This window comes from Piliocolobus tephrosceles, chromosome 13, assembly GCF_002776525.5.
Source record: "Piliocolobus tephrosceles isolate RC106 chromosome 13, ASM277652v3, whole genome shotgun sequence".
Taxonomy (NCBI): domain Eukaryota; kingdom Metazoa; phylum Chordata; class Mammalia; order Primates; family Cercopithecidae; genus Piliocolobus; species Piliocolobus tephrosceles.
In genome coordinates this window covers 40,096,838-40,168,926 of record NC_045446.1, presented here as the reverse complement: position 1 = coordinate 40,168,926, position 72,089 = coordinate 40,096,838, and the positions used below count along the sequence as shown (strand labels likewise).

Sequence of the window (72,089 nt, the reverse complement as noted above, 5' to 3'; positions counted from 1 at the left end):
TCTGCCTGGCAGTACCCTGTAGCTATGGCAGTACAGATTTTGCAACATTAAAACCTCTTCTATAAAGAGCTGCTGAGCATGTCATTTCAGTAATAATTTTTTTCCTCCATTTTCAAAATCTTTGAGGTCGAAGAAACATTTGCTAATACATTCATGACACCATAGGTAGAGATCTTTTTGGATGTTATCATACGGACATCCTTTTAGACTTTATCTAAATAACTCCATGTATAATATCTTATGTCTCTAGGAGATCTACATTTTAACGTAATTTTCCTCAGTGTCAGAAAGTCAATTCTTGATTTTGATATATTTTTTTTAAGTAGCACTGATTACCTTCTAAACGATTTACCACTTTTACAGTAATTTCTGAATTTTCTCCTAACTTCTTCCAATAGTTTAAATGTGAGAACTCTGTGAATATTTAATTCATTCACCTTATAACTTTTGGGTTTACTGTTCTCCTGTGTCACCTCACAATTTGTAATGATAATAGAACTAATTATACCCGTTACAATAATTGCACATATTTTAACTTTATATCCATGTTTTCATTTGAGTTAATTTACTAAATTTTGTACATGACATTCAGTTCAATGTAAAGGGATTTAAGACACAATTTATGCTGCAAAATATTCTGATAAGGAGAAACCAAGACAAAATTATATACGCAAAAGATATATTGGGGAAAATATTTTCAAAGATAAGGGAAGAAAGCTCAAAAACACAAGAGGAGCCTTCAGACCATTGTATATGTCTGACAATTTTGAAGAAGAAAGAAAAGGAAGAAAAATTGAATAGAAAGGATCATAGTCTGCTCCAGAGTTCTAAGAACGTTTGACCAGGCAAATGGATAGTTTTTGAGTCAGAGTTACATGTCAAAAGTACCCTACATATGAAGGAATGTGCAGAATTAGTATCGCTAACATGCTGAGTCCTCGAAGGATGATTCTGGCACAAATGCCATTCTGAATTTATATGGGAATCTTTTGGAGCTCTCAGTCAATGAAACTACTCATGTAGATCTAAAGAGTGTATTTTCATGACCGCTGTCTTTTATCCCTTGAACTATGTAGATTATCTCCATATATTTGAGTGTAAAGCTCCTAGATGATTTATGATGGCCTCTTTTTCTTAGGGGAAACTTGGAAAAGGGAGAGGAGAGAGTAATGGGGCAAATAGCTTTCATCACTGCTATTGGTCTTAAGGTACAAATTATTCTCATTCTCTCCAATCAATGGATTCTAGATCTATAAATTTGGAAAAAGCCCGTAATTGTCTGCTGGAGCTATCCTCAAAGCCTCCTGTTTTATCATTCTTCTCTTTTTCTAGTTGTAGATATTAAGTATGATCTTAGCTGGCTGCTCATTTATTTTGCCCCTAGGGAGGACATGCTCTATTAATCATTTCCACAATTTCTTACAGATCAAGGCCCCTGAGCTGCTGTCTAACATTGCTGATAATTGAGGCCTCCAGGCTTCTGGCCTTTAAGCACTTCCATGTGACCTCTATTACATGGGGTCCCACAATTTCACTGGATATAAATGAGCCCAACTCTGAGCCACCACTCCTGCTGTGAGCACTGGTCTACACTGGAGAGTTACCACAAAACATTCTTTTTTTTTTTTTTTTTGTCTGATGCTGATCCTCCTATCAACAGAGCATTCCTGATGGCTTCAGTGAAACGTGTGTTCTTTGAACTCTTCAATGGAATATACGACTCTGGTGCATCTTTTCTTCTTGCATAATGTGCTCATTCCAGCATGGCCACTCAGTCTCTTCATTTCTCCTTCTAGAGTATGCCAGGACAATTCAGACACTACTTCACTCATTGTTGGTCAGTTCTCCAGGCTTTTAAGATTCACTCAAGGAAAAAAAAAATTTCTCTATTCCTTGAGGTTTTGCCAGGATGCTTAAATCCTGTATGCTGAGACATGCACAAAAGTCAGTGGCTTCTGGCTACTGCTGGCCCACTTAATTAAACACTCGGAAAATCTAAACCTAGGATATTTTCCTGGTTCTGCCAAAGCACGCAAACTAATTTCTTCAGTTCCTTTGTTGTATATTGTGTTTCTTCTCTAATTACAGCCAGCCTGCTCCTGGCCAGGTTATGCTGGGACTTTGCCCAGATCAGCCTGGTTGCAGGGGGTGGGGGAGATCTGGGCAGTTTCTGAGGGAGACATCTGTTACAATGGAGAGATTTCTGCAGAGGGGTCTCTCAACAGAGAGTGGCACTAGTGATTATTACGGAAGGGTTGCCAGCCTCTCCATGCTGAGATTTCAAGGAGATCTGATGAGCTAGCATCATCAGGATTCCACCCAGATATTTGTATGTTTCAGGGTTCTTGGTTCTCCCAAACAGAGTCCTGAACTTATAATAAAAGATCTATCCTGGCTGAACATTTATATATCTCTAGAGCACTGGGACTCTATTAGATCCTTGATCTGCTGCTCACCTTTTCTGGATTTTCTACTTCAGGAAATAAAGAGTTACTTTAAGCTGTCAAAGAGCTCCTCTGGCTCTCACATTTAGGTCTTGACTTCTTTTTAAATACCTCAGTCTCTTATCAAAACAATTTAGCAATAACCAGATAACTCTTTTGCCTTTGTATTGGTGTTTTCATATATTTTAACTATAGGATTCATCAAATGTATGTCATTCTTCTCCATGTCCCCAGCAGTGACTGCAATTGCTCTGTCACCTTGTTTCAGGGGCTACACGACTCAGGATGTTGCCCTCTTTGCATGGGGGTTGGTATGTGAGCAACTCACCAAATCCCATCTTGTTGCCTATCTTCCTGTGTCACTCCTGGCTCCACTCATTTTACTTTACTTCAGGTCCTCTGAAAAGCCAACGATAAGATAAAATTATACAGGCAAGAACTATATTGAGAAAAAAGCTCATGAGGAATAAAGGGGAGCAAGCATGAGAAGGAGGGGAAAACCTTTAAACCATACCGCAGTGCTGCTAGCTGTGAAGGAAAGGTGAGGTGAAGGAGGATTGTGTAGGAAGAATCTTGGTCTGCAGTTCTGAGAAAGTTTCAGAGAGGGCAGAATGTAGTTCTCCAGCTTGTTTCCTATCAGAGCAGTTGCCCATCTTGCAGGAACAAACCTCTCTTAGTGCTCTGCCCAGTCAATGGTTGGGAGCAGAAGGTGGGAAGCATAGTCATTGCATGGACACATTGATAAATCTAGGAGGGCAGCAGGTGGAGCCTTCAAATATTCCCCCTGCAGTAGATCTGAGTTGACACATTTTCATGGTCGTCACATAGATGAAGTAATTTATGCAAATAAAGTTTCAACTACACAGTGAAGAAACCTAAGGGAGGTACAGATGAAATGAAATGCCAGTTTAGAGAAGTAGAAATTATTTGATGATAGATCTGTGGGGAACCAATAGTTTGGAAGGAAGTGAAGTCTACAGAATATTTCATGAAGTAGGTAGCACTGGAAATGGGACTTAATGTAAAGAGGGATGGGATTGAATGTGGAAGAAAAGAGTGAACAGGCATTCCAATGGGAGGGAACAGTCAAAGCAAAACCTTAGTTTCTTTGGGAAATGGCCAGAAATAGGGCTTGAACTGTATGAAATGGCATCCCACAGGATATGCATGAAAGATAAGTCATGAGTAAAATTTTTCATCTATTATTCATTCTGGGCTCTGAGAGCACTTCCTATATCAATCAATCACTTTAATTTTTTTTTTTTTTTTTTTTTTTTTGAGACAGAGTCTCACTCTGTCACCCAGGCTGGAGTGCAGTGGCCGGATCTCAGCTCACTGCAAGCTCCGCCTTTCAGGTTCACGCCATTCTCCCGCCTCAGTCTCCCAAGTAGCTGGGACTACAGGTGCCTGCCACCACGCCCAGCTAGTTGTTTGTAGTTTTTAGTAGAGACGGGGTTTCACCGGGTTAGCCAGGATGGTCTCGATCTCCTGACCTTGTGATCCTCCCGTCTCGGCCTCCCAAAGTGCTGGGATTACAGGCTTGAGCCACCGCGCCCGGCCCACTTTAATTTTTGAGACTGTTCTTTCAACCAATCTTCTGCAGTCAAGAGTTTAAGATACAAAATTTGATTTAGATATTTAAACTCTTGCACCTAAGGCAATACCTAACAATAAATAACATTCAATAAGTATGTGCTGACTGAATAAATGATTACATACAAATGAGGATAAATGGTGTTGGAAGACAGGCTCAGTTTGTCCTTTTTTGAGTGTTGCTACAATTTATTTTTATTTTTTTCTCTGTATGAGTCAGTTCAATACTGAATTAAAGTTATTTAGATAAAAATATTCCAAGTAAATCTTCATCATAATTAATATTCCTAATTGTGAACTCAAAAAGTAATGACTCATTTTAATTTTAATACACTTCCTCCCATTACTGTACTAATGTCTCTTAAATTAAAATCTTAGCTACTTCTTAAGTTTGTATTTGATTTAAAATGTAATATTATTTTACTGATTATAAATGTAACACACTTAATTAAATGGGATCACCATAATATCACTACAAAAAAATAAGCATTAATATTTTAATGAAATTTCTTTTAATATTTTATTGAAAAAATTAGTCTCTAATGACAATTAGTTCAAATGCATTTTTCATTATATTAAAAATATAGTACAAGTAGGAAGACAGTATATTAAATATTTATGATACTTTTTCTAAAATTAATAAAAGGTAAATTATTGCATTTCCTTAAGTAACCTGTGCAGTTCCTCCATTTTTATAAAAAGATGTATGTTAGCTTTAATATTTTCTTTATTCATATTGCCTTTTAACGAACCTCAGAAACAGATATCCCCAAATTATAGCGTCTTCTGTTCCTTATTCTTGAATTTTTACCTAATTGGCCTTATGATAAAAGTCTCTTCCTTTCTGAAGGTGAAATACATAGAATAAAGGATCTTTAATGTGCTCAGTTTCCATTTGCCCAGGATTCATACTGGAATAGCTCTCGGCTAGTATCTATACAATTTCAAATGGAAAAGCAAAACAGAGACTCTTAGCAAGTGTTCACAGTGTTAAGAAATATTTAGCTATTTTACTTTTTACACATAATACATTTTATTAAATTATCTGGTTTATTTTCAGGTTGGAGTTAGTCACAAGAGCACATTCAGGTTGGAGTTAGTCACAAGAGCACATAGCTTTAACTCTTACAGTTAACTCTTGAACTCTTTTTATACAAAGTATTGAATTATCTCTGCCTCTGTATTGACTTTAACAAATCGTTAACATTTATTGAGTCTCCAGATCCACCATTAAAGCAATATCATTTAAATCAAGGACGCGTAAGATGCTCTTGACTTCTTGTGGTTAATCCCATTGAGAGAAAACATAATGAACACAACTGTAGAATACAATTTCCTAAGTATCATTAAAAGAGAACATGGCATTTGAGCTTATAAAGTGACTCCTGTTCACATCAATCAGAAAGCTCGAAGTTTAGTTGAAAGAATGCAAAGAGAATTGTTTTAGATGTTTTCTCAAAACTATACAATCTGAACAATAGAAAACATTAAATTTTAGAATTAAGAAAGATCTTGGAAATATTTCAGTATTTGATGCCAAATACATTTTATCTCAAGTGACAAATCTACTTCATTGTTAGAGACCTGGTGAAGTTTTATGTTAAAGATGATTATAAAGCTGATACTTCAATGGAGGAAAATCTATATTATAGTTGTATAGCAAAACCATATATATAGTAAATAGAACTACCTAGATACCTGCTGGGTATTTGACAATTTTAATTAAATTCCCTTTAAACTCTGAAGTAGAGAAAATTTGATTTTCCAATGTTATGTAAATGGACCAAAGATAAAATTTAGGCCTCTCAATTCCCAGTTTACTCTTTTTTCTTTGCTGTATTTCCTTCTGAAAACTTTCTGTCAAATTAGTTTGATAAACTGCTTGCTTAAAACACCAATGTATAAGGGAAGTGACGTTTTAACTATAATTTATGTGATTAAGAATCCAAAGCTAAGGCTTCCATAAATGTACTTATGAAACTTAAGTGTTGGATAAATTAGTTATGACATAATTAAATTAAATGTTATAGCATTGAATTTTTTGGTGACTTATCTAAACTTAATATTTTTCAGTATTAAAACTGGGAAGTTTAAAATAATGTGTTGCTTAAAGACCTTAAAATATTTTATAATTATTGATGACTAATTCGTGAGTCCAACTAAATCTATATATCAGTGAATAACGAGTAAGTTGTTAAATAAAACTTTGCTTTAAAAATGTATTTCAAACTAATCAAGATATTTTAACTATATTGATGTCTATAGAGGCTAGTGAGACATTTGCTATACTATTATATTAGCCCATTTTCATATTGCTATGACAAAATATCCAAGGCTGGGTATTTATAAGGAAAAAGAGGTTTAATGGACTCACAATTTTACATGACTAGGGAGGCCTCACAATCATGGTGGAAGGCGAAGGAAGAGCAAAGGTACATCTTATATGGTGGCAGACAAGAGAGTGTGTGCATGGGAACTGCCCTCTTATAAGCCATCAGATCTCATGTGCCTTATTCACTATCAAGAGAACAACATGGGAAAAACCCTCCCTCAGGATTCAATTAGCTCCCACCAGATCCCTCCCATGACACATGGGGATTATGGGAACTACAATTTGAGATGAGATTTGGGTAGGGACACAGTGAAACCGTATCGACTATGTTTATAATGACTCACTTTAACATCAAAATTCTGGCACATCAATTTTTATTGACCTTGTTATTTCAAAGCACTGCTTGCATTACTGACCATTTTGAAATGGATTGAAAAGTTAAAACTGCTATTATTGTACTTTTCAATTGTTCTGTTCTCTTTATAAATGAAGAGATATTATTAGGAAAGTCAATGTTTTTTGGTATACTTTGAAATCAGTTTTTCAGAGGAACCAGCAAATGTACTCTCTTTTATTCATATGTATTTTCTATAATATGAACACATTATCTGAGAATTATTTTCAGTCCAAATCAACATTGATCTACTTGAGGACAGAAGTCACATCTTTTTCAACGTTCATGACCCATAATAAGGTTAATTAGTCACTAGTGACTGAACAAGAGAGAGACAAATTTTTAAAGTTACATCTTTCTCTCTCTCCTTCCTTCCCTCCTTCCTTCCTTCCTTCCTTCCTTCCTTCCTTCCTTCCTTCCTTCCTTCCTTTCCTTCTTTCTTTTTTCTTTCTCTCTCTCTTTCTTTCTTTTCTTTTCTTTTCTTTCTTTCTTTCTTTCTTTCTTTCTTTCTTTCTTTCTTTCTTTCTTTCTTTCTTTTCTTTCTTTCTTTCTTTTCTTTCTTTCTTTCTGTCTCTCTGTCTCTCTCTTCCTCTCTTCCTTTCTCCCTCCCTTCCTTCCTTCCTTCCTTCCTTCCTTCCTTCCTTCCTTCCTTCCTTCCTTCCTTCTTTCCTTCCACCTTGCAGTGTAAACCTGTATGCTTTTGTTTTACTCAACAGGTTAGTAGGTTTATTACTTTTTAAGGCCATATTGTCTCAGATTTGGCCATTGAAAATTCTGAGTCACCATGTCTATGCCTGTTTTTTTTTTTTTTTTTTTTTAGTACTCCTTTAATTTTTAGTACTCCTTTAATACGTTTTAGAACTCCTTTAATTTCTAACCTGACAAGATATTCATCTTGTGTTTTCCTTGTGTTAGCCTTGAAATTAATCATTTTTTCAAACGAATTAATGACCCTTTAGAATTATATTTAGAAATTAATATCTGGACTATGTATTTTTAACCCAAAATAAATTATATCCACAATTCTGGGTGGAAAATAAGAATTTTATAGCAGAAAAAAATGAAAATTATAGATTGCCTGAAGTCTTAAAAACAGTCAATGGCATATGAAGGATGTGACTCTTCATCTGATTTCAGGTGATTGTTACATTAAATCACAACTATTTCCATTGCCATATTTATCAGTAAAGTTGGTTTATTCATTTAAATATGCTTTATTGAGCACCTTCAGGCATTCTTCTAAACAGAAGAAATAAATCAAATAGAAATTTTTGCATTTATAAAACTTATTTTCCAATAAAGGAACACAGTTCATTAAAAAAAAAAAAAAAAAAACATGGTGAAAATTGCAAAAATGAAACCCCAAAAAACAAAAACAGAATTAGGAATAGAATATATTATGTAAGATGTGAAGGATACCAGAGGCGATTTTAAAGAGACTGGTCCAGGAAGGTATCACTAAGAGGTTTTCATTTGTGTAAAGTCTGAAGCTGCTAAGGGAAATGCCAGGTGGATATCTGGGGCTAGAGCATTCCAGATAGAGAAATAGCATGTGCTAGACACTGATGTTGAACGTGCCTGGTGTGATTAAGGAAACCGTTGTGGCTAGAATGATGTGAGAATGGAGGAAAATGGTACAGTAGAAAGTTGAAAAATGTCCTTGTGTTTCTTTTCAGAAAAATATAATAAAAGGTCTTTTACACAGATACAAAAAAAAATTACACTTAAGACAGCAAATTAATACTGTGTTTTATGTAAAGGCTACAAAATTTTGTTCTAAAATTAGAAACCAAAATCAAATTTAAAATAAATACATTTTAAAGTTGTGAAAGGCTAAATAAATGAGCACAGAGCCTTGTGCATGGTGGTCACTTGGACTGAATTTTGGCCACAGAATGTTTGAGAATAAAAGGGGCACACAGGCAACATAAACAATTTAAACAGAACAAAAGTTAGCATTAAGAAATAAATGAACACCTAACAGAAGACTAAAAGAATATAGTAGTAATTTGTAGAGTTTTGTTTTATTTTCTTATTCTCTTTTTTCTGTGTAATTTTATTTAAGTAAATGTGTGTTGATATCCTCTTAGAGCCTGTGAAACACAAAACATAGAATGTAAGAGAAAATCAGAAGCCATCTCTGACGAGACATTTGTTGGCTGGCTGTTCTGACACTAAGACAAATAAAAGGCTGTGCTTGGTGCTGCACTTACTCTATTTCCCAGAAATATTTGCCAGAGTCCCTTACTCATCACTTCAAATAGGCTAGCCAGGAAAATTACATTCTTACACTAATTTGGATGATGAATTTAAATGGCTTGTATTTTATTATCCATTTGTTACTGTGGCATGGCTTAGTATAATTTAGCACTATCTTTCTGACTTTTCTCCCTGAGTATATGTATGTGTTTCATTTTCATTTTTACCTTTTCCTTTTATTCTGCTATCACTTATTGGAAAACACAGAGAATGAACATTATAATAAATATATGTAGAGTTACAAATAATCCATACCCTTTAAATATTCTTTTAACTTAAATCTCATTGTATCATTTTTTATTTCTCCTTGGAAATAAAAGAAAGCTCTGAAGGGCTCTGCCTTCTCAACGTATTTCTTTGAAAAAACATAACTGTGTTTTCATAAATGATTACAAAAAATAATCTATTTGTTATAAAAACATGGTATTTTAAATAGGGAAAATAAAACTAAGTTTCTACTACATGTCGATATCTATTTTTATATTACCTCTTTCTCTCTTTGTCTCTTTCTTCCTGATAATGTAATCAAGATGCCCTGGATAATTTTTTCATGATTAAAAAAAGCCTATTAGTGATATTTTATGATAATTCAAATATATTTTTAACAGTAAATATAAAATTTCCTCTTTAAAAAGAAGAAAAAAAAAACTTTATATCTGTGAAGCTCATTTTAGATGAGGTAGTGTGCCTTTAAGGCACCTAATCCAGAGATGAAAATACAGACATATGGTAACCTTTTCTGAATAAGAAATATTAACATTTAGTGGTTTTCAGCCAGAGAGAAAAGGTTTCCAACAATATTATAAGAGGCTAGAGCCTCTGGAGAAAGATGACTTCTGTGAACTTCCTGCTTCCTGGTAGAGTTCTAACTGGTTTGGGATTTATGTGACATTAAATGCATTTTAATCACAGTTTTGGGTTCTGAGCAAATAGAGCAGACTTCTTTGCTCTTGCAAAGCCTGCATTATTGTGCATGTTTTTGAGTGGGTTTGAAGGATGGAGGAGCAGAGAGAAGGTGAGAGTAAAATAGGTGATAAATAATGTTCATATAAAACAATAACAAATAAATAATTGGCAGATGCAAAATTATATCTCATTGCATTGATTGTCATTTTATGTTTGAGTATGATTTTTCAGAACCTGCCACTTCTTTGCAACTGTAATTGAATAAATGCTCTATTCTTGCTGATCTCAGTCCCAGCCCTGAAAATGCAACCCAGGAAGAGCACTACCCGACCTGTCTTTGTATCAAGCCAGCATTCAAATCTCTGAGTTCCTACATAACCCAGTGAAGCTCAGTCTATTCCATCATAAATGGTCTCTCTGGGAATTTTCTAACATATTGAGAAGATTGTGACACAAAACTACACTCAATAAGCAAAAGTGCATTTGTTCTTTCCTTTATAAACTGAAATTCCTTTTTTCTTCTTAGTACAATTTGTTGCCCCTAATCTCTGCAATGATATGTTTAATTTCTTGCCTATTGAACATGAACTTCCTTTTATGCAAGCTTATCTATAATTAAACTCTGATTTTTATGATTGAGATATTTTATCAATTATATTAAATCAAAAATGTTAACCACAAATGGAACTACATCTAAGGAGCACATTCTTTCCATACTAGAGAGTAGATAAACTAATATACTAACTAAAAACCTATTTATTATTACTTCATCTATGCTTGTTTATCAATTTTCCTCATCGCTGAGTAGCATTGCCTATGAACTTAAATTGTTATACTAAATAATTCTTAGTGGAGTCTGTCTTTAAAAGCTTGATTCCTGGTTTTACATATCTCACTTGTTATGAAACTGTTTTGTATACCAAATTATAACTTCAGATTAGAAAACTAAACAAAACAAAATTATGATTCATGAATGCTATTAGCAATTTAGATAAAAGAACACACATTTGGTTTATTCACTATGGTTAGTATATTGTTAAAGAAACACTAGAGAGTCAATTTCATGTTGTCTTTGTGTTGTTACAGTTTCTTTTATATACTGAGATTGAGGTGACAGCAGTTACTGTACAATTGTTGATTGGTTGTATTTTAATTTTTAGTATAAACACACTTAAAATAACACTACCTCTAAAAATGACCCAAAAACTAATAATTCAGATTTTTGCAAAAACATATGATAGAGAAAAGAAAAACCACTAAAAAATCAGCTCAGTGAGTGAAATCTGATACTTATAATTTTTATATTAAACATGTTATTACTGTTTGTCGTACATAAGATTTCTGACACAAATTTGATTTTATTATCCTTTTTATTTTTCAACATGCTATTTTTCTTTGACTTATTTTATAATATATATATATATATATATTTTACCAACATATCAAACACATAAAAGGAAAAATAACTCCCCTTCTAAATGTTGTACTCTTAACATAACAACATGTGTTTCTTAACCTAACAACACATATTATCTTCCAGGCTTTTTTCAAAAAAGAGAAACATATTTTTACAAGACGTAATGTTGGCAATGGCTTAACTTTATATTTGTTTAATTTCTTTATACATGTTATTTAATATTTTGTTGACATTATATGTATTAGTCAGAGTTCTTTAAAAAAAGAAAAGCAGAAACAATAGATATGTAAGAGGAGATTTATTATGGGAATTGGGTCATGCAAGTAGGTGGAGAAATCTCACAATATGCCTTTTGCAATTTGAATAACCAGGTAAGCCACTGATGCAATTCAGTCTGAGTCCAAAGGCTTGATTGCCAGTGGGGCCCGTGATCTAACTCCCAGGCCCAAGAAGACAGTGGGATGAGGGGAAACGGGTAAATCCCAGAGTCTCAAGTCTAAAAGCCCAAGAACCAGCAGCTCAAATATTTGAAGGTTTAGAAGAGTGAGAACTCACCCTTCCTTCATCTTTTTATTCTATTCAATATCCCTCAATGGATTGTATGGTGCAGTGCCTGCCTGCAATGATGAGGTTCTTCAAAGGCTTTCAGAAATACCCTTACAAGACACTCCCAGAAATGTTTTATTATTATTATCTGGACATCCCTTAGCCCAGTCAAGTTGATTCATAAGATTTGCTATTACCTTAGCTTATAAATATAATGACTGAATTATGTTTCAACATAGTGTTAGAATAATTTATTTCACCATTATCTAAATGCAACCTATAATAATTTAATAGTTAAATAGCACTAAAATAAGTATCAAGTAGGCTATGATTTTTGTCCTTTTTCTTATGATTTCCTTAGAATAGATTCTTAGAGATAGAATTACAGTTATCCAGTAATTCAACTGGATTGAAGGATTCAGCTGGGTGAAGGATTACAATTTATCCAATTTGGTGCACACATGATCCATAAAATATTATTTGACAGATGAATAAATATATAGACTCAATCTAAATAAGTAAGCACTGATATCTTTTAAAAGTTATTTTTTACTCTAAAAATTATATGTGTTATCTTAATATCTAATTTTATCACATTAAGGGGATTTTACTAATATTTTCAGAATAATCCTTAAAGCAGCAGCTATACAACAAAATCATATCTTTTGTTTTTGAATAGGCAATAAGATTTCTATTGCCTTAACATGATCATTCTATTTTCTCAATGACATTTTTGAGTAAAGTAAAATGTATTTAAGAATTGGAGAAGTTGTAATTTCTAGTTTGTCTGCTCCAGCACTTACCTGATAAATATTTTTCAGCATTTAATATTTTTCATACTCTATGGTAAATATTGGAGATACAAAAGGAAATGTCATAAAGCTCATGATGCAGGAGTGAGGTGATAAAACAGAAAAGTTCAAATTTCATTAGTGTAAATAGTCAGTAGAGTGGGAGTGGAAAAGCATTGAAATCTAAAGAAAAAGTTTCTGGTTATGCTATTTAATATGGTGGCCACCAACCACAGGTGGATATATAAATTTAAATTCAAATTAAACTAAAATAGCATTTAAAATTCAATTGTTTCATTATATTAGACAACTTTCAAGTGCTGTTAGACACATGTTACTAGGGTTTGTTACATTGGAGAGTACAGATTATAGAAGATTTTCATCAACACAAAAATGTCTATTCTACATCTGGTCTAGTGAGTAGCGGGTGCAGGGATAAGGCAGGAAGTAGGATTGAAGGACATACAGCTGGACTGACACGGGCCCCTGTCTCCTCCTTTCACTTTCCTAGTTAGTTGTTGGAGGCTTTTCAAATGTGAGTATAAATGTATGCTTTTCCTTTTTATTTACTTTGACTTTCTCTGTTCCTCTCTGTTTTCTTTATTTTTCTATTGAAAAAAAAAAAAACTTCTATGAATTAAGCAAGTAAGCTGTTATTTTCAAGTTGTAATAGTCTGCTTTACTAGAGGTGGAGACTTCTCTTTGATGAAGGAATCAAAATTTATTTATTTGATTTAGGTAACGCTTTGTATGAAAGCTTGAGGTATTTTATATGTAAAGCAAATAACTGTCCAGGCATTGCTCTATGGGAAATGAGGAAAGTTAAATTATTTCTGGTGAAGTAAATCTGTTTGTTCCATTGTACTGCACTTTTTCTTCCTCAGAGACTCTTTGGCTTGATTTCATTCAAACACACCTCAGGCCTTCACTAGCATTTGTTCATATGTGACAGAGTGAAGTTAAAGGCCTGTCCTCAAAGGAGAAAAGGCACTGATTCGGATAGGTTAATTTAGTTTCTTGCATTTTCGGTGTTCGTTGTTATGGCCATCACAGGGGCCACAAGGATCAGGGCTTTCCATAGTGGACTGTCAAATTTTACACCAGATGTTATGGGACTCAAATCAGTCAAACATTTTTAGGACGCTGACATCTTTGGACTTACATTTAAGAAAATCTCATGCTCATTTAATAACTTAATAAGAATTTAATGAGTCCCCTCTATGTCAGTATTTCTATTCTAGTTGCCAGTTTGAGTGATAAAATATTTTCAAGGGTGGAACTAACAGTCCAGTGATAAAACAATTAAGACCATAAACACCAAATTAAAAATTAATTGATTTATTTAATTACAGTAATGGCAAATGTCCCATAAAGATTTATGAAATGCTACAAAGGTGTGTTACAAAAGAAGCTGGCCTAATGAGTGTGATGGCAGTGATTGGAGTAAAGGGGGAGAGGTAAAAGAGGAAGTTTTTCATAAAGAAAATTTCAACTGAGAACTGAAAGTAAACCAGTTGAATTGCAGAGAAGGGAGAGAAGCAATGTATACTCCAGGTCAAAAAAAAAAAAAAAAAAAAAATTGCATGCTAAAGGCCCTCAGGTAAGTTAAAAAAATAAATAAATAAATTAAAATAAACTTCGTTTATTCGAGTATCTGAAAAAAGAAAAGTTTTCCTGGGATATGCTGAACTAGAAAAAGCATGAGACTAATGTATCCTCTTATTACACAATTCCCTTCCTCTCCCTCTGCATGCAAATCCACACAATTGCTGAAGCTGAGTTTAAATTATTTCACTTTCAATCAGGTGTCTCTGTTTACTTCGGCCCAAAATGATCAGTCCAAAATGATCAGTCCATTTTTCTAACAATTATTCTCTGTTCTTCTCGTTCTGAAGTGTTTGCATAGAAAGCCTCATATTTTTACTTACCTGTTTGTCTTAACTACATTTAGTTCCCCACTCATACTATCACCAGTGGACTGGTGACAGTATGGTTTCCTGCATTTTAATGTACTACCGTCTGGCTTTTGGCACATGTAATTCTTTGCAAGCACTGGGTTTTCAACTCTACCGGCCAGATTTGTGAATTGTCATTAATAACACATCTTAGATATATACAGTACACATTTGATTATTCTCTCAACAAATGTTAGTGAGCACCATCTCTGTTAGGCACTATGGGGCATTTGGGATGCAGTGAGTTTCTTCTCTTAGCAAGTAGACGTTCAACATCACAATTATAAGTGACCAGTTAGAGGAATTGCAAATGTGTTTGCCTATCTAACAACAAAATAGATAGGGAGGGGCAATAACGTACAGTAAGGAGCTGTAAGACATGAAACATGAAGTAAAAACAATCTCATTGTCTTATCATTGTGAGTTAAGGTCCTGTGAGTACACAAGGGTCTACCTACTTTCCTTTCTTCAACAGATACTTCTTGATATATAGTATGTGTCATTGTTTTAAAAATAAGGGCTATACAAGTGAATTAACAAGTCTCACCCATAGGGAATTTGCATTATAGTTGAAGAAATCATTAGCTGTACCAAAATTGTAAGAATCCACATTCTATTTCTTATTCATTGGGCCTATACTGGACCCGGTCAGCAACCAATGCAGAGGACTAAGAAATAATTCCAAAGAATAGAATAATGATAGCTAAAGATTTCAAAGTATTATGAATTGGCATACTGTTTCCTTCTCAATGGCTGCAAAAACTGAGATAGTTTAACACTGACCTGCAGAAAAGCAGAGTGCAGAATAGAAGGAAAAAGCAATCACTGAGTTGTTTTCTGTTTAGGGAAACCTCTCAAATGTCATTCCCCACATGTCACAGTGGCTGGAGTGTGTTTTCCAAGCTTGCCCTTTGGGGCTGTTCTTTGTGACCTGAGAGTAACTACTGTTCTGTGTTCCTGTAGCTTTTTTGCTCCCGTAAGAGAACTATGACTCAAAGGCTTCTGTAACCTTTCTGTAACGGAAACAAAGGGTTTATCTCAGAAAGGTTAAGATGGCAGGTAGTTAGTACTGTATTTGCTTAACCTACTCAACTCCAGAAATGCCACAGAAGATGTGTGAGCCCTTAAGTAAACCTGAGCTTTTTCCAGTGTATATGAGATGCCTCAAATGTAACATTTCATTAGGTTAAAAAAAAACAGTGAATGGTTTTGATTTCCCTGGAGCTATAAATGAAAATAGTCAATCTGGGTCATTATACTTAGTCTTTGAAAGCAAATATTTTCTATGTCTACTCTTCCCTCCATACAATCTATACCCACAAAACTGTTTTAGGAGTTACAAGTAAACTAAAGCTGATCTTGAGTTAGGCACAACTGAACTTGAATGTTAATGAGATGAAGTAACTAAAAATCATCTGATGATGATATTCGGAGTCCACAGAGCTTCTCCTCTTTCATGGCCTAGTTTTGTTCAGTTCACTTTAGGTATCTTGGAATCATTGTTACCTCAGTTCACCTTTGTCTCCTATTTTTGTATTTCCTTCATTCTTTTTAGTTTTATCTTCTGGCTCATATCAAGCAGGCTCAGCAGCTATTCATTATCTATTTATTTACCTATTCATTCAATAAATATTGTATGTTCTGTGCTCTGAGTGCATGGGATATGACAATGAAGAAATCAGACAGAAATCTTCACCATAATAAACCTCATTATGTTGATATTTGTATTGGTCATCACTTTCATGGAATTTTATGTCCTTCTCCCTGTATCCAGAATGAGGCTTTCTCTTACTATTTTTTTTTGAATTTTCTTTTGATTTCTGTTATCTGCCAATACAACCTAAAAACTTAGACATTTAGACACTTGCTTTTTTTGTCTTTATTTTCAGATTTCATAATCTATTGCTTTATCAAGTCCTCTGAATAATTGGCCATTTGTGTATAGCACAGGATAACTGACAAAACACTTCTGAAAAAAATAAGTATTGCCATTGAAAAACACAATCTTATATTGGGATTTTCAAACTTCCTTTTCTGGAAAGCTGTTAAAAAATTTCCTTTCTGGCCGGGCGCAGTGGCTCAAGCCTGTAATCCCAGCACTTTGGGAGGCCGAGACGGGCGGATCACGAGGTCTGGAGTTCGAGACCATCCCGGCTAACACGGTGAAACCCCGTCTCTACTAAAAATACAAAAAACTAGCCGGGCGAGGTGGCGGGCGCCTATAGTCCCAGCAACTCGGGAGGCTGAGGCAGGAGAATGGCGTAAACCCGGGAGGCAGAGCTTGCAGTGAGCTGAGATCCGGCCACTGCACTCCAGCCTGGGCGACAGAGCAAGACTCCGTCTCAAAAAAAAAAAAAAAAAAAAATTCCTTTCTTTGTTTATTTTTGAAATGCTGCAGCTAGAATAATAATGTCAGGATAACATAATGACCCCTCTTAAACAAAAATTAAAAAGTACTGGCCTCCTCAGAAACACTCTTCCATTTAGAATCTTTACTAAAAGCCTTTGTTCTGGATAATTTAAAGCTCAAAACTTGAGAAAAACCACAAATAGTTATCAACGTCCATATAAGTACTATCTTCCTTTTTTATTTTGTTTTCTACTTCTAGATTTTGGTTTTGTGTTCCTTCAAATTTCTTTCACTAGCAAACATAAACATATTATTGTATTTCAATACAACCTGTGAAATGTTTTATGATCCATATAAGTCTTCTTTTAAAATATGGGACTTATTAATTTGCAACTTCTGAATTTTTCTATTTTACTACTGGAAGACTGTTTTTAAACTATGGTTAGAAAGCAGTAGGGTAACAAAAAGCAACACAAAAAGAAATGGAGGTATAAATGATTATATAACTTGATAAGTTAAAAATGAATAAAAAATGATAATGGTTGCAACTGTGATAATCATTATTTTGAAAATAAGAACTGTAATATAAAATATTTTAAAATTAGAAATATGCTTTTAATAAAAATTATATGAGTTCTTGTGTTTAAATTTCATGTACTAATTATCTTCTTTTGAGAACCTGAATATTTTGCCGGCCATTAAACTGCTACACTTTCAAAATTCATGACACACATGTAAAAGCAGGCATGAAAGAGCAAACAGTGTGTGTTTTGTGACTGTTTTCACTGATGAAGAATGATTAGGAAGTTATCAGAAGTTATGATTCTGTGAATCGATAGGGAAGATTCTTTCACCTTGTCTCAGAGAGGCAGCATTTCCCCTTTTGGGTGAAGAAGGAAATATTGGAAAACCATAGTCAGGGCAGAGAATGTGGCAGCACTCAGAAAGAAATAGAATGAATTTCCTATCGTTAGATGCATTAATATAGAGAGGAAGAGAACGTCTGTTAATTTAAAGACAAATCTAAAAGATGCTTCCAAGTAATTAAGGGTAAAGCAGAAAGAATTGTAACAGGAAATTTGACAAGATGAACTCTTAAGATTCCATTATTTTTCTGTACAATGGTTGAAAATGCTGAGTAGTTTGTATAAAACCAATCAGAACAAAATATGTATTTGGATTTTAACATTATCTTATAAGATTTAAAGTGTGTAATACATATGTATTTCATGTATTAAACGTATATACAGAATGCTAACTTTTCTGTAGTATTATCACTCAGCCTATCAACAAAATATTTTAGGTATTATCTAGACTAATTTCAGGAAAGGGCAATGTGTCAGTCAATATATAATGAAATATTCCTAAATTGTGGGACCTATTGTAGGTAGGTGAGAGTTATTTATTATATATTATTATCTACTAGAAAATATATTGTTTAATTGGAACCAAAATCACTCTGCTTTTCCTTATGAGTTGAATATTAAAAAGTGTAATTTTTGGCCAGGCGCAGTGGCTCATGCCTGTAATCCCAGCACTTCGGGAGGCCGAGGCGGGCGGATCACGAGGTTGGGAGATAGAAACCATCCTGGTTAACACGGTGAAACCCCGTCTCCACTAAAAATACAAAATATTAGCCGGGTGTGGTGGCCGGCGCCTGTAGTCCCAGCTACTTGGGAGGCTGAGGCAGGAGAATGGCATGAACCCGGGAGGTGGAGCTTGCAGTGAGCAGAGATCGCACCACTGCACTCCAGACTGTGCGACAAAGCGACACTCCCTCTCAAAAAAAAAAAAGTCTTTTTCCGAATACTCTATACTTACTAGTTGGTACTATTTTTGCTTATTTATTGATAATTTATATAATCCACCAAACTGTATTTAACAAACTTGAAGTTACATGGAATTCAGACAACTTTAAGATTTTAGAGTATTTTTTAATCTTATGAGTTATGCAATTTTAGTGAAATTATTACTCTAAGGCTATTTCTTCTTCTATAAAATAAGCACCTGCCTCACAAGAATTTTCTAGGGCTCGTATATGTTATTTAATCAACAAACAAACCACTGGCCGTGTGCAGTGGCTCATGCCTGTAGTCCCAGCACTTGGGATGCCGAGGCGGGTGTAATCACCTGAGGTCGGAGTTGGAGACCAGCCCAGTCAGCATGGGGAAACTCCGTCTCTACTAAAAATAGAAAAGCAGCTGGGCATGGTGGCAGGCGCCTGTAATTCCAGCTACTCGGGAGGCTGAGGCAGGAGAATTGCTTGAACCTGGGAGGCGGAGGTTGCAGTGAGCCGAGATCGCGCCATTGCACTCCAGTCTGGGAGCCAAAAGCGAAACTCCATCTCAAAAAACAAACAAACAAACAAAACACAATAACAATAAAACCACTTTGTTAACATTAAAGCAGGATGAACATATATTGGTCATGTTATAAGTAGTAGAGTTTAAAGTTACTCTACCTTTTTTGTTGTTGTTTTTTTTTTTTTTTTTTTTTTTTTTTTTTTTTTTTTTTTTGAGACGAAGTCTTGCTCTGTCGGCCAGGCTGAAGTGCAGTGGCCGGATCTCAGCTCACTGCAAGCTCCGCCTCCCGGGTTTACGCCATTCTCCTCCTGCCTCAGCCTCCGGAGTAGCTGGGACTACAGGCGCCCGCCACTTCACCCGGCTAGTTTTTTGTATTTTTTATTAGAGACGGGGTTTCACCGTGTTAGCCAGGATGGTCTCGATCTCCTGACCTCGTGATCCGCCCGTCTCGGCCTCCCAAAGTGCTGGGATTACAGGCTTGAGCCACCGCGCCCGGCCTTACTCTACCTTTTTTGCTACTTTCCTTTTCAGTGTGACAAACACCCACTCAAAGCAAATATTTCTTAAACTTCAGTGGAAACAGTGATTCATTGAGGATGTCTGTGTATACCCAAATTCTCCATACAACATTTCAAATATCCTGCTTGTAAAAGGTTCATCACTTTTCTCTTTTAAGCTACTTCTTATCTATGTAAAATGATAAATAATTGTGGTATCAAACTGGGTATGATATGACTTTCAAACTGGGTATGATATGACTTTCAGGTGAGCCACAAATAATTAAATACAAATGTAAACTTTTATAGTAATATAATATTTTAAATGATTCTAAGAACCACCAAAATTTTGTAACAGTTATAATAATATTTGGGCAATATTGTGTGCTTCCCTTTGTAAAATGTCTACATTGAATAATTTTTGTTTTATCTGGACATAAAAAATTTAAGTCATAGCACTAGCATCTAGAAAACTCTCTTCTGGGATCTCACAGAACTTCAACTTGACCTTTTCCTTGAAACAATCAAATGGTATGATTATTATTTTAGATGTACTTCAGTTAGCAAACTTCTTTATTATAATTGAATGTACAAAGTCTATTGGTTAGTTTTATTTAAATCCCTCTAATTTTTCACAGGATGTTTGTAAAGAATACAGGGTTTATATGTTTATTAATAATAGTAGTGTTTAGTATTGGATATTTCTGTATAGAGTATGTTGTTGAACATATTGGATGACTGAATTTTGCCAATTGGTATTAACAATTACTCAAATTCTTGTTTATGATGGAATTATGAATTACATTTGTATTTTCAAAATACAACTTAATGTTTATTTGAAAAAATATGTGAAAATGATTAATTTTAAAAATTTACATAAAGAACCTTAACATCTCTAGAAAATTATTTTTTTAAATAATTGTAGCCATTACATGAACATAAAATATACATCATTTTAAATAATTTTAGTTTTTTAAGTACATTTTAAAAATATAAAATATTTTCTATCCTTCTAAACAAGATAATGGTTTGATAAATGAGGAGCATCTCAAATTGGACTCATATTTCTCAGTGTGTTTTACTTCCTCAGCCAAAATACTTTGTCTGTATGATAAAGTTATAAAATAAAACAAGGGTGGCACCCAGACCACCAGCATCTGATCCTCTCAAAAAATTAGGGCGGAGATTATTTCAGGTTGTTTTTTGTAAGCACAAATTTAAAACACTATAATTCTATGAGATCAGTTATGTCATTTTCAGATCAAACTCAAGAAACTGTTTAGAAAATACTACAGTCAACAAATAAAAAATGTTTCATTTGCAAAATTTCTTATTTAAATATAAATAAGAAAATTTCATATATATGAAATATATAATATATACTGTATACAATATATATGAAATATATACTGTATACTGTATATATTTCATATATACAGTATACAGTATATATTTCATATATATATTCTTTTTTTTAAGATGGAGTCTCTTGCTCTGTCACCAGTCTGGAGTGCAGTGGCGCAATCTCGGCTCACTGTAACCTCTACCTCCTGGGTTGAACCTAATCTCTACAATCTCTGAATCTCCTGCTTAAGCCTCCTGAGTAGATGGGACTACAGGCACGTGCCACCACGCCCAGCTAATTTTTTTTTTTTTTTTTGTATTTTTTTTTTTAGCAGAGACGGGGTTTCACTATGTTGGCCAGGATGGTCTCGATTCCTTGACCTCATGATCTGCTCACCTTGGCCTTCCTAAGTGCTGGGATTAGAGGCATGAGCCATTGTGGACAAACTTAGCAAAGAAATACATTTATTGTTGAAACAAACTCTTATAACGTGGAGCACCAACATGGCAAATTATATAAAGACAACACAAATCCAGATGATCATGAGATGTAAAAAGCTTACATTGCATGTTGGTGAATCTACAGCTCTTAGTTTCTAAGCACGGTTAATACTACTAGCTAGAATCCCAGAAAAGAAATCAACGTGTTTGTTCTATAGAAATATGCCAAAAATTTTTAAGCAGTAAATAAATCCTTTAAAAATGAGTTATTATGAAAATCTGGATGTATGTGTGTGATGACAGTGTTGCTGTAATCAGAGGAGGGAGATATGTCTTTACAGTTTTATTCAGAAAACATGGAGTTGCAAATAAAACATGGTTTTAGTCACAGAGAAGCTCTCATATGTAAATATAACCTTGTAGATATTAATAAATATATTAAATTGATGTATAAAGCCAAAAGAGCTAGACTTGCCTCTTTTCAACTTTGATGTCAGAAAATAAGCTCAAAATGAGCACTCTACTGCTTCATGCAAAGTGCTTGCTTCTAGAAGGAAGATACTCAAGAGTTATGTGCTCTATCTATTCATTTATAAATGGACATTTAGGCTACTTCAAATCTTAACTATTCTGCATAATGTCACAGTAAACGTGGTGTTGTGCAGATATCTCCTTAAGATTCTGATTCAAATAGTCAGATGGAGTAGTGGTTATGAGAAGTGGGAGAAAGGGGAAAATGAGTTGTTTTCAATGGTATAAAGTTTTATTATGCAAAGTGAATACATTCTAGAGGTCTGCTATACAACAATGCCTATAGGTAACAGTACTTTCAAGTATTGCAAACTTAAGAATTTGTTAAAAGGGTAGATTTTATTTTAATTGTTTTTACCATAAACAAACAAAAACAAAAAGGCATGAAGAAACTTTTGGAGATGATGAATATGTTTATTAACTTCATTGTGGTGATAGCTTTAGGAATATATCCACGTGCCCAATCTCATAAAATTATATACATTAAATATGTGTAGTTATTGTATACTAACTATACATCAATAAAGCTATTTTTAGCCGGGTGCAGTGGCTTACACCTGTAATCCCAGCACTTTGGGAGGCCAAGGCGGGCGAATAACCTGAGGTCAGGAGTCCAAGACCAGCCTGATCAACATGGCGAAACCCCATCTCTACTAAAAATACAAAAAATAACCAGGAGTGGTGGTGAGTGCCTGTAATCCCAGCTACTCAGGAGTCTGAGGCAGTAGAATCGCTTGAACCGGGTGGGTGGAGCTTGCAGCGAGACAAGATCACTCCATTGCACTCCAGCCTGGGTGACAGAGTGAGACTCTGTCTCAAAAAAAAAAAAAAAAAGAAAGAAAGAAAATAGTTTACTCAAATGACATATTTGAATGCATGCATGAACTTAACAGAAATGAACAAGACCATGAGAATAGACTAACACATGCCAATAAAATTTATGAATTCAGATGTGCGGGAAAACTAACTTTGAAGAAAGGACTTTGAAATTAATTTTTAAAAAAGAGACTAGTAGAACAGCTGTATGCTTTAGCAAAACCATACTTACTTCCAAATTATTGATGTGAAGAAGTTCAATTGATTCTGAAATCCATCTTCATAAAAAATTTCAACATTTTAATGAAATATTACATATAAAGAAAAATTATACCCTGACACATAATTTAAAAAAGTAAACTTAACCATATTTGGAATAATGGTAAGAAAGATATCCCTGACTGTAAATAATTTGTTTTTCTTCTTGTTATTTTTGCTACATACTAGTTTAATATTTATCACTGATGACAACTGGAAATAAAGTGAAAAGATTATTTAAACAACTTTGATCAGAACTACATTTAACCATTCAAAAAACAAAATCTGTATAAAATTATGTTCATATAAACAAGCCCCTGTTTTTCCTTACAAAAATAAAGAGATCTCATTTGGAAATTTTATGTAATTCAATATTTAATGTCTTTAATATTTATTTTTCTTATAATGGCATAAATTTTAAGAAAGTGATAAGTTATGTTATCAACTTTCTTTTTTATTTATTTTTTATTATACTTTATGTTCTAGGGTACACGTGCATAATGTGCAGGTTTGTTACATATGCATACATGTGCCATGTTGGTGTGCTGCACCCATTAACTCGTCATTTACATTAGGTATATCACCTAATGCTATCCCTTCCCCCTCACTCCACACCACAACAGGCCCCAGTGTGTGATGTTCCCCTTCCTGTGTCCAAGTGATCTCATTGTTCAGTTCCCATCTGTGAGTGAGAACATGCGGTGTTTGGTTTTCTGTTCTTGCGAGAGTTTGCTGAGAATGATGGTTTCCAGCTGCATCCATGTCCCTACAAAGGACACGAACTCATTCTTTCTTATGGCTGCATAGTATTTCATGGTGTATATGTGCCACATTTTCTTAATCCAGTCTGTCACTGATGGACATTTGGGTTGATTCCAAGTCTTTGCTATTGTGAATAGTGCGGCAATAAACATGTGTGCATGTGTCTTTATAGCAGCATGATTTATAATCCTTTGGGTATATACCCAGTAATGGGATGACTGGGTCATATGGTATTTCTAGTTCTAGATCCTTGAGGAATCACCATACTGTTTTCCACAATGGTTGAACCAGTTTACAGTCCCACCAACAGTGTAAAAATGTCCCTATTTCTCCACATCCTCTCCAGCACCTGTTGTTTCCTGACTTTTTAATGATTGTCATTCTAACTGGTGTGAGATGGTATCTCATTGTGGTTTTGATTTGCATTTCTCTGATGGCTAGTGATGATGAGTATTTTTTCATGTGTCTGTTGGCTGCATAAATGTCTTCTTTTGAGAAGTGTCTGTTCATATCCTTTGCCCACTTTTTGATGGGGTTGTTTATTTCTTGTAAATTTGTTTGAGTTCTTTGTAGGTTCTGGATACTAGCCCTTTGTCAGATGAGTAGATTGCAAAAATGTTCTCCCATTCTGTAGGTTGCCTGTTCACTCTGATGTTAGTTTCTTTTGCTGTGCAGAAGCTCTTTAGTTTAATTAGATCCCATTTGTCAATTTTGGCTTTTGCTGCCATTGCTTTTGGTGTTTTAGACATGAAGTCCTTGCCCATGCCTATGTCCTGAATGGTATTACCTAGGTTTTCTTCTAGGGTTTTTATGGTATTAGGTCTAACATTTAAGTCTCTAATCCATCTTGAGTTAATTTTTGTATAAAGTGTAAGGAAAGGATCCAGTTTCAGCTTTCTACTTATGGCTAGCCAGTTTTCCCAGCACCATTTATTAAATAGGGAATCCTTTCCCCATTTCTTGTTTTTGTCGGGTTTGTCAAAGATCCGATGGCTGTAGATGTGTGGGATTATTTCTGAGGGCTCTGTTCTGTTCCACTGGTTTATATCTCTGTTTTAGTACCAGTACCATGCTGTTTTGGTTACTGTAGCCTTGTAGTATAGTTTGAAGTCAGGTAGCATCATGCCTCCAGCTTTGTTATTTTGGCTTAGGATTGTCTTGGCAATGCGGGCTCTTTTTTGGTTCCATATGAACTTTAAAGCAGTTTTTTCCAATTCTGTGAAGAAAGTCATTGTTAGCTTAATGGGGATAGCATTGAATCTATAAATTACCTTGGGCAGTATGGCCATTTTCATGATGTTGATTCTTCCTATCCATGAGCATGGAATGTTCTTCCATTTGTTTGTGTCCTCTTTTGTTTCATTGAGTGGTGGTTTGTAGTTCTCCTTGAAGTGGTCATATCAGCTTTCTTATAAATGCCTCCAAATTCCTTTTATTTCAGTTAAATCTTCTATGCAAATATTACTTTTCATAGGGGTGATGATGTGAAAACTTTGAGTAATGCTGAAACAGTGTATCCTGTTTTTCAATTGTCTAGAAATGATAATTATATATGGGATACTAAATTGATCAGCAATGAAGAAATTATGTCAAAATACTTTTGTAGAGCCTTATAAAATAAGAATATGAATATTTTGGCAAAACCAAAAGTGACAATGGAAACAAACAAACATTCACTTGCCCCAAGCCAAGTGAATATCTATTTAGAAAATTGCTGTGTAATAGGCCATGCAGGCTTGGAGTCTGAATCTAAAGATACTGAGGTTTAAATAAAAGTAAAATACTCTATATTAAAGTTCTAAACAAATGAGCTAGCAAATTTATTTCAAACAGGCTTGAATAAATGGATTCAGAGAATGAAAAAGGTTATTAACAATTTAATCAGGAAGACAGAAATAAACCAAGACTGTCATGACCAAACCAAGAAATAAGGTCACCCCAGCATAAACCAAAATAATAATAACAGTTAATTTACATCATGCTATACAAGACTGTTTTGTAGCAGAGTATTAAAAGACAACAGTCACATAATATGCTGTGTTCCACCAGGCACAAATCACAAAGAATTCAACCCAAATGGTGTCCTATTTCGCAAAGTATAGACCTGTTCTTACTGTAAGGCAGACACACTTCTGAGGGCTGTACATTAAATGCTTTATTCTCAAAGCAATCCTAAGGTAGGTGCTATTCTTATCCCATTCTACAGATGCAGGAACAAACGGAGCTTGAATATCCTGCCAGAGACACACAGATAGTCATGGTGCTGTGATTTGAATACGGGCAATATAACATTCTATTAATAAGTTATATTGACTCTCTATTAATATTTTTCTTCAGTGTATTTTTTAGCAAAGGCCTGAGTATATGAAACTATGTGCTGTGCAGTGTCTCCCTAGAATTTATTCCTTTCAAATACTTTCCATGGCATTACTATGAAATATGCACGCAAAATATACTCAAGTGATTTGAGAACATTTTATAAAGACTAGTTTGAAGCAACAGGTTTTTCACCTATGAAAATTTTAGTTTGAAAGGTGAATAGAAATAAACAAATAACATGGTATATATTTTCTTAGAATTATTCTCTTCTATTTACTATTCATGTTTTCTATTTCTACTCTCAATGAAGAAGAAAGGAACACTCATGATAAAAGATTCATACCCTCCCTCCTCCGGTCAGTTGAACAGACCATACTTTTGAACTAATAGCATTCTCCACACGCTAAATGTACTTCCAATAAAGTAAGTCCCTGAAGGAAGATTTTAAGTCAATCTTAGTTTAAAACTCAGGCCAAATGTGAAGTAAACCGACTTGCTTATTACTCCTGAGCCTGTGTGTTTAAAATTCGTATTCCCCATAATTTGTTTACCAGACTGTTCTCAGCCACAGATTAAATATGCAAATCACCCCAAGGGAAGAGTAAATGCACAATTGAAAGAAAGAATAACTGATGAGAGAAGATGATCCTACGCAGAAAATAGCAAATACCTGAAGTAAGAGTGAGCACGTTTATAATTTGGGATATTTTTGTGAAAGGTGTTCAATTCCCAAACCATTGTCATGTTATTAAGACTTCAAGCTTATAAAGAAAGTATAATTTTATCTACTAGACATACTTTCTTTGTGTAAGGTACTTTGATTATTTAGAAAAACTTCTGTGATCCCTAACCTAAATAAAAGCGTATCATTTCTGTCTGTATATAAATCCTTTTTGTATACAAATCAAATCAGATAATGAACAAATAAGCGTTTCTGTTTGTCCATTATTACATCACATAAAAAGGACAAGATGAATTTTTATAAATTCTGAGTGTACTTAGAATGGTTTGGCTTAGAATATAGATCAGATGGAATATCAGATAATCACTTTGGATCTCTAAAGAAGTATCCTCAGGGCCTTGAGAGGGATTAGCAGTCACACTAACGAGTGCCTGGAGAAATCCAGGGACCTTGGATGCTTGTCAAAGAACAGGCCATCGTCAATCTAGGCAACCTTGAAAGACAGAGTCAAACAAGAAAGATCCATGAAATTGCTTACTCCCGGAGACCTGACCTAGCATTAATATGTCAAAAATAAAGAAGGCAAAAGGGGTTCCAAATAAGAATGTCGGATAATTATCGCAGGAACTAATTCTTTGGATTTTCAGGAATCAATTTTGAAGTCATGTTGCTGCTTATTCAGCAGCTCTGTGTAGTTGGCACCAAAGTGACTACCCTAAAGATGCTTAATGTCTCCACAGGAAAGGCCAGGAATCATCCAACCTGCTCATAAAGTTTCATTGGAAACCAGTGCTGTTTATTGTGTAGCAAAAGCACACAACCTCTTCTAGAAATTCTTTAGAAAGCACTTACCCCACTGATGGTGGTGGGTACAGTCTAGCAGACTCTGTGCTGTTACTGCGAGTTGCATTTCTTCAAAAGGCATTACTGTTTTTGGGTTGTGAAATGCCTATTTTTAAAACGTGGAAAATTCAGACAATATACAAATAAAGAATGCTGAAAGCACCTTATATTAATAAAGAACAAATTCAATATTAGCACTTTTTCTCCAAGAGAAATAGAGCAATAAGACCTAATTTACATTTTATCCATTTTATTTAAATCATTATCTTTTTGCAAATACTTTGTGGGATTTTAACAAATTTTCAGTTGTAACCATAACAGGTAAATCTAGTAATAAATGTTATAATGAGGTAAGTTTTTCTACGTTTATTAAATGTACTAAATACGCCACGTGATCTAATCTTAATACTTTTAAAATGTAGCTAGCCATATACTTAAATCTGAGAGAACCTCTATTGCACATTGGTATACAATTAAAGGAAAAAACTATCATAAGAAAAACATTAATAATATACTTGATATAGAAATAAAATGTTTTTTAAAAAGTCAAAGTCCTAGCAGTCCTAGTAGGACAAGGATGCACACAAGTGTGAGATTTTATATCTCACTCTAGATAACTATAGCTTTATAAGGAATAATAATATTAATGTTATTTTTAAAAATATACTTTTATAAATACAAGTTATATTTTATCAAATCCTAATGTTTTGAGAGCGTAGAATGAATAATTTTGAGGCTATGTTTCTCAAGTAAAATTTCAAAATTTGGTAGCTTAACATACATTTTGAATAATTTTATATGGTTACTGAACAAACACAAAATTTTTGTAAATATCCCTCTATTCCCAGATGCTTCTTTTAGGAAAATTACTTCATTGAATATTTGAATATTCTATTGCATCTCAGAATAGTTATATAGTCATCCCTGTGAATTTTCAGCTCTGAAGATAGATATCACATACGACAAGTTAACTGACGGGGTCCTACTTCAGGATCAATCATTTCACCCAAACTCTCCACAGTCTATATTGTGACAGAGAATCAGAAATGCATCTGAAGGCTACTATAAAGTCTTTGAAAGAAGAAAGAAAAGACAAAAAACACTTTTCAGCAGTGTTTTGCTTCAGAGACATGAAAGAGAACCATAAGCATGCCCATTGTAACAACAATATATGTGAGTTATGGTTCAGCCTGGGCTCACATTGCAGAATTATTAAGTACTTTCATAACCTAGAGGAAGGGGGGCAACAGTAGGCATAGTTTGCATAGAAGGAACAAAACTGACAATAATAAAACTGTCTGCAGAAAACATGTGGTTATGAGAGTGCCAGTCTCTATATAAATATTATTAGATGTGTTTAATTTTATATAATGTAGATAAAAATAAATATAAATAAAATATTCGTCATGCATCTTAAGGGATAATCATGTACACTCTCAGTTTGGAAACCACTGTATTACATGCGAGAAATGTATTCTGTAAGCACTAGCAGATTTGTATATCTTGCTATGGAATATATATGTATAATTATATATATAGATATATAAATATATATGTATTTTTATATATATATATATGTTATTCCAATCTGGCAGTATAAATCAGATTGACAACAAGATAGTATTAGTGAACATCTTTAGTTTGTAGTAAAAGGTTAATAATTCTAAGTGTCTGGATATTTCCATGGGTTTCAGAGAGCTCTGTTTTGTCTTCTAAACAGTCATTGAATTCTTTATTCATATCATTTATACTTTAATCTGCAAGGCAATCACGAGGCAGTGGGAAGTGTAATAGACTGGGGCTGGGCCTAGGTTTTAACTCCAGCTTTGCAGTTATTTTACCATTTATTCAACAAAAGCTCTAGCCTAGACACTGAGATACAGTACTAAATAAAACATACCACTGTTCTGGCATCACAAGGCAATGAGCAATTCACTTCACAGCATTTGGTCTTATTTCCTTCATGTTTTTTTTTCTACTAATTCAGTATAGTTTTAGTGACATATTCTTGGCATTTCAATTCCTGACATCTTGAGAATAAATATTCTTTTCAATGACTAAAATAATACAATGAAGCAGAGAACTTAAAATATGATTATAACCACTGTCTTAGTCTATTCAAACTACCTTAACAAAATGTTTGACACTGAGTAATTAATAAACAACAGAAATTTACTGTTCAGAAATTCACAAATCTGGGAAGCCCCAGATCAAGTCTCCAGTAGATTCAGTGTTTAGTGAGGGATTATTTTGTAAAAACGCTGCCTTCAACGTGCGTTCTCACATGGCAAAAGGTGGCAACAAACTCCCCCAGTCCTCTTTTAAAAGGGCATCAATACCATTCACAAGGGCTCCACCATTATGACCTAATCACCTTCCAAAGACCCCACCTCTTTTTTTTTTTGAGTGACCCCACCTCTTAATACCAACACTTGAGGAGATTAGTTTTCAACATATAAATTTTGGAGAAACACAAACATTCAGACAGTAGCAATACACTTTCAACACAAATGTTCTATAAAACCACTTTTCATAAGTAGAAACAAACTCAAAGATTATAAGTAAATATGCTTTTCTGATGCTAGGGTAGTTACATGATGTGTATATATATATATATGACATATTAAAAGATAAGAGAGTTTCAAGGGATGTATATCTGCTCACTATAAACATTCATAATTAAAATGTATTGAAAACCCAAACTGTATAAAGCCTTGTAGTTAGTAGAGAATTTATAAAAAAAAAAAAAAAAAAAAACCTCATCTTAAGATATTATCAACAAATCCATAGAGTTAAAGGAGAATAATTTCAGATGTGACACTTTGAAAATCCATCATAATATAATTTTTGATTCACTTCCTTGGAAGAATTTGTATCAGGTTTGAGTAAACGTCTTTGTGGAAATCTGAATTGCTTTGCCAAAATAAATTTTCAAGTTTAGTTCTAGAGGAATGCAATCAAGTAACAGCTCTAGTTTCAAAATAAACACTTTGACTCAATTTTTTTAAAAAATATTTCATTTGGATAGTTCTGAGTTAAAAGAAATGATACATAAATTCACAGAAAACTATGTGTTTCTGAATTCTACAGTTAAACGTGTGAAAAGCATATAGGCCACTTATAATTAAGTTAACATTAATTTGTTTACTTATTGTTTTAAGGGGAACCATAAGGCATGCAATAACCTTTGATGGTAGACTGACCATAATATAAATAGTAAAATTTTGTTGAACAGCATGCTCAAATTTTATGTCCACAGGGAAGTCATGTATATTTATATTTGTGTGTGTGTTTGTGTCTATAGTAAGTACTGTCTTTCTCTGTTTAGGCATACCTATATATTTCACTATTTGTATTTATAAATACAAGTAGAACTCTATTTGCCTATAAATACACATACATGAGGCTCTTCTATCCAGCACGCTTCTTGAGATTTCAAAGGAAATGCTACTGAGAATAGAATTTCAAAGTGAAATGTATCATAACACCAGTGGACCCATTTGGAAGCAAAAGTTTAAATAGTTCAACTTTTATCAGAATCTCAATATTATATATGTCTTACATCTCACTTCTAATTTGTTCACCACCAGTTACTGACATTTCCATAATTCTCATACCATTCTATAAAACCCAATTTTTTTTTTTTTAGTAAAGAAAGTATGCCTAATTTAGCTTGATATTAACTATGACTCACAAACCTTTTGGGACAGAAGAATAACTTGTAGCTACTATGTATGTGTGTGTGGATGGATGGATAGATTGACAGATGTTAGATAGATTCCTTGACTAAACCTCAGATATTCTACTGATTCTATTGTTATTGAGAGAGCTCAAGAATCTATTTGAAACAAGTACTCAGAAAAACATTAGGAGGTAATTTCCTTACCTGAAGGAAGATTTAAGTTTTTAAAAAGTTTAACAAGCCTAATAAGCTTTAAAATCGTATCAAGTTATAGTTCATCTGAAAAACTACTTTTATGCATATTTGATTGTATTCTGATTAAAATAATTAGAATTAAAATAGGATTAAAAGAAAATGTGGCAAGCATCTATATTTTAAAACCAAATATTTCGGAAGGTAAATTAAACTTTCTCCCATTACATATCTAATCTAAGATGACTATAAAAATAAATAAAAACCATATGTAGATATATATGAAAGGTAAATATTTTGAACAACAGATTTATTTCAATAATGGTAACACAAAAATATACTTTATGTCACAAATTTATTTAAGCAAGTTTGACAGGTCTAATATGTACCAGTTATTTGGCTTGTCATATTTATCACCATTGTGATCACAACAAAGATTCTGTCTTATAGCATCTTGTCATTTCTAGTTGAATAAAAACACACAAATACTCAAGGAATCACTCTAGTCAAAAAAAAAAAACAAAACAAAAAACAATAAACAAGAAGAGGAGATGTACAACTTTATATGAAAAAAGAATTGTGTAATGTAGATAAAACAAAATTATGGTAAAATATTTTCAATTACTATATCATAAAGACTCACTGAATTTTCAAGAAAAGATTTTGAAAAGGAAGCTGTTTTTAAATATTCAAATCTGTTTAATTAGATCCCATTTGTCAATTTTGGCTTTTGTTGCCATTGCTTTTGGTGTTTTAGACGTGAAGTCCTTGCCCATGCCTATGTCCTGAATGGTATTACCTAGGTTTTCTTCTAGGGTTTTTATGGTATTAGGTCTAACATTTAAGTCTCTAATCCATCTTGAATTAATTTTCGTATAAGGAGTAAGGAAGGGATCCAGTTTCAGCTTTCTACTTATGGCTAGCCAATTTTCCCAGCACCACTTATTAAATAGGGAATCTTTTCCCCATTTCTTGTTTTTCTCAGGTTTGTCAAAGATCAGATGGCTGTAGATGTGTGGTATTATTTCTGAGGGCTCTGTTCTGTTCCATTGGTCGATATCTCTGTTTTGATATCAGTACCGTACTGTTTTGGTTACTGTAGCCTTCTAGTATAGTTTGAAGTAAGGCAGCATGATGCCTCCAGCTTTGTTCTTTTGACTTAGGATTGTCTTGGCAATGCTAAAGAGCTTCTGCACAGCAAAAGAAACTAACATCAGAGTGAACAGGCAACCTACAGAATGGGAGAACATTTTTGCAATCTACTCATCTGACAAAGGGCTAATATCCAGAACCTACAAAGAACTCAAACAAATTTACAAGAAAAAAACAACCCATCAAAAAATGGGCAAGGGATATGAACAGACATTTCTCAAAAGATGACAAGCATACAGCCAACAGACACATGAAAAAATGCTCATCATCACTGGCCATCAGAGAAATGCAAATCAAAACCACAATGAGATACCATCTCACACTAGTTAGAATGGCAATCATTAAAAAGTCAGGAAACAACAGGTGCTGGAGAGGATGTGGAGAAATAGGAACACTTTTACACTGTTGGTGGGATTGTAAACTAGTTCAACCATTATGGAAAACAGTATGGCAATTCCTCAAGGATCTAGAACTAGAAGTACCATATGACTCAGCCATCCCATTACTGGGTATATACCCAAAGGATTATAAATCATGCTGCTATAAAGACACAAGCACACGTATCTTTATTGCAGCACTATTCACAATAGCAAAGACTTGGAATCAACCCAAATGTCCATCAGTGACAGACTGGATTAAGAAAATGTGGCACATATACACCATGGAATACTATGCAGCCATAAGAAAGGATGAGTTTGTGTCCTTTGTAGGGACATGGATGCAGCTGGAAACCATCATTCTCAGCAAACTATCGCAAGAACAGAAAACTAAACACCGCATGTTCTCACTCATAGGTGGGAACTGAACAATGAGATCACTTGGACACAGGAAGGGGAACATCACACACGGGGGCCTATTATGGGGAAGGGGGAGGTGGGAGGGATTGCATTGGGAGTTATACCTGATGTAAATGACGAGTTGATGGGTGCTGACGAGTTGATGGGTGCAGCACACCAACATGGCACAAGTATACATATGTAACAATCCTGCACATTATGCACATGTACCCTAGAACTTAAAGTATAATAATAATAATAAAATTCAAATCTGGAATAAAAACTCTAGATTTCAGCAGATTTGGAATTTCAGCAAGGGAGGCTGCGTCGGTAAAATATGTCAAATAGAGAAGTAATCAAAGACTAATTTAAAAGTGTTTGTTAAAAATACAAAGTTGATCATCCACAAATTGAAAATACAAATAGAAATAGAAATTTGAAAGAACAACCGTAATTAAACCAGAAATGGTAGAGAATAAAACGAAAATGCAGAAACAGGCATAATAACCAGAAAACATAAATTAAGAAGACAGATCTCATGTAAAATATATTTGTGTGTGTACATAATAAATTCCTTATTTAAGATGTCAAAGATTCTTAACCCAGAGACTTAAAAGTCATCATTTATAACCCCTCCTTTCTTATCCTCCATCAAGTGTATCATTAATCCTTACAGATTTTCTTCACTTAAATATTTAATATATGTGCATTTCTCCACACCCACCTCTTCTATTTTATTTCAAGATTTTTTATTTTTTTTTCCCTGCAAAGCTGCAATAGAGTTGCTGTTTTGTATTAAAGGTGACCAGGCATTTATGGGTTCAGCTTCTGATGCACAAATGACTCTCTTCTTTCCTCATTATATCACTAAAATCATATAATGTGCTTAATCTGTGAGAACTAAAGTTCAACTGTTGAACCATGAAATGTTGCATCATCTTGCTTATAATTTAAAACCCAGGGACTTTAACAAATTTAGGTAACAGTCTGGTGATCAAGTAAAGTCCTATTAATGGATTTGGATCATTCAGGTTGCAAAGACAAATTTGGTGAGTTTTTTGTTTCTAGAGATTTGAATTAATATACATAGGAGAGATAACTAAACAGTAAATGCAATGTTATTAAATGATAGTTTTCAAACACAATTTCCTCTGTGCTTTGTTATAGCTCTTTATATCCATTGAGTGTTCCGTACCTCTCTTAATGGTTGGGAAATAAAAAAGATTTCCAGCTCTTAGAATAATTTATTTTCTCATAATATGTATTGTCAACAACAACGGTCCTAAGCTTCAGAGCATAACTAACACTTTGATACAGGCCAGCTTTGTTCCTTTACAGTATAAAGTTCAAGATTTATATTAAGAGGGACATTATGTACTTTTCTTACTAAACTAAATTTATTCATGTGTATATGACTATGTTTGTGTGTTGTGTTTCAAAGTAGTTTTCAAAGAAAATTCTTACTTTTCTAATTTTAATTCATGTCAACCCTATATTCAAAGAGTTCTTTGAAATAACATACTGAACAAAGTAAGCTACCTGCTTACTGTGAAGAAAAATAAAATGGTTCTCAGGGGGCACAGTATGCCCCATAACAGCATTAGTAAATGATATTAATTTAATATATATTATAATTTATTATATTTAAGGAAATCATGATTACCATATTTATCATGGACCCTTTTTGGAGTGTTTAATTAAGAAAGTGATGGATGATCTATTCAGAAAGGAAGGCTGGTGTTGCTAGGGTAGTCCATTCCATATTCCTTCCACTTGCCTTAGTTATGTAAACAGGTTCAGTGAATAGAACTGATCCACGAAACGCAAAAAAAAAAAAAAAAAAAAAATAAGTTTAAAAAAGAAAACTAAGAATTTTTTTCTAATTAAATAATTAGTTCAGTATTTTCCCCACAACAAATGTCCTTACTAAGGGCCCATATTACCTTTCCATTACAAGTATTAATAAACTAGATTTTAAGGCTACTCTCAAATATGTACATAACAAAAATACAAAAATTTAACATAGTATGAAAAGACATATGAGCACAAGAAAAAAAAAAATACATGCTATATAAATAGACAAAATTGTGTTTGTCTGTTATCTACACATATCCTTCTGGGAAAAGCCCTGGGAGAATCATATATGTACCATTGTTTGACCTTTGCTGCTACTCATAAATGGGAGTACTTTTTACTATTACTAGTAAATGATTTACTATTACTAGTAAAAAGTGAATGTTTCTTCATCACCTCCTTGGATTCCAAGAAAACACACACAAACACACACACACTCGCTCTCTCTCTAATGAAGAGAATTGTTCTAGTAGTGCAGACCACATTTTAAAAAGCTGTTTTATATTTCCTAGCAAATCAGCACTCTCGTGTTGAGATGACACCAGAAGAGGAGGAAATGCACAATGGTTTTAAAGAAAATAAAATCGTGTCCATGTGTTCCCAGAGGAATTATCTCCTATTTGATGAGATAATTTCCTCTAATTGAGAATAAAAGTTTACTACCTTCACGATGAACTAAATCTAATGGCAAATTTTTAGCCTTCCTCTCTCCCCATGACTACATCATAATCAATATTTACCTAATAGAAATAGCTATAAAATTGAATCATAAAATGCTACAACAGCCCTGTAATATTTCTTAATATTCACAATGGCCTTTGAATGTATAACACTTACATAAACAATTACGAAGATGTGGTTTAGAATAGTCAGTGAAACCCCAAAATAGAATCAAATGTGTTGTTCCTTAAATATAGTAAATTATACTATATTTTAAATTAATATCATTTACTAACACTGTTATGGGACATGTTCTATCTCAATAGAACTATTTTATTTTTATTCACAATGAGCAAGTAGCTTTGTTCAATACATTATTTCAAGGAACTCTTTCAATATACGGTAGAAAAAAATTCTCTTGGCTTGTATTTTGATAACATAATAGAACATTAATCTGATATTTAAAAACTGCCAAAGGAAGTTTTTAAAGATATCACCTAAAGCTCGAGAATAAGACATTAATATTCTGAGTTATAAAAAAACATGATAATCCTTTTTAAATACCTTCAATATTCATCAAATCTCTGTTTTTTGTTTTGTTTCGAGACCTAAGGAGAAAAGCATTAGAAGTAGTTTAATGCCTTAGATTCTCCCCAAACAAGACTCTCATAGGTAAGAAGCCCAGCAATGTTGCTGTTTCAAGTGAGGTTGCCTAGCAACCAACCACCAGTGCTCCACAGTGCATTAGTGCCAAGATCAACTAGCCTGGAGCTCAATTATAAAGACAAAAAATGAAGACAAAAAATGAAAATGTTGGTGAAGTACCCCATGGAGTAAAAGAGTATTTGGGTATTACAGGGTAAAACTACTGTAAAATACCTCTCCTTGTATCTTTTCTTTCAGAAACACATGTATACAAAGATCTCAGTAAAGAAAACTTTACCAATTACAAAAGTCACAAGCATTTTTGGGCTATAAGTAAAAATTAGTGATCTTTTTATATTGTATCTAGCAACCTCTGATGTGACAAGGAAGATGTTTGGTTTTTTGTTTTGCTTCTTTTAAAATGCAGTTTTGTATGTTATGGAAACTTTGAAGAAATGATTTCTGTGATCATTAAGATATGGTTTAAACTGATATATTGAGGAATAAACTACTTAGTCTATGGATTAAATAGTCACTCCATTCCTTTGCTTCTTAAGTTTTTTAACCTCTCTTTGGAGCTAGTAAGCAGGGGACCATGCAAATTAAGTGACAGTAAAGTGAAAACCAATCATATCCCAAGTCTGATTGCATATTTTATCTATAAAACAAGAAGTTTGGAAGAGATGTTCTCCAGGTTCCTTCCAGCCCCATTTTCCACTCTTCCAGCCTACTATAATTTCTCATTTTACATTTTCCAGAAGTACTTTTTTACTCATACCAGTAATTCCCAAACTAACAGGTGATCTGCATTTAATGATCATAAAACAAATTATCACAATGTTCAGTGTTAATTTGAATTATGACCACAAAAATAAATAAATATTAATATATATTAGATATATGCAATAGTTCACTAGAGTTTCCATAATAAATTATTATATACTTGGTGACTTAAAAATAATATGTATTTATTTTTTCACAGTTTTGAGGTCGGAAGTCCAAAATCAAGGTATTGACATTGTTAGTTTCTTCTAAAGGCTTTAAAAGAGAATGTGTTTTACACTTTTCTAATTGCTAATAGCTTTTACTATTCCTGGGTCCTTGGCTCATAGATAAATCACCCCAATCTTCATCTGCATCTTCACATAGCTTTCTAATTTGTGTCCTGATTTGTCTCAAATATCTTTATTCTTTCTTTTATTAGGATTGTTTTTTAGATTTAGAGTCCACCCTAAATCCAAGATAATCACACACCAAGTTCCTTAATTATATCTGCAATGACTCTACTTCAAAATAAGGTTACATTCACAGGTGTTGAGAGTTAAGGCTTGTAAATATGTTTCTGAGAGTAGAAAATTTAATTTACTACAGTATAATTTACTTAATATTTTACTTATTTTATAATTTGTATTAAAAATTCAGTATAAGAGGGAAGTACTAGCAAAACTAGCACGGAATAAGCTTCATACTGATATTTTAATATGATAAACAATTTTGCTTTGCTTTAATATATAAACGAAGTCTCTGATGCTATTATATAGAAAACATATTTTTCTATTATGACTTCAATATGATGCAGAGAATAAGGTTTCTAATAATTATATTTTAGGAAGTGATAGCTCATACTTTAAAATCTCCCAGAGAGCAGTCGCAAATGCTTGTGTAAAGTAGGCAAGTCTTGGTAACACTCTGAAGCTGTTTTTTTTCTGTGAGAGAAGGTTAGCATTACAACATATGTAACTGTCCATTGAGAACCAATAATAAAAAATAAATGTCTGCATTGTTATCACAATTACTACAATTGATGGAGTAAAGCAAACTGTTAAATAAGAAGAAAAAAACCGCATCTTTTTATACATTTAACATATCAACTTGTTCTCTTTGCTTTACAAATTCATGTGGTAGACATTATTATCCTTATTTTGGAGGAAACTCAGGCATATAGAAATTATATAACTTGAACAAGATCTCAAAGCTTGTATTTGGCTTGAGTGCTATAGAACAAGAGAGTTGTCTTTGTTTTGTTTAATTGGGTATACATACACCTTTGCAATATCTAGCTCAATTGTTGTAAAATCATTGCCAATTGTATTGGTTAGGGATCTCCAAAGAGACAGAACCAATAGAATATATAGAGGATAGATAGAGAAATATGTAATAGATGATAAATAGGTAGATTGATTGATAGATAAGAAGGGATTTATTGAGGGAATTCTCTCACAAAATTATGAAGGCTGAGAAATCCCATGATATGTTGTCTGCAAGCCAGAGAATCAGGAAAGCCAGTAGTATGACTGAGTCCAAATCTGAATGTTTCAGAACAAGGAAGGTGATGATCAAACTTTCAGTTTGAGGCTGAAGGCCTGAGAACTCTGCATGTCGCTGGTATAAGTTGTGGATAATAAAGGCCAGAGAACCTGGAGTTCTAATTCTCAATGGCAGGGAAGAAAAGAGCCCCAGTTCCAGAGACAGATGGACAATTAGCCTTTCCACTGCCTTTTTTGTTTTATTCAGTCTTTTTGTTCTATCAGAGCTCTCAGCTGATTGGATGGTACCCACCCACATAGGCCGAAGGTGGGTCTTCTACTCAGTTTGCTAGTTCAAATGACAATCGCTTTTGGAAAGACCCTCACAGACATACGCAGATATAATGCTTTGCCAACTACATGGGGGTACCTTAATAGAGTCATTGACACCTAAAATTAACTATCACATAAATCATGATATATCTTAATATGAATGTAATCATGAATGTAAACAAAATGCCCACATTCTCTATTAGATATATTTACAAAATTCTAGCATATAATCTCTCTATAGATTATTATACAAATAAAAATACAGAATTAACAGTACATTTTATAGTGAATAAAAATTAAATAGAATTCATCTGTGGATATCATCAGGGGTTCATTGGTCTATTTTGGTGGCTCCCAAAGGCCAAAGGGTCAATGGAGGATCAAGGATGTTTTCACTGACCTTTTGCAAAACAAAATATTTTTAAAATGTTACACACATTTGGTGATTTTATAGATGAAAAATTCTTCACTGTGTTTAACAACTCACATTAATAAGTAGATTACTGCAAGTTGGAATTTTAATATGTATATAAAAATCTAACATTTATTGACACTCATTTAAATGTAATATATACTTTATGGGCTATTACTCATGAAATCTTCACAATTAATTTTGTAATGTGGAGGCCGCCTTTTTGGACTATGAGAATTGGAGTCACACACCAGGAATCATAGAGCAGAGCTGCTATAATGTCTGATGACATACCTCTAGAAATTTGTAAATGAGAAAAATAAATTTCTGCTTGCATGATCTCTGTTAATTTCACTATTATTTTACTGCAGCCTAAACTTATCATCCCTGAAAAAAGTAGTTATTATTTATTTGACAAATAAGCCTATGCAAAGAGTTGAAATGACCAAGATCACACAGCTGATAGATACACATCTGGGATGGAAATGCAGCTGTCTATAATGTTGAGACAACAGCACATATAGTCTTCTAATGGTTTCCCATTCTACACAAATAAAAATAGAAAGGTAAGTAATAAAACACGTGTTTCTACTGAGTGGAGTAATTTTTTTTTTTTTTTTTTTGAGACGGAGTCTTGCTCTGTCGCCCAGGCTGGAGTACAGTGGCCGGATCTCAGCTCACTGCAAGCTCCGCCTCCTGGGTTTACACTATTCTCCTGCCTCAGCCTCCCGAGTAGCTGGGACTACAGGCGCCCGCCACCTCGCCCAGCTAGTTTTTTGTATTTTTTAGTAGAGACGGGGTTTCACCATGTTAGCCAGGATGGTCTCGATCTCCAGACCTCGTGATCCGCCCGTCTCGGCCTCCCAAAGTGCTGGGATTACAGGCTTGCGCCACCGCACCCGGCCTGGAGTAATTTTTTATAGTTTAATATTTCCTTTTCTCTGCATTTTCCAGTTAATGCATCACTTATTGGATTACTATACAAGACCTATCATTGTTTAGAAAAAAATACATTTCATATGCATTATTTTTTATTTTTACATCTCAATCTGAACAAATTTTAGTCCTACAATTTAAAACAAAAATGGATTTTTATATTAGTAAAAATAATGTTTCATATAAGCAAAATGTTTCAAACTTTTAGACAATGTCAACAGCAAATTCAGTCTTAAATATGTTTTACTTATTACTCAAGCTTTCAAGTAATGATTTAGAAATGGTATTTTGACATTAATATTTTAAACACAAAAATAAACATTCAAACATGTTTAGCAAATTATAAAAAATGTAGTCTTGCATTTTTTGCTGTCAAAACTGCTATAAAATTAGCAACTTCTCATTTTTTCATATTTTTATAAGTATTCTGCAATAGGTCTTCTAGAAAAGAGCTGAAGTTATATTCATTGGTATGTTTGAGTCTGGGTCATGATTTCTTTGTACCTGAACTATTTTTTGGCATAGTTCACTAAGTTGCCATGACAGTATGAATTTTAAAAATTAGACAAACACCTTTTTAGAGAGTGTTTTTATTGTTGTTGATACAATTATAGTGACTAAGAGCATTACATTGAAGTGAAATTGATTTATATTTAACTCCAAGTGTACTGGCTGTGTGGCTTTGGGCAAAGTATTCAGGCTCTTATATAAGCCTTATTTTCTTCATCTGTAAAATTGTGATAATAGGACAATTTACTATACGATTGCACTGTGTGAATTAAATGAGAAAAATACGCAAAAAGTTTTTGGCCAGGAACTTAATGAGCTCCTAGAATGTGCAGAGGCCCAAGAAACAGGGAATTCAAGATAAGGAGACATGAAGTATAAATTCTAGGAAGATGTAGAAAAGAAAATCCAAGGACATCAGCTCTGAGGAGGATACTATCAGTCACTCATTCAGATGGGAGTAGTCCAGAAACCTAGGTGAGGTCTTCATGAGAACATCATTGGTAGAATAACTGACAGTTATGAAAATATTTCTATGTTTACAGTTATGAGGGAGAGTCTGAGGAGGCTGAATAATGCACATATAAAAACCTAGGAGAACGGGACGTGAGGGTGATAGTCATATTCTGATCTTGGGCAGGGATGGGGGAGAAAGGAAAGCAGGACAACCTTTCAGATGCACAGCTTGAAGGAGGGTTGTGTGACCCCAGTGGGCTTGCTTGAGGGAAGCTGTATAAAAATTCACCCAGAACTTTCGCTCCTACTAGCATAGCTAGTAAATTGAAACTTCATATGATTTTTAAAAAGCAGAGACAGTGTGTCTTTAGTTAAATAACAAAGCCTACTAGGTTGCTTTAATCTCAGCAGATACCATGATCTGGCAGAAATAAAGAATAAAGAAACCTGCTTTGCTACATAAAAAATTAAAATGCAATATAGCAGCTGCTGAAATAACATGTGTAAATCACAACAGAAATACCAAAGAGATTAAAACCAATTGCAAGTGATAGAGAAACTTTCATGGTATAGATGTTTTGAAGTTGGGCCTTGGTATAGAAAAGTAAGATGGGTAGCAGGGCAGATAATCAGCATGTGCATAGGTAGCAATGAGGAAAGGGAGAGAGCAGGTAAGCGAAAGACACAGATTTAGTGAGAAGTAGGTAAATGACGGAATGAGAATAACACAGTAGATTGATTCCTGATTTTAAAAGACTTTGCTCCAGAATAATGAATTTTGCTTTAAGAAATGAAATGCTTTTAAGTTAGATAAAGTTATTCTCAAAACAGATGTTTTAGAAAGACACTAACTTTTCTGACAGTGTTTAAATTGTATTGGGACATAAAGCATCATGAGTAGCAAAGGCAAAAAAAATTAAAAACAGAATTAAAAACATATGTATTCGTTGTTAGGATTACTGTAGCAAATTGCCACAAATAGTGGCTAAAAACAACAGAAGTCTATTCTCTCACAGTGTTGGAAGCTAGCTGTCTGAAATAAAGGTGTCCATGGACCACGCTCCCAATGAAGATTCTAGGGATGAATTCTTCCCTGTTTCTTTCTCACTTCTGCTGGTTGACAGCAATACCCGGCAATCGTTAGCATTACTCCAATCTCTGTGTCATTCTGCATATGGCCTTCTCCCCTGTGTTTATGTCTGTGTTTCTTCTCCTCTTTTTGTAAGAACACTTGACATATTGGCTGTAGGGCCTAATTTAGTCCAGTAAGACTCAATCTTAACTTGATTACATCTGCACAAACCTTACTTTTACATAAGGTTATAGTCTAAGGTTCTGTGTGGACATAATATTTGGAGGAGTGTGCCATTCAACCTACTGTAGTCATCCCTGTGTCTCTCCCAAAATTTATATCTGCTTATGTGCCAAATTTATTCTCCTAATCCTAACATCCCCATTTTTTTTTAGCTAATTCCAAAATCTCATCTAAATATCATCAACTCAAAATGTTCCAAATCTCATTATCCAAATAAACCTAAGTCATAGGTGCTGGCCAAATTTCATCTGCACTTAATGATATAACTATTTTTGCTACTGGTCATTGTTGTTATAACTATATAACTTAAATTGTCAATAATTAATAAAAATAGTACAAAAATAGATTTTTGGTGACTTATGTCTGGTGGGATAATACGCTAAAAACAAAATAGTATATGTTGTGTAATTCCATTTATATAAAGTTCAGAGCTAAAAATACTAACCTGTACTGATAGAAGAATGATTACTTCTTTGGGACAAAGGCATAAAATGGAAATATAAGAAATATAAGGGAGACTTCAGAAGTGAAAGAATTTTTTTGTTTTTTTAATCTTGAGTTGGATAATAGTTACAGAAGTGTATACATTTTTGAAAATATGCCAATCTACATAATTAAGCTTTGTGCATTTTCAGAAATTATTTAAAAATAAGTCAGCCAGGCACAGGGGTTCACGTCTGCGATCCCAGCACTTTGGGAGGCCATGACGCTCAGATACCTTGAGCCGAGGAATTCAAGACCAGTCTGAGCAATATGGCAAAACTGTGTCTCCACCAAAAAATGAAAAATTAGCCAGACATGGTGGCACATGCCTATAGTCCTAGATGCTCAGGAGACTGAAGGGGGAGGATGACTTATCCCTGACGGCGGAGGTTGCGGTGAGCTGAAATCATGCTGCTGAACTTCATCCTGGGTGGCAGAGCCAGACCCTGTCTCCAAAAAAAAAAAAAAAAAAGAAAGAAAAAAAGGTTGAAGTAATACATAAAGTTTTAAAAGTATAAATTTTCAATATGAAAACTTTTCTCAGTGCATTCAACAAACTTAACAAATAGGAGATGCATAAAAATTTGTGAAGCACGCAGAAGAGAAGCAAGTGTAAATGATTGGTAGAAAGTCATACTCTAGAAAAATTATTCTTCATATTGCTTCACAGAGCATTTATTTGCAGCAGAGAAAATATTATGTCTATGGTTTATGAAATAACTTCAGAACATCATTTATTAGAACCTAGTTCAAGTACCATTTACTGATATTGGAACACATGTTTATCTGTTTAATATATTTTATTTCAGACATGTATGTCACTTTAAAATTTTCTCACTTATATAATTTTTCATTAACCCATAAACTTTCTGCAGTGATAGTATTAAAATGAGAACCTTTTCACTATATATACTAACATTATACCATTAATATGTATCAGAAAAATTCACTTAAAATGTCTGAGAGCATTTGTGCTAAGTGACAGTGAGGATGTAAGTATAAAGTTAGATCCTTAAACTCTTCGTTCCTATGCTTTATTCTTTTTCAAAATTGATCTGATAACTTTAAGGAGGTCAGGATTGAGATATAGGATACAATTGGCCAATTCTATTAAATATATTTTGAAAACTCAATATTTATTCAAGTATGTTTAATAAAGTAAACCTGGCTTTATTTAAAAATGTTACTTGTTAAGTGAGTTATTCAGTAAAACTTTTAAATAAGAAATTAATTTAAAATTTTTATAAGTGTAAATATAAAGCTGTGAAACAAGACAAAAATGGTAATGGTTAACTAAGATGATGTAATACATTCTAATGTGGAAAAAAATGATTTTTCTTTATTCCAAGGTGATGAATTAGAGGCCTTTAGCATGCATCAGCCACTTGGAAATAGCAAGATAGTGCATAAAGATATGAAAAGGGAAAAGGGAACCCAGCAGAATTGTTGCTGGGAAGCACAAAGAGATCCAAGAAAAGGTTAAAAATCAACACAAAGAGATTTCTAAAGCAATTCAGGAAATGACAGAAGAAATAAACATCTTAACAGAAAAGATGAGCTTCTGGAATTAAAAAGTCAGAGTTTTCTAAACTCACTTAAATTTCAAAATACAAATGAAAGCTTTATCAATAGACTAGGACAGGCAGAGGAAAGAATTGCAGAGCTTGAAGATTAATCTTTCAAACTAATCTAGTTAGGGAAACATAAAGAAAAAAGCATTTTAAAAAATTAAAGTCATTGAGAAATATGGGATTATGTAAAATGAACAAATCTATGAATTACTGGCATTTCTGACAGAAGGAGGAAATTGTAAAAAAATTAGAAAACATATTTGAGGGAATTATTAAAAAAATAATCTCGTTAGACAAGTATACATCCATATACAAAAAAATCCAGAGAACACCTTTGAGATATTATATATGATGAACATCACCAAGGAATATGATCACCAGACTGTCCAAGGTCAACACTGAAAAAAAAAAAATTAAAAGCATATATCAGATGATGCAAACTTTAAACCAACAATAGTAAAAAGGAACAGAGAAAGGTATTACATAATAATAAAATATTCCATTAAACAGGAAGACTTAACTATCTTAATATATACTTACCAAACACCGGAGAACCTAGATTCATAAAACAAGTACATCTAGACCCCAGAAAAACTTAGAAAGCCACACAATAATAGTGAGGGATCTCAACACACTGATAGTGTTAAGCATATTACTGAGGAAGAAAACTAACGACAAAACTCTAGACTTAAACTCAACACATGGCCAAATGCACATAATAAACGTCTACAGAATACTTAATCCATCAACTGCGGAATATATATCTTCACATCTGCACATGGAACATACTCCAAGGTTGACCACATGGACCATAAAATAAGTCTCAATAAATTCAAAAAATTGAAATTATACCATTATATGCTCAGACCATAATGGAATTTAAATAGAAATCAATGCCAAGAAGATCTCTCAAAATCACACAATTACATGGAAATTAAACAACTTGCTCCAGAGTGACTTTTGGGTAAACAACACATTTAAGGAAGAAATACAAAAAAATTTTGAAATAAATGAAAATAGAGGAAGAACATACCAAAATCTCTGGGTTGTAGTCATAGCAGTGTTAAGAAGAAAGTTTATAGTAGTAAACACCTGTTGCAAAAAATTAGAAAGATCTCAAATTAATGATCTAAGATTGTTATGTAGAGAAACTAAAAATCAAAAATAAACCAACTCCAACGTTAGCAGAAGGAAATAATAAAAACTAAAATTAGAGAATAAGATAATGTAATTGAGACCAAAAATCCATACAAAGAGCCAATGGAATCAAAATTTCTTTTTTAAAAATGATAAATTGACAGATCATTAGACACATTAACAAATAAAGAAGAGCCAAATAAGCACAATCAGAAACAACAAAGGTGACATTACAACCAATCCCACAGAAATATAAAAGAACTTCAGATACTATTAACAACACCTCTATTCACACAAACTAGAAAATCTGGAGAAAAGTAAATAAATTTCTAAGATGGATTCAGATCCAAATTTTACAGGATACACACACACACACAAAAGAGCTGGTACCAATTCTAGTGAAACTATTTCAAAAAATTAAGGAGGAAGGATTCCTCCCAAACTCATTCTATGAAGTCAGCATCTCTCTGATATGAAAACCTGGAAGAGAAATGACAAAAAAAGAAAAAAAAAAACCCAAAAAACTAGAGGTCAATATCTCCAATGAACATGGACACAAAAATCCTCAACAAAATGCTAGCAAATCAAATCCAGTAGCACATCAAAAATTATTTCATAACAAATAGACTTTATTCCTGGGGTGTAAGTTTAGTTCAACATACACAAATCAATAAATATGATTCACCACATAAACAGAATTAACGCAAACCATATTATCATCTCAATAGATGTGGAAAAAGCTTTTGATTGAATCCAACATTTCTTCATGTTGAAACCCTCAACAAACTAGACGTTGAAGGAACATACAACAAAATAATAAAAGCCATTTATGACAAACCCATAGCCAATATCATATTGAATGGGCAAAAGCTGGAAGCATTCCCCTCATTCACTGGAACAAGACAAGTGTGTTTAATTTCACCACTTCTATTCAACATACTACTAGAATTCCTTGCCATAGCAGTCAGTCAAGAGAAATCAATAAAAGGCAACCAAATAGGAAAAGAATTCAAACTATGTTCTTCACTGATGATATGATTTTATACATAAAAAATCCTACAATCTTCACCAAAGGCTCCTGGAACTGATAAAAGACTTCAGTAATGTTTCTGGATAAAAAGTCAATGTAAAACATCAGTTCTGTAAAGGAATAACTTTCAGGCTAGGAACCAAATAAAGACACACACACACACACGACCTGGAAATATATCTAACCAAGGATCTACAAGAAGAGCTACAAAACACTGCTGAAAGAGATAATAGATTACACAAATAAATGGAAAAATATTTCATGCTCGTGGATTGGGAGAATCGATATCATTAAAATGGTCACACTTTCCAAAGCAATCTACAGATTCAATCTATTCATATCAAATTACCGATGTCATTTTTATACAATTAGGAAAAAACTATTCTAAACTTCATGTGGAATCAAAAAGAGCTCGAATAACCAAAGCCTAAGGAAAACGAACAAAACTGGAGGCTACTATAAGGCTATAATATCCAAAACAGCATGGTACTGGTCCAAAAACACATCAACCAATGAAGCAAAATAGAGAATCTAGAAATAAAGTTGCACACCTACAGCCATCTGATCTTCCAGAAAGTCAACAAAAATAAGCTATGTGGAAAGAGTTTTCTATTGAATAAAGGATACTGGGAGAGCTGGCCCAGCTGTATACAGAAAAATGAAGCTAGATCCTCACATTTTACCATATATAAAAATTAACTCAAGATGGAGTAAAGATTTAAATGTAAGACCTTAAACTGTAAGAATCCTAGAAGAAAACCTAGGAAATACCATTCTGGGTATTGGCTTTGGGAAATATGGCTAAGTCTTCAAAAGCAACTGCTATAAAACAAGAATTGACCAGTGAAACCAAGTTAAACTAAAGAGCTTCTGCACATCAGAGGAAACAGAGCAAATAGACAATTTACAGAATGGGAGAAAATATTCACAAATTATGCATATGACAAGCATCTAATATACAGAATTTATTTATAAAGAACTTAAACAATTAAACAAGAAAAAAAATCAACCCCATTAATTTGTGGGCAAAAGACATAAGCAGACACTTTTCAAAAGAAGACATACAAGTAACTGACAAACATATGAAGAAATTCTCCACATCACTAATCATTAGAGAAATGCAAATCAAAACCACAATGAGATAGCACCTCCTACCCATCAGAACGTCTAAAACATCAAAAAACACCAGATGCTGGCAAGGCTACAAAAGAAATGAAATGCTTATAAACTTCTGGTGGGAATGTAAATTAGCCTCTGTAGAAAGCAATTTGGAGATTTCTAAAAGAGCTTAAAATAGAACTACCACTGAACCCAGCAATCCCATTATTGAGTATATATATATACAAGAAAATAAATTATTCTACCAAAAGGACACCTGCACCCATATGTTTCTAATGGCACTGTTCACAAGAGCAAAGACATGTAAACAACTTTGGTATCCATCAAAGGTGGACTTGATGAAGAAAATGTGTTTCATAACACCATGGAACACCATGCAGCCATAAAGAGAATGAAATGATGTTCTTTGCAGCAACATGGATGCAGCTGGAGGCCATTATCCTAAGTGTATTAACACAGGAACAGAAAACCATATAACACATATGCTCACTTATAAGTGGGAGCTGAACATTGGGTTCTTGTGGACATAAAGGTATTAACAATAGCCACGAGGGAGCACTAGAGTAGGGAGAGAAGGAAAGGACAAGGGCTTAAAAACTTCCTATCTGGTACTGTGCTCACTCCTCAGCATCACACAATGTACCCATTTCAACTGTTCACTTTTAGTCAATAATCAATCATTCCGGGACTTGTCAATAGAATGTGTTCACGCTTAGAATGTTGTATAATTCTGGCAGTTACCTTATTGTGCATGCAATAACCACAACTTGCAATTGTGGAGTAATATACTAAATAAAGATCCAGAATAATCAAATTTTGGAGGATCATATAAAATATACAAGAATACACTTGTTTTCATCATTCCACAGAATTCATTTTTTCTCATTAAGCTATTTTCTATCTTCGTTTATTCTCTTTGCCACCTACAAGTTTCTGCAGCAGTATGTGTCTTTTTGCTAGATAATAGTTTCAATTTTCTTTGTTCTTAAGTTTAATTAGAAATTTCATTGAGATAGTTAAATGTCGTTTTTTGCCAATTTTCCCCTGAATTCAGCTAGCCTCTAAGAAGCGATACACAGAAGGATAAAGCACTTGATAATTTCCTCAATATAAGAACTGTGATCTGCTAAATACTGATAGCTATAGTGAAAATGGTAAAGACCTGTAGGACTGGTTTTCAGACTTTGATGTGCATCAGAATGCTTGAGAAGACTGAATGTTAGTTTTAGTTCTCCAAAATATCCATCCATACCTCCTGTTTTCTTGCACCATTCCTTGTATTACGTGGGTTAATTAGGGTCTTCTAGTGAACTGATGTTAAAATGAAATTATAGGTACAAAATAGACATTGAAGGAAAGGGCTGTATAGATCAAGAACAGAGAGTCAAAGAGGGGCAGGAAGCATTCAGACTAAGAAAGAGTGACCCCAGTGAGGGGTAGAGGTGAGGAAGTATTTGATATGAAGAGTCTCAGACTGCAGCAGAGTTCTAAAATGCTTTGGCCAAAGTATTACAGTGGGCCAAAATTGCCTGTTAAAGGTCTTGCATCTTGCAGAAATCTGCCTCCTTTAGTACACCTGCTCTACTCAGTCATTGGGTAGGAGTAGTCTTCACGCAAACGTGAGTCTGGATGCAAAAGCAGAACAGTTGAGGCCATCAGTTAACCTTGCTCCCACAACAGGAGATCTGAGTGGAACATTTCCTTGGCCAACACAGCTTGTCAAGACACACATTTCTGGGCTCCACTCTGAAGAGTTCCTGATTTAGTAAGTCTGGAGGTGGGCCTTGGGATTTGCATTTTTAACAAATTGCATGTACTGCAGATCCAGAGACCATATTATGTTCAATGATTATAAAAAAACATTCATTTGCTAAACTTACTTCTTAGGATATCTTGGGGTTGAAACTTAAATATATATGCTAAAATAAAGCCTTTTTTGTACATAAAGTTTCTCTGGAGCTTGACCTCAGTAAAATATTGAATAATTCAATGAGAGTGAATGTTAGTTTAGAAAAATGTGTAACTTCTGCTGAGATGAAACTGCTTTAACAGCATTTGTCTGGTGCAAAAGAAAAAACCTGGGACTCTTTTCTTGCTTTGACTTACTTCTCAGAAGAGAAAACCCAAGTTTTCTTTGTTATATTTTAATAGTTAACATCCTGTATATTGAAACAATACATTGAAAATTCAAAATGCATACAGGAACCATGGGTTTGAGTGAGATTATGCTTAGGGAGAAAAATATTTAATTAATAAAATCTGCTAATCATGCAGACCAAAATTCCAATGTGTTGTGTTCACAGTTGGTAAAATAAATAAATAAATAAATAAAATAAAAATAAAACTGTCACAAGGATTCTCTTGCATAACAAAGAATTATAGGGAATAATTCAGATAATCAATTATAATATTTAGGACTTTGGCAATAGGCAATGTAATTTTACTCAGCAATATTGGGGTAGGAAAAATAAAGACCTAGCATCTGAGACAAGAATGAGAACGAACAGATTGAAAAACAATGAAACTTACCACCTATTAGGCAACATAGGTACTCAATGCTCCTCAACAGAAGATCAAGTCTCTTCTTACTGCTTAAACAAATGGAATATTAAAGCAAGTGTGCAGTCCATCCCCAGAATCAGTGGGGCACCCAGATGCTAGGTCCAGTAGAAGGACTTACGCTAAGAGTACTATCTCAGAACTAGAATTGAGGGAAAGAGGGAAGGAAATGTGCTAGTAACATTAATTCAACCCTATTAGCAAGCAAATCAGACAGTAAACAACGAGCAGAGGAGAAAAATCACCTGTAGAAAGAAAGTGGGCTCTTAAAAGCTTTCACTAGAAGCAAATACATAAGCAATAACTGAGACTATCCTACAATTACGAAGAAGGTTCCTAAGACTAGCAGAAAATATAATAACAAAAAGATAACCAAAAAAGTACAAATTTTATTCAAGGAAGAGATGAAGCATCAACCAGATATTATTCTATAATCACACAGTTTAAGGCTTATCAGTTCATTGATTTGTTTTTAGTGAATGAGTTTCAAAACTGTCTTCAAAACAAATTGCATATTTCCTGTGACTCATAACACAAAAATATGGGTAGTAAATGGTAAAGTTTTCACTATGGAATGTAGGAATGCTATTCTTAGTTTTGATTTATTTCAGAAAGTCTAAGTGAAGAAACTTCTGCATTATGGCTTTATGTTTGTTAAGTTTATATCCAAGTTCATTCATGTAAATAAGATGATATTTTAATACAGAAATATAAACAAAGTAAATTCAACTGAACTCTCACCATAAAGTTTTTTAAATATTGAAATTATGAAAAGTCAAAGACTGCTAAGAGCCATGAGTAGCTGAAGAGGAAACAAAGGATTCTTCCGTAGGACTTACAGAAGGAGTTTGGCCATGCTGACACCTTGACTTAAGACTTCTAGTCTACCCTAATGTGACGGAATGCACTTTTATTGTCTTAAACAATTTACTTTGTGGTACTTTGTTATGGAAACCCCAAGCAACAAATACAGATTTTGGTACCAGTCATGGGTACTGTTGTAACAAATACCTAAACATGGTTAATTGGTTCTGGCATTTTGTAATGGCAAAGACTGAAAGAATTTTGAGATGCATGCTGGAAAAAGTATATATTGCCTTGAAGAAATTATTGTCAGAAATATAACCATTGATTTATATGAACAATATATATATGAATAATATAATTTATATGAATAATATAACCAGCAATTTTGATGAGGCCTCAGTTGAAAGTGAAGATAATAAGGAAAGCTCCGATTTTCTTAGGGACTACATACATCATCAAGAACAGTATGTCTGTAGAAATACAAACATTAAGGGTGCTTCTGGTGAGTTCTCAGAAAGAAATGAGTAGCATGTTATTGGATATCGGAGAAGAGGCAATCCTTGTTAAAAACTTTCAGAAAATTTGGCAGAATTAATAGACAGTGTTGGGTAAAAATTAAAATTTGAATATTTAGTTGACAAGATTTCCAAGCAATCTGTGAAAAAATATGTTCTGTTTTCTCTTTGCTGCTGTTAGTAAAATGTGAGCAGAAAGAGTCAAATTGAGAAACACACTATTAAATAAAAAGAAACAAGAATTTGATGATTTGAAAAATCTCCAGCCTATCCATATTATAAAAGATGTTAAAGCATACTCTACAGAGAATGGCTAGAACCTTCAGAGAGAGCATAATGCTGTTACAACTTTCTTTCAGACTTAGTCCCTAACATTTAAGTCTTTAATCCATCTTGAATTAATTTTTGTATAAGGTGTAAGGAAGGGATCCAGTTTCAGCTTTTTACATATGGCTAGCCAATTTCCCCAACACCATTTATTAAATAGGGACTCCTGGCCGGGTGCGGTGGCTCAAGCCTGTAATCCCAGCACTTTGGGAGGCTGAGCCGGGCGGATCATGAGGTCAAGAGATCGAGACCATCCTGGCTAACACGGTGAAACCCCGTCTCTACTAAAAATACAAAAAAAACTAGCCGGGCGAGGTGGAGGGTGCCTGTAGTCCCAGCTACTCCAGAGGCTGAGGCAGGAGAATGGCCTGAACCCAGGAGGCGGAGCTTGCAGTGAGCTGAGATCTGGCCACTGCACTCCAGCCTGGGCGACAGAGCGAGACTCTGTCTCAAAAAATAAATAAATAAAATAAAATAAATAGGGACTCCTTTCCCCATTTCTTGTTTTTGTCAGGTTTGTCAAAGATCAGATGGTTGTAGATGTGTGGTATTATTTCTGAGGGTTCTGTTCTGTTCCATTGGTCTGTATCTCTGTTTTGGTACCAGTATCATGCTGTTTTGGTTACTGTAGCCTTGTAGTATAGTTTGAAGTCAGGTAGTGTGATGCCTCCAGCTTTGATCTTTTGGTTTAGTATTGTCTTGGCAATGCAGGCCCTATTTTTGGTTCCATATGAACTTTGAAGTAGCTTTTTCCAATTCTGTGAAGAAAGTCATTGTTAGCTTAATGGGGATAGCATTGAATCTATAAACTACCTTGGGCACTATGGCCATTTTCATGATACTGATTCTTCCTATCCATGAGCATGGACTGTTCTTCCATTTGTTTTTGTCCTCTTTTATTTCTTTGAGCAGTGGTTTGTAGTTCTCCTTGAAGAGGTCCTTCATGTCCCTTGTAAGTTGGATTCCTAGGTATTTTATTCTCTTTGAAGTAATTGTGAATAGGAGTTCACTCATGGTTTGGCTCTCTGTTTGTCTGTTATTGGTGTATAGGAATGCTTCAGATTTTTGCACATTAATGCCAGAAAGTAGAACAAATTATGCAACAAAATTTTCACTGTAGAAAACGTTAATCAATCTCCAGAAAACAAGGATTAACTAAAGGAGCATACACAAACTTTTACTCTTGAAAACAAATGGCACTAACATTCTTACTAATGGTCGGCATTAACTCTGGAGATTATTTCCTTAATCATTGCCAAGATGCTAACAATGAGGACTATGGACTTAGAAAAAATTATGCATTCATTAATAGGACTGAAGAGAGTTTAGAAAGCATTTAGTACACAACCATTTCTCCTCTTATGTTGTATATGAAAAAACAGAAGTTCAGAAACAGTAAGTGACATATCCAAGATGCAACAGTGAATTAGGGGCATGGCAAGAAAGAAACTGAAATCCATGACTTCAAGTGATGCCTTTCCTTTTGAATAATATACTACATTTGGAAGAACAAAAGCTTTGGAGAAAGTTGCTATCATGGGAATAGCCATCTAACATTCATAAAATAAAATGAGTATAATACTGGAGTTGAATATGACTTTAAGAAATTAATAACATTTGACTACTAATAGCACTACTGCCTCTATATACAACTTTATTTCAAAGACGCCTCACATATATTCAAAGAACTATATTTAAAATAGCAAAAACATATTTATAGAAACTTTTAGATACATAATTGTCAACAGTATTTTAATAAGAAAATCTTGTAGAATATTTCTCTACGCCAATTTATGTGATCAAGAAAACTAACGACCTTTGTTCGCATGTGGTATGTAAACAAACTTGAAATTTTACTTCATATTTGCATATGGTATGCGAAAGACATAAATTGAACAAATTCCTAACAAACCAAATTAAAAATAGCCTTTAATTATGTGATGCACACTACTTCCTTTGACTAGCCCATGCATGAAAAATTAAAATTTACAATAGCATTGTAAATGTCTCATTCAATGGAGAAAAATAAACAACAGTTGAATTATATAAATTGGAATCATTTCTGGAATAGAAACACATTATCATTGAAAGTTTAGGTATAGCTAGGTAATCTATGAATGAATTTCTAGTCTGCATTGTGAGTCAAAATGATTTGAGAATCTAGAATTTCATTCGCTTTTGTCTCTTCTGGCACAATATTGAGATTCATTTTTTAACCCAAAATTTCATCCAATAAACATTTACATATATTCAAATCTCCACTAAATTAAACATACCCTATATAGATGCAAATGCAGGCATACAGATCTTTCTCTTGAATGTGGTTTCTGCTTGATCTCTCTCCTTTCAACAGGTAGAAAGGGTGTTCATTTTATTTCCTAACTCGGTGGTAATCTCAACCTTTTTCATGGCGTTGATTGTCATCTTATATACTGATTACTCATAAATTTGATTTCCAGAATTTACCTCTGAGTTCCAAAACCAGCCATCCAAACATTCAATTAATATTTCCACTCCAGCATCAAATATTTCCATTTCAAAGGCATGTAAATCAAGTGTTAACTAAACCACCTCCCTGAAAACCTGGTTTTCTTTCACTGTTTTATGTATCACTCAACGCCACTGTACAAATTAAAAAGCCAGGAGTCGACTTTGAAATCTCCATATCTAACACACCATAAAATTTCAGATACTTTAATTATTAAATATCTATCTGATTTTTTACTCCACTACCTCATTATTTTTTTCATTTTTTTCATCAGTTTTACAAGATTTATAGAATACTCCACTACTTTAATACAAGAACTTGTCACCTCTCACCTGGATCATGGTACTATCATATTAAATAGTCTCACTCTTTTACTCTACAGCCTAATCAGCACAATTTCCACAGCGTTGCCAGCAATTTTTTTCTTTTCACTTAATAATTGCTGTTTTTTAAAAATGTATAAACATATGTGTAATTTTATTTTAATGTGTAATTACACCATATGATTTGACAGTCTATTTTTCTTTCTTCTTTGCTTTTCTCCATACTCCCTCTCTTATTACATCTAAATCCACATCATTCCACCCTACTCATGTAGCCTATGTTAAAAACCTAGTACATATTGCACCCTTCCATGTCATTTTCCATGCAAAATTAAATATCTATACACACAAACATTCATGCATACTTTATAAGTATTTATATTTAATTTTAGTGTTCTTTTAAAATTTACCATATTAAATTATTTATTACATTTTTGCGTTTTCCTAAATATGTAGGTATTACTACAAATTAATTTATACATGTCTAATTCATTATTCTCAATGATTACAAAACATTTCCTGGGTTAAGTGAGCAGAAATTTATTCAGGCTTTTTAATTGACACATCTCCATGTTTTTCTACTTATTATCTACATTGTGATTTTTTCAAACCTGAACCCAATTATATCTACTTGAACTCAACCTCTGACCCCCAAAACACAAGGCCTGTGTATTTTGCCTCTACCTACCTCTGAAGCCTCATTGACTCCTATACACCTTTGTACACTTTGAGTTACACACACACACACAAACACACACGTGCCTACACAATTCATTTGGTATCTTCTCTTCCTAAAGAATTGAGCTTTTTGTTACATATCAAGGGATCTTTTGTTTCATTTTTCTAAATAACATATTATCTAGTTAAATGTCCCCCAGAGCACCAAACATCAGAGTATTGCAATTATTATTACTTATTATTAATGTAATATTACATTAACTTGTGGTTTTTGTCATTGTCCGTCTTTCACAAGTCCAGGAATTTTTTTCTGCCTTTTAGTTTTATATTTATTTCAATTTCTTTGTTTGCTTTTTTTTTTTTTTTTTTTTTTGAGACAAAGTCTCACTCTGTCATCCAGCCTGGAGTGCAGTGGTGTGATCTCAGCTCATTGCAATCTCCCCTTCTTGAATTCAAGCAATTCTCGTGCTACAGTCTCCTGAGTAGCTGGGACTACAGGTACGTGCCACCACACCCGGCTAATTTTTGTATTTTTGGTACAGAGGGTTCTTACCATGTTGGCCAGGCTGGTCCCAAACTCCTGACCTCAGGTGTTTTGCCCAATTCAGCCTCCCAAAGTCCTGGGATTACAGGCATGTGTTGTTGCCCTGGGGCCATTTTAATTTCTTTACATCTCTAGTACTTAGTACAAAACACTGAATATACTAGCAGTCAGTATAGTTGATGAATAAATTATAATAAATACGTAAAATAAGCACAAAATAAGAATTAAAATATTATGATTACTGAAAATATAAATTAATATTTGAAGAAAAGTTAGAAGAAATAGATTAGTTTGAATATTATATTGAATATTATAAACATTTGCAATTACTAAACATAAATTGGATTTTGAAGTTTCTTAATAAAAAAGCAGCAGCTTGAAAAAAAAAGTTAGTTCTTTAGACTAACTAAAGTGAACTTTATATTATAGTACTTAGATGTAAAATAAATGTTTCTATTTGGTACTTAATAAGTTACAATTTTCTTGAAATTTTTTAACACTCTTTTGAAATTAATATCCGTTGGAAATCATGACAATAATCATAATTACAACACTTATGAATTCCTACTTGATGGCTGATATTGTTTTATGCACTTCACATACATTATATTATAAACTCTTTACATACCTCAAGGGACAAGTCTATTATTTTCATTTTAATGATAGTGATATGATGGTACATAGAAATGAATGTGGCCAACTTCCTAGAGCTAACAACTAGAGAAGGCAGAATGTTTAATCTTCCATTTAATAAATTTTTCAAAAAATTAATAATAAACAGCTTAGAAAAATCTAAAGATGATTCTCCAATGGTTTATGCTCTATTTCAAATCTCCTCACTGCATATTTATTTTTCTGCTAAGCAGTTTAAGACACTGTTTCAGTATCTACTGCTGAATCATAGATCTTCCAAAACTTAATGGCATAAAACAAAACTATTTCTCATTATTTTATGCAATGACTATGGATAGCTGAGTGGTTCTCAGTTCCTTGCTTCATCAGATGGGGTTATTAATTCAGCTGCATTAAGGTGATAGCTAGACCAGACTGAAAGGTCCAAGAAGGCTTCACTTACAGAGCTATTCCACCAGGCCTTTCTACATGGGCGCTTTGCTTCTTTACAGCTTGTTGGTCTCAGGAAAGTTGAAGTTCTTATGTGGCAGCTGGTTTCAAAAAAAGACCGAAAGTGAAAGCTGCCAGTCCTTGTAAGAGCTGAGCATGGACCTGAAGTTTCTATTGGATGAACCGCATCACAAGGTCAGTCTGGACTGCAGGCCAAGCCAGTCCAGATCCCAGGGAAGGGAAAATGAAATTTTCCACTCGATGAAAGGGGCAATGATTATATGTGGAGAGGAAGATAATTGTGTATGGCTGTCTTCGGTGACTATAGCTCAGTTACACACCTATACTTTATAATTATTTTTCATATATTTGTTTTCCTACTCTTTTGTGGTAGTATTGGAAATAGTAGAATGTGAAAAAGAAAGTATTATGAAAGAACAGAAGTACACGGGAAGCTATGTGACCCAAACATTAGTATTTTAATGCAGAATTTGAAATGACCCTAAAAATCCTTATTTTTCTTTAGGTTTATACAAGGGCAAGGGAAATTGAGCAACTTATGCCATGGACTAGGGGTAAGAAAGAGGAATCTGTGATTTTGGAGTACTGCTTGTAAGTCAATAAAGCTAAAAATAAAACAAATCAAAACAAAACAAAATCCAAGGTGCTTGATGAATATATGCAGGACAAGAATGGAAAGAAAAGGGAGGGACAAAATGTAAAGGACTTTGAATGACAGGCTGAGGACCTAAACTAGACATTTTTGCCCAGAGCAAGCACTGGGCTTATTATATTAAACTCAGTAGAGACAATATAACTAAGGGAGAATCATCCAGAGGTTACTTTGACTCACTCAGCGATGCCCAAATTTTGTCAAATGTTTGTTTTTTAAACACATATTTTCCTAGCTTTGAAATATTATACCAAATATTTTAGACAAGGATGTTATTGATAGTGCCAAACAAAATACCTTAGTTTAAACGTTTAGAAAAGTGTCATACTCAGCAACAGGGATTAAATGATTTTTCTAAGACTTCTAAAAATATTTATCATTCAATTAAAATAATATATGTAAAAAGCTCTATAGAATAAATGTTATTAGTATCATTAACTAATAAAACTAATTTAGAGCCTAATATCTCTTACATGAAATCAGGATGAAACAATATTGTCCCATCCCCTATAAATACACTCAGTCAACCTAATCCTGAATAATAGCAGCAGTACATACATCACTAAAACCAGAGAATTTGAAAGGTAAGGAATTGACTAACTTATTTGACCCAATTTTAAACTTGTTTTTCATTGCCACCTTCAAACATCTGCATCTTCTTTACCTCTTTCAGTTTTCCTAGAATTGAAGAGAGTTAGAGCCTTACTCTGGATTAGGTTTTGGAATGAGGGAAAGTCATTAATTAAAATTCTTATATTTTAATTTTAATTTTTACCTTTTTAAACTTTATTTCTCTTTAGGTTGCTTAAAGTCTTTTGGTATGAATGTGTGGTGATTATTATTCCCTTTTAATGAGGTCTTGTTTATTTAAATTATTAATATATTATAAACTGTAATGTATGTATTGATATTAACTGTTTAATGTATGATGTGACATTTTTAAAATATGTTAGTTTCCGTATTTATATACATATGCTATAGCTCATATATTTTATGTTTTCTATATTTGTAATATGGTATCCGTATGCTTTATTTTATGATAAAATTTTTTTTTTTTTTTAATTCCATCCTCCCCAATTATTTTGGAGAGCAGTACATTGGTCTTTTTCATTCAACCAATGCTTACTTTTACTTGAAAGAAAGAAGAATAAATGGAGAAATAATAAAATGGAGAAAGGCAGGTAGATAATAAACAGGGAAAATGGAAAAGAAAGATGTTATGTTTAATACATAAACTTATATTATTCAATTTATAAAATTAAGAAATATAACAAAATATTTTACTCCCCTCTGTAAAATTCTAGATACATCTTAATATTTTAAAATTCATAATCTTTTATCAGAACTAGAATAATTCTCTTCTTTTATAAACGTTTGCTTAAGATGTTCTCATTTTTTCAGTCCTATATATTTGGCACAAATTATTTTTGTGACATATATCAACCTTCTTTTTACTCTCAAATGATTATTTTCTTGCTAATATTGTTTTATGTAATAGAAAATTGAAAAGGCAGCATATAGTTTCCTGGATCTCCACAGCCCACAGCTGGTATCCATCATGCTCTGGATCCCCACGTTGAATAATTGATGATATGTGGCCTATTTGATTTTGAAGAAATTATATTCTACCTGTGGCATATTTGCTTTTGCTTTAATAAAGCAAAGGGGAAATGTACTAAAGTTTATTTGAGTTATTTGAAATATATAACTTGAATTTCTACTTATCATAATTTCTTAAAATGTATGTGTAGCCAGGCAATTTAAGCATTACCATCAATGGAGAACAGGCCTTGAATTTTAAATATCTCTAAAGGCACTATACTAAAGTTTTGTTATTATTTTGGGGTTCAGAAATCATATACCTGACAAAGAGTATCTTTAGATTTCAGGGGGTGAAATGCAGATACTGATAAATAGGTGTGATTATGAAAAGCCTAGCAATTGCCACCCACTGTGCTGAGCTAAAATTAAACAAAAGATAAATAAATACTACAGGTTGTTGGCTAGCACAATAACAATAATTGATCATTTCAATGATGCATGCTTTTATATAAGCATAAGAGTGACATAAGCATTTTTAAACAGCTCAAATTATTTGTCAACTGTTGAGAAATTTCAGCTAGGATTTAAAGGAGCACAACATAAGCAAATCACGGTACAGCCACACATTGGTGACAAACTGAAAATTAAATTAGCCTGGCAAAGAATTGCTTAAAATTGTTAAGTCATCAAATCATCAAATCTCTTCCCAGCAGGGATTTGCTCTGAATAACCCCATGCTTGCTATTCATTCTTCCTATTTGTAATTCTATCATTTCCTCTTTATCCTACTCCCCTATCAAAAATAATTTCTACCTAGAGCACATATATGGAAATCCATAACAAAGCAAGCAAGACACAGGGCAAAAACACAAAGCAAGTTAAATTTATTCTGATTGCTCTTCTGCTTACAAAGCCCATGTATCTAGTCACGTTTTCATAACTATATTTAAAAGCTTTTAAAGGCTTGTGTTGATATCTGAGAGTTACTTATAAATGAATCATATGTAAAAAGTTAAAATTAAAATGGCATTCTCTGGTTGTAGAAGGCAAGGAGACCATTTTCTCTTCTCTCCTCTCACAAGGGTTTCCTTAGAGGCATAATAATTCCAAGTCCATATTTTAACATTTGGAATAGAGATACACCTCTCTAGGGATGGGGCCCATCATCAGTTTTTACAATGTATAGATATCACCGAGATCCAGGTCAGATGACTTCTAAAAATGTAAAAACGAACCTCTGGAATTAACTCATGAGATATACAGGTGACTTTCAACAAGGTGCAGTTCTCTGTCTCAAGAAGATAAGAAAAGTTGTGCTTTGCTTTACAAAACATATTCGGTTTTGGCTGAATTTCATAATCAGTTTCTCATGCTAACTTACGTGCACATAAATCTCTTAATGCTTACTTTATAATAATTTTTGTTTTTTCTCTCTTCTATATTGGTACAGAGAGGTTTGTGTGTGGGTGTGTGTGTCTGTTGACAAGGCTGTTTCATTTCCTCTGTATAGCCAAAGATGACATGACTCACAGAATTCCACATCAGTTAATTTTAAAAGTTGAACTTGACCAGGCCTGGTGGCTCACACCTGTAATCCCAGCACTTTGGGAGGGCGAAGGGGGCTGATCACCTGAGGTTGGGAGTTCGAGACCAGCCTGACCAACATGGAGAAACCCCATCTCTACTAAAAATACCAAAAAAATTAGCTGGGCATGGTAGCACATGCCTGTAATCCCAGCTACTCGGGACGCTGAGGCATGAGAATTGCCTGAACCCAGGAGGCAGAGGTTGTGGCGAGTCGAAATGGCACCATTGCACTCCAGCCTGGGCAACAAGAGCAAAACTCCATCTCAAAAAAAAGAAAAAGTTGAAATTAAAGTTGGGGTAGTACAGCAAGTCCTCAGAAATTCTTAAGAAGCAAACACTTCTGATAGATATATTGGTAGGACCCTTAGCTATAAATACATTATAAAATAAGTCAGTAAGAAGACTATACAATCAGTCGAAACTTCAGATGGAGATTCAACATATTAAGAACATACATTCTTAAAGGCATTTTACCTAGATGATCTATAATCTACATTCTTACCTTCCATAATCTACCTTCTAGGAAGTTTTCTCCTGAACTATGTAGCACTGTCCACAATTATTTATTGGAATTATTTATTCCTGTAACTGTCTCTTCTACATGATTGTAAAGTAGTAAAAGCCAAAATCTGTCTACCTCTGCCCTCTGGATACTGAGAACCAAAACCAAGCCATACTGTACATTAACATGACTTTGCTATTCCACCGTCTCCATTGACATGTCTTTGCTCTTTCCGGACTGTGCTGGTAAAGCAAGTAGTTTGGTTGTTTATTACAGGAACTTCATGAAAGGGCCGCCATCTTTTCAATGGAAAACATTAATAGACAGTTTGTTTTTCACAGTTCTTTGAATTGCCTCAAGATCCTTACTTTACAGTATCCATTAATCCTGGACTGTTGTATCATAATTCTGAATCAATCCCAATCAAGCCTTTACTTTGAAAGATCCACATTGAATGCAACTTTTTTACCTCCAATTTGCAGCTAACTTTTGACCTTATAGTTTTCTTTTCTCTCCCCATGAGACATATTGTCAAATCTTTGTGAGATACTGTTCTCAATCTATAGATCTGTATCTATATTTAGATATATTCCTTTTCATCCGTTAAAATACATATCTGAATGACTAGCATATCACGTTATCAAAAATGTGCATTAAACAATTTTATGCTTCATAAATGTACAATGATGATAATTATAACTATTCTGAGATCTGTTAAGTATCATGGGACAGCTCAGAAAACCACAAAAGGAAAGGCTTTTTGTAGTTTCATAGTAGCATAGTAAACTTCACTATCATAGAAAAGTGAAGAGTTTCTTCAAGGAAGAGCAATGTGAGTTCTAAACTCAAAACAGTATTCCTTTCACTCATATTTATATGAATTATAAATATTTTTCCAATGTAAAGGGGGGGGGGGGCAGATCTGACTCTGACCTGAGGGGCAGGTTTGATTCAAGAACAAGTTACTTTTATAATATAGATTTTATCAATTTTACTTCATACATTTTCTAATCTGTATAATGGGGGGATTTTACAGTACTATTAAGAGGCTTACATGAATAAAAATATGTGAATGATTTAGAACAGATTCTCATATAAAATGTAAATGTTTTATTAGTGTTACCTATTATTATGTTCCTTGTGTGATTTCATCTGTTTAGTTTTGACCATTAGCAAGTGGTTTACTAATGTCTTTGTCTCCATTAAGAGGTGTGCAATGTCAAAAAATATGCATCAAATTGTGTTAACACAATCTGAGATAACTTTTATTTTCTTCTACTACATTTCTAAGTCAAGTGTTTTTCCCCAAAATGCCTTTTTTCTTTTCTTGTGAACTCTTGCCAACTCCATCATGATTACTTTATCAATGTTAAAAATTAAACACATTTGTGTATTACATAGAAATAGGTAACTACTGTCTAATTATTGGCATTTTATATTTATATATATTTTTCCTGGGTGGCTTTATTCTTTTTGAAGACTGTAAGAAAAATTTTAAGACTTTGGAATAAGTAAAGGATATTTTGAATATCTTTACACTGGAATACTAGAGCGAGGTTTGGAGATTGAACATATAACCTTCAAAATTAACAAATAATATGAAACGCATGTGTATTGTTGTCTTAGGTTATTTTCCAATGCTCTAGAAATTATAACTGAATAAAACTGAAAGTAAAGCAAACAAATTCTATATATACATATTTAAATTCTGCCCATTAGAAATTTAATTGATACCCCAACCCAAGAAAAAGCCAGTTATATGCCTATTTGCAAATTCATTTTAATATTAAAATAAATTTAAAATTTAAGGATAAATATTTATATACAAATGTAATATAAATTATAATGTATCTATATGTCTAATATTTATATGGATATTAAATATCTATATATTTGAATATCTAATATTACATATAATTTTTATATAATTAGATATCACCATATCTATATATTTATCCAATTATATCTAATGTATAAATTTTATATCAAATATAAATTTATATATAGCATGTATAAATATATAAGCATATGTAGAACATAATTTATATGTTATATAAACATTTAACATGTTTATATGTATTATATATGCCTATATATGTAAAATTAGATATTAGTAGATATAATTAACTTGTAATTCTCGGTTTCTGCATAAAACTCTAAGAAGTTAATTTGTCAAGATTCATTAATTAGGCTAAAAATGGAAACATCTAGGACCTACAAATGTTTTGTATATTGCCTTATTATATATAATAAATATTACATTTAGTAGTATATCTGAATGAATTGCTGCAGCATTACCAAAAATATTTATAATAAAATGTTCTCATTATATATCTATTCAACTTCTTAATTAATTAAAAATCCCATCAAGAAACTTATGAATGTCTTATTTTTCTGCATTAGTTGTTTTGTATTCTTCATATATTTCTCAGGTTCTACAGTTATGCAGGTAGCTCATCTTGTTATGCAAGTATGTATACCATATACTAAATCCATCCAAGATATAAATTATCAATAAATATCTCTCAATCTACAATCCAAGTATTTTATAATTATTGATTCATTATCTAAAACTAAACATATAATTATTTGAGTATATAAATTATATTTGGTAAATAACTGTTTCATTTCGTGTTTCCAAGTCAAAATTATGATAAATAAACTTGAGTTATTAAAAGAACATTCCTAGTTGAAAACTTCAGGAAAAAATTAGGAAAGACTTTTCTTCTTCTAGAAACTTGATGTACTATCTGAAGCTCGTAAGTCTGATTTTCTTCATTATTTAGTAACACAAATATTACCATAATTTTGACTAATGCCTGATATTGAGTGTTGACATTAAGTTGTATGACTATTTTTCTGTGAGAGATGAATTGTCTGTGTTGTGTAGAACAATACACATACCAGAAAGCATGTAATTGGTCCCATTAGAGCCCCTTTTGTTGGAGAAAATTCATGTCTTTTCCCCATTGACCCATCATTTGGGAGCAGTGTATAGTGATTGGTAGAGACAGAATCCAGAGAGGGTCCCTCATTCTTTATTTGTAGAATGTAACTGGGGAAGCACCAGCATATGCCATGATGTGGTAATAGCCATGATAAGACAGCAATGTGACATGACAGAACACTGGCTACTGCCTCAGCTGTTAACCTCAGCATTTACAATTGAAAACAGATTCTCTCTGGAATAATTAGGAGACAGAAAACCAAGCCTTGTGTTTGACCAAAATTGATTGCCTTGGGCATGGAGCCTGTTTTAATTAACCTTTTTAATAAGCCAAATTTTTGTTTTCTGGGAATCCAATCTTTAGGGGACTATTCTTGGATAATTTAAATGTACCACTCCACTCAGAAATATATGTAACATGTAATATTCATCCATTTAGAATATTTTAGAGTACTCTTTGCACAGAGTCAAATGTTTCACTTGGTATCAAATCATATTTCATTATATTAATTTAGTGACTAGTAGATTAAGCTGGCAAACTACTTCAGTTTATGGCCAAATAGTCATCTTTCACAGGCTTAAAAATTTGATGATGAGGAGTATCTTTCCACTTTTGTTTTATTCGTCTTGCAATAGGCCATTTTTGTTATAAATACCCCAAGTATTTTACAGACTGCAACCAGAGGTTCTATGTTCTATTCCTCTGGAATATACAATTGACTTAGTACTTACTAGTTCTATTTAGCTATTGTGAATATACCTATTTATTCTTTAGTCCCTAATAACACAGAAAACAAATCTGTCAATAAGAAAGTTGAGGACTACGTTTATTTTATCTTACTGTATTTTTTTGTTCTTTTTAGTTCTCAGATATCTGTTCTTGTATTGCTAGTACACAGAAAGAAACTTTGAGCCTCTCTAAGCAGCATGTTCACTCTTGTGTTACCTCCTGAAGTGCCTCCAATTCATCATGTATATTCTGGGCCAAGTCTGTGTATAAAAAAAGATAGGAGATGGTATCAGGAAGAACAAATCACAGTTCTGTAATTTATTGGTTGTGTGACATTAAATGAGTCCCTTCACCATTCTGAGCCATGGTTTTCTTACCTAAAAAGTAAAAATAAGATCTACCTCTTGGGGTTTATGTGACAATTACATAAAGTGTGTGTGTCTGTGAATTTCTGGGTGGAATGACTGACAGTGTTACAGTACCTTAGTGATACCAAGAAGAGTGTTTATTGTTTTTTGTTTTTGTTGTTGTTGTTTTTTTTTTCATGTATCACAAGTGCTTTTTTCATCATTTTTTTCAAAGTACCTCATATAAAGGTATAGAATTAGGAATTTTTCAGTTAAAGTAAGAAATGCAACAGCTATTATAGGAAAAATATCCATATACCCACTTTTGATTTTTAGCTCAGGCACATCAGAGCTGATTACATTTCTAATTAAACTTCAAGAAATAATGTTCACATTAAATAAGTCCATAAAACCAAAGCACTGGAAGATCATTTAAAATATTATTCATAATACTATATTCAAAATGAAAATTTTTAAGGCCAACATTTATTGTATCTTCTAAATAATGTTTTCAGAGACAGGGTTTGTGCTCCTTTCATTTTGTTTTCGGGGTGAATATATTTGCAAAAATAACATGGTTTCTTATATCCAATATTTACCAACTGATAGAAATGAAAATCAAATGATTTCCCAACCAGTTGTCAATATTCTTAGAAAGTCCCTTTAAATGTATTGTAAAATACATTTTACAAGATATAAAAATATACTGTGAAATATATTTTTAATCTTCTGAGTGTTCATAATACTGATAAGCTAAATAGTATATAATTGTCAAAAACATTCAAGGATATAAATTTGTTTTTTTTTTTTTTTTTTTTTTACTTTTCCTGCTCCATTTTAATTAGTCAAGAACCATTGAATCAAGACATATAGACACAGTACTCTAGTTTCCTGTGATTCTTAGAATATCTTCTTTAATAATCATTTGAAATCTCTTTCTATTCTGTCTCCAACTCATTCTAGCCAGAATCCACATATAGTCACCAAAACACTCTATACTCTCATCTATGTTGTTATTCTATAAACTTGTTAAAATCCATGCTATTGTTTAATCATCCAAAAAGATGATAATTGTCAAGTGCAGTGGCTCACATCTATAATCCCAGCACTTTGGAAGGCTGAGGCAGGAGGATCACATTGACACCATGAGTTCCATCTGGACCAGCTTGGGCAACACAGTAAGACCTTGACTTTACAACAAAAAAATAATAATAATAATAATTAAAATATTAACCAGGCATAGTGGTGTACACCTGTAGCCCCAGCTTCTTGAAAGGCTGATGTGGAGGATCACATGAGCTCAGAGGGTTGAAGCTGCAGTGAGCTATGATCATGCCACTGCACTCCACTCTTTAATTCTAATCCCCACATGTCAAGTGAGGGACCGGGAGGCAGGTGACTGCATCATGGGAGTGGTTTCCCCCATGCTGTTCTTGTGATAGTGAACGAATTCTCACGAGAGCTGATGGTTTTAAAAGTGGCAGTTTACCCTGTGTTCTCTTCCTCCTGGCTCCTTGTGAAGAAAGTGCTTGCTTCCCCTTCATCTTTTGCAATGATTGTAAGTTTCTTAAGGTCTCTCCAGCCATGTGGATCTGTGAGTCAATTAAACCTCCTTTGTTATAAATTATCTAGTCCCAGGTAGTATCTTTATAGCAGTGTGAAAATTAATTAATACAGAGAATTGGTACCTAGAGTAAGATACTGCTATGAAGACAAACCAAAAATATGGAATCAATTTTGGAACTGGGTAACAGGCAGAGTTTGAAACAGTTTGGAGGGCTTATAAGAGCATAGAAAGATGTGGGAAAGTTTGGAACTTCCTAGAGTTTTGTTAAATGGTTTTGAACAAAATGCTGATGGTGATATGGACAGTGAAGTCCAGGCTGAGGTGGTCTCAGATGGAGATGAGGGAACTTATTGTGAACTGGAGCAAATGTCACTCTTGCTATGCAAAGAGACTGATCATGCCCTAGAGATCTGTGGAACTTTGAACTTGAGAGAGATGATTTAGGATATCTGGCAGAAAAAAATTTCTAAGCAGCAAAGCATTCAAGAGGTAACCTGACTTATTCTGAAGGCATTCAGTTATATGTATGCACAAATAGGTGGTTTAAAATCAGAACTTAAGTTTAAAAGGGAAGCAGAGAACGGAAGTTTTGAAAATTTACAGCCTGGTCAGGTGGTAGAAAAGAAAACCATATTTTCTGGTGAGGAATTCAAGCAGGCTGCAGAAATTTGCATAAGTAATGAGGAGCTGAATGTTAATAGCCACGACTGGGGAAATTTGTGATATTTGCAAATACCAGAGATATTTGCAGCAGCTCCTCCCATCACAGGCCCAGAGGTCTAAGAGAAAAATGGTTTCGTGAGGAGGGCCCAGGGCCTCACTGCTCTGTGCACCCCTAGGACATGGTACCCTGCATCCTAGCTGCACCAGCTGCAGCTAAAAGAGGTCAAGGTACAACTTGAGCCATTGCCTTAGAGGGTGCAAGCCCAAAGCCTTGGTGGTTTCTATGTGGTATTGGGTCTGTGGGTGGGCAGAAGATGAGAATTGAGCTTTTGGAACCTCCACCTAGATTTCAGAGGATGTATGGAAACACCTGGATGTCCAGGCAGAAGTCAGTTGCAGGGGTCAGTTGCAGTCAGGGACAACCTCTGCTAGGACAGTGCAGATAGGAAATGTGGGGTTGGAACCCATACACAGAGTCCCCACTGGGGCACTGCCTGGTGGAGCTGTGAGAAGAGGGCCACCATCCTTCAGAAAGGTAGACTCACTGACAGCTTGCAACATACACCTGGAAAAGTCACAGGTACTCAATACTAGCCCTTGAAAGCAGTCTCAGGGACTGCACCCTGCAGAGCCACAGAAACAAAGCTGCCCAAGGCCATGGGAGCCACCACTTGCAGTGTGACCTGTAAAACAGGGAGTCAAAGCAAATTTGGGAGTTTGAAATTTTAATGACTGCTCAGCAGATTTCAGACTTGCATGGGGCCTGTAATTTTGGCCAATTTTTCCATTTTGAATGGGAACATTTACCTAATACTTATACCCCAAATTTATTGTGTCTGGAATTGGATCCTTCAGTGGGTTCTTGGTCTTGCTGACTTCACGAATTAAGCCGCTGACCCTCGCAGTGAGTGTTACAGTTCTTAAAGATGGTGTGTCCAGAGTTTGTTCCTTCAGATGTTCAGATGTATCTGGAGTTTCTTCCTTCTAGTGGGTTCATGGTCTTGCTTGACTTCAGGAGTGAAGCTGCAGACCTTCATAGTGAGTGTTACAGCTCTTAAATGTGGCGTGTCTGGAGCTGTTTGTTCCTCCAGATGGGTTCCTAGTCTCGTTGACCTCAGGAGTGAGGTCGCAGACCTTTCCAGTGAGTGTTAGAGCTCTTAAAAGTAGTGCGGATCCAAAGAGTGAGCAGCAGCAAGATTTATTGTGAAGAGTAGAACAAAGCTTCCACAGCATAGAAGGGGTCCCCAGCAGGTTGCCGCTGCTGGCTCAGGTGGCCAGCTTTATTCCCTTATTTGCTCCCCCACCACGTCCTGCTGATTGGTCCATTTTACAGAGTGCTGATTTGTCCGTTTTTACAGAGTGATGATGGTACATTTACAAACCTTTAGCTAGACACAGAGCACTTATTGGCGCGTTTTTACAGAGTCCTGATTGCTGCGTTTACAAACCTTTAGCTAGACACAGAGTGCTGATTGGTGTGTTTACAATCCTTTACCTAGACAGAAAAGTTCCCCAAGTCCCCACTTGACCCAGAAGCCCAACCAGTTTCACCTCTCAGTATATTGGAAGTAACTCATTTGTTTTTGATTCTTCAGACTCATAGGCAGAAGAAACTTGCCTTGTCTCAGATGATGCTTGGGACTTGGACTTTTGGGTTAATACTGGAATGAGTAAAGACACTGGAGGACTGTTGCGAAGGCATGATTGGTTTTAAAATAGAAAAAGGACATGAGGCTCTACCTGGATTCTGCTCCTCTGGGTTGGAACCCGGGCGCTGCCAAGATGCCGGCTTACCACTCTTCTCTCATGGATCCTGACACCAAACTCATCGGAAACATGGCACTCTTACCTATCAGAAGTCAATTCAAAGGACCTGCACCCAGAGAGACAAAAGATACAGATATAGTGGATGAAGCCATCTATTACTTCAAGGCCAATGTCTTCTTCAAAAACTATGAAATTAAGAATGAAGCTGATAGGACCTTGATATATATAACTCTCTACATTTCTGAATGTCTGAAGAAACTCCAAAAGTGCAATTCCAAAAGCCAAGGTGAGAAAGAAATGTATACATTGGGAATCACTAATTTTCCCATTCCTGGAGAGCCTGGTTTTCCACTTAACGCAATTTATGCCAACCTGCAAACAAACAGGAAGATGAAGTGATGAGAGCCTATTTACAACAGCTAAGGCAAGAGACTGGACTGAGACTTTGTGAGAAAGTTTTCGACCCTCAGAATGATAAACCTAGCAAGTGGTGGACTTGCTTTGTGAAGAGACAGTTCATGAACAAGAGTCTTTCAGGACCTGGACAGTGAAGGGAACCCGGGCAGCCACCGTCTCCAGAGCCCTGGGCAGCATTTTCCAGCGAGATGTACACAATCTTTTGCCTTTACTTCGTAAAGTTTTATACAGAAGAGAGAAGAGCATGTCTTTACTTGAAAAACTCTTGATCAGTAATTTGGGTAGGATACAAGAAAGTGGGTTATCAAGGGTGATTTGAAGTTTTCTGCAGCATTAAGCTGGCACTTAATAAGAATAAGTCATAATAAATAAATTTCTAACATTCCATGGAAGAAAAACTTAAAAAAAAAAAAAAAAAAGAAAAAGGACATGAGATTTTGGGCAAGGGATAGAAGGATATGGTTTTGTCTGTGTTCCCACCAAAATTTAATCTCAAGTTTTAATCCCCATGTGTCAAGGTAAGGACCAGGAGGGTGGTGATTGGATCATGGGAGCAATTTCCCCCATGCTGTTCTGGTGATAGTGAGGGAGAGCTCAGGAGACTTGATGGTTTTAAAAGTGGCAGTTTCCCCTGCACTTTCTGTCTCTTCTGGCCTCTTGTTAAGAAATTGTTTGCCTCCCCTTCATCTTCTACCATGATTGTAAGTTTCCTGAGGCCTCTGCAGCCATGTGGAACTGTGATTCAATTAAAGCTCCTTGGTTTATAAATTATCTAGTCTCAGATAGTATCTTTATAGCAGTGTGAAAATGGACTAATATACTTATTCACTGATTTCTCAAATATTTATTGAGCTCTTGATATGTATCAGCCTCCATGACAAGCACTATATATATATATTCTTATTTAATCCTTATGAGAGTTCTAGAAACTGAGTTCTATTATTACTTCCTAGCATGTGCAAATTTCTCCACAGTCAGACTGTTATTAAGGAAAGAAACCTTGATTTAATCAGCTGTATTTAATCATAAATCAGGAACATAAATTATGATATTGTGTTCTTAATTTACTGTTAAAAACTTGCATTATTTCACAACTGATATTCTTGCCTAAAGAAAAATAATACTAAATTTATAAAATAAATTAATGCAATCAATTTTTCATATAGCAAGATGTTTCTTAAGTCTCTATACCTTCGTTAAGAGAGTAGACACTAATCTATCTTTTAACTCAAATTTTAAACTAAAGTGGCTTGGAGTCTTTCTTCCTCTCCCATTTTCTTCATCAATTGATTAATATTTAAGCTTTGTCCTAGCTCTGTTGCCACTTTCCTTTAATTAGTTGGCACATACTATGTGACAAGTATTGTAAAGATATGTTCTTATTTATATTTTTATTTAGTGTTCATGCAATTTTGAAAGTACATTATAAATCCCCATTTTTAGATGTAGGAAAAAACTGAAGCTCAGAAAATGCTAAGTGTACTTTATGCAAATTAATAAATAATGGATCTATAATTCAAATTTGTATTTCTAAAGGTCCTGGATTCCCCCACGGGACTGTGCCACAGTTGAAAATAATCATGTTATTAATAACCATTTACTATTCAAATTCTGCCCTACTAAAATCTTCTTCATATTACAGCCAATAGTTTGCATATTCAGCAGAGAACAGTGGCTATTAATCATATGTTATTCTGCCATGTATTGCACAGTATGTTATATGTGCTAACGCCAGAACAAAATGCTCTTTTTAAA

At 33.9% G+C, this 72,089-nt stretch overlaps 1 long non-coding RNA gene and 1 pseudogene across 2 annotated transcripts; one reads left to right on the top strand and one right to left on the bottom strand.

Annotated features, from left to right (window-relative positions):
- Positions 1 to 43,513: 43,513 nt before the first annotated feature.
- LOC111525858 lies at positions 43,514 to 57,708 on the bottom strand. Its single transcript, XR_002726222.2, has 4 exons — positions 57,606 to 57,708; positions 46,037 to 46,095; positions 45,336 to 45,401; positions 43,514 to 43,878 (listed from the first exon to the last, which is right to left on the bottom strand). It is a non-coding gene; the product is annotated as an uncharacterized LOC111525858 (long non-coding RNA).
- Positions 57,709 to 69,864: 12,156 nt separating this feature from the next.
- Positions 69,865 to 70,723, top strand: LOC111525884 (annotated as a pseudogene). The gene has a single exon (XR_002726225.3). The product of XR_002726225.3 is annotated as an actin-related protein 2/3 complex subunit 3 pseudogene (transcript).
- The last annotated feature ends 1,366 nt before the right edge of the window (positions 70,724 to 72,089 follow it).